The sequence below is a fragment of the Salvelinus alpinus genome, chromosome 2 (genome assembly GCF_045679555.1).
Source record: "Salvelinus alpinus chromosome 2, SLU_Salpinus.1, whole genome shotgun sequence".
Lineage (NCBI taxonomy): Eukaryota > Metazoa > Chordata > Actinopteri > Salmoniformes > Salmonidae > Salvelinus > Salvelinus alpinus.
Window position 1 is genome coordinate 22969394 of NC_092087.1, and position 60948 is coordinate 23030341.

At 43.4% G+C, this 60948-nt stretch overlaps 2 protein-coding genes across 5 annotated transcripts; one reads left to right on the forward strand and one right to left on the reverse strand.

Moving 5' to 3' along the window:
• The first annotated feature begins 16808 nt into the window (after positions 1–16808).
• LOC139556985 (DNA-binding protein inhibitor ID-1-like) lies at positions 16809–18043 on the forward strand. Its single transcript, XM_071371223.1, has 2 exons — positions 16809–17306; positions 17525–18043. Exons 1-2 carry the CDS (start codon positions 16950–16952, stop codon positions 17558–17560), a joined length of 393 nt encoding a protein of 130 aa, XP_071227324.1. The 5' UTR covers positions 16809–16949; the 3' UTR covers positions 17561–18043.
• Positions 18044–21435: 3392 nt separating this feature from the next.
• Positions 21436–52596, reverse strand: ncoa3 (nuclear receptor coactivator 3). 4 transcript variants are annotated; one of them, XM_071371191.1, is made up of 22 exons: positions 52445–52516; positions 52226–52367; positions 31975–32079; positions 31575–31735; positions 30319–30419; positions 29953–30127; positions 29648–29845; positions 29362–29448; positions 28942–29085; positions 28598–28745; positions 26874–28443; positions 26659–26785; positions 26296–26496; positions 25849–26082; positions 25605–25722; positions 25234–25405; positions 24771–25115; positions 24524–24625; positions 24079–24304; positions 23658–23838; positions 23406–23574; positions 21436–23275 (listed from the first exon to the last, which is right to left on the reverse strand). In XM_071371191.1, the coding sequence occupies exons 3-22, from the start codon at positions 32058–32060 to the stop codon at positions 23264–23266; spliced, it is 4557 nt and encodes a 1518-aa protein (XP_071227292.1). In that variant the 5' UTR covers positions 32061–32079; positions 52226–52367; positions 52445–52516; the 3' UTR covers positions 21436–23263. The 4 variants fall into 4 exon arrangements, with proteins under 4 accessions (XP_071227292.1, XP_071227311.1, XP_071227283.1 ...); XM_071371210.1 differs by lacking the exon at positions 52226–52367 and having other exon boundaries at positions 25849–26079; positions 52445–52596; XM_071371182.1 differs by lacking the exon at positions 52226–52367 and having other exon boundaries at positions 52445–52596.
• Between the last annotated feature and the right edge of the window lie 8352 nt (positions 52597–60948).

A 60948-nucleotide genomic window follows, 5' to 3' on the forward strand; every position in this document is an offset into this window, starting at 1 on the left:
GCCCAGCCTGGGCGCGAACCCAGAGACTCTGGTGGCGCAGCTAGCATGCGATGCAGTGCCCTAGACCACTGCCCCACCCGGGAGATGTGGGAGAACACCCGTGCCAATATCTCCTCCAAACACCGGCTTCTCTGGGATTATCACTTAATTATACATTTTACACTTAAGACATGACCATGGAGTTGTGCTGTAGAATCTGTGAATTTTGTCTCTCGTATAATAAATTCAATACATTAGTTACTGGACTAAGCATGTATTTTTGTTAACTGTAATTTTGTTACTTATGCTCCAACATTCCCTCCATTTTGTGCCAACATCAGTTCCTTTTAAGTCTTGGTTCCAATAGTTTCAAGAGATTGTCATTTGGATAGGCTCTTTGCAAGGTTTTGTATATCTTACCTATCATATGAACATCCTTTTCTGACTCAAATAAAATTCCCTGAAGGTTGCGCTGATGTCCAAAAGATTTCAAATTTAAATTTTGTGACATGTAACTTTTAAGTTGCATGTATTTGAAAATATTTACATTGGCCAGTGCAAAATTGCTTTTTAATTCTATCATGGAAATAAATGTATTTCCTGTTACCAAGTCATTTACGGTTTCTATTCCTTTATGTTTCTATGTGGACCAATTTATCTGTGAATTCTGAAAAGCTATCCAAGGCTTTGTGTTTTTAGGGAGTGATATTGGTTCCTGTAGAATAAGTTTCATTTTCTTCCATATTTGTATAGTGTTCTTAACTATGAAGTTTTTCATGTTCTGAAAATAGACACGTAAAAAGACTCTGGAGATGATGCATGCGCAGCTTCATTGTGTACCACTTTAGTGCATTTAACTATACGAAGCAAGTGGGCGGAAGGTGTTAAGAGTGTTGAGCCAGTAACTGAAAGGTCGCTGGTTCGAATCCCTGAGCTGGCTAGTTTAAAATGTGTCATTATGTCCTTGAGCAAGTTACTTAACCCAAATTGCTCTGGATAAGAGTATTTGCTAAATGACTCAAATGTAAGAAAGTAAAACCCTTGGGTATCAAGTTCATACAATTCCAGGTCTGGAAAGTGAAAACCACATTTAGGAATATGTAAAACTTTCCTTCTTATTCTATGAATTGTATTTGTCCATTTAAAGTCTGTTATGACAAAGTTGACTTTTTTAAAGAATGTCTTCGGTGAGGTAATTGGTAAATAAATCAAATAAATACAACAACTTTGGGAGCCATTCTGAAGAGGTTTATGCTACCTGTAACATTGTTCCATTTAATTATATCTGCTTTCATATTATTAAGTAATAGAATTAAATGATCTTTATACAGTGCATTCGGAAAGTATTCACACCCCTTTACTTTTTCCACATTTTGTTGTGTTACAGCATTATTCTAAAATGGTTTAAATTGGGGGTTTTCCCCTCATTCATCAACACACAATAACCCATAATGACAAAGCAAAAGCTGTTGTTTTCGAAATGCTTGCAATTTTATAAAAAATAAAAACTGAAATATTCAGACCCTGAAGTATTCAGACCCTTTACTCTACTTTGTTGAAGCAACTTTGGCAGCGATTACAGCCTCGAGTCTTCTTGGGTATGACGCTACAAGCTTCGGACACCTGTATTTGGGGAGTTTCTCCCATTCTTCTCTGCAGATCCTCTCCAGCTCTGGCAGGCTGGATAGGGAGCGTCGCTGCACAGCTATTTTCAAGTCTCTCCAGAGATGTTCGATCGGGTTTCAGTCCGGGCTCTGGCTGAGCCCCTCAAGGACATTCAGATACTTATCCCGAAGCCACTCCTGCGTTGTCTTGACTGTGTGCTTAGGCTCATTGTCCTGGTGAAAGGTGAACCTTCGCCCCAGTCTGAGGTCCTGAGCGCTCTGGAGCAGGTTTTCATCAAGGATCTCTCTCTTTGCTCCATTCATCTTTCCCTCGATCCTGACTAGTCTCCCAGTCCCTGCCGCTGAAAAAATATCCCCACAGCATGATGCTGCCATCACGCTTCACTGTTGGGATGGTGCGAGGTCTTCTCCAGACGTGACGCTTGGCATTCAGGCCAAAGAGTTCAATCTTGGTTTTGTCAGACCAGAGAATCTTATTTCTCATGGTCTGAGAGTCTTTAGGCAAACCCCAAGCGGGTTGTCATGTGCCTTTTACTGAGGAGTGGCTTCCGTCTGGCCACTCTGCCATAAAGGCCTGCTTGGTAGAGTGCTGGAGAGATGGGAGAACCTTCCAGAAGGACAACCATCTCCACAGAGGAACTTTGGAGCTCTGTCAGTGTGACCATCGGGTTCTTGGTCACCTCCATGACCAAGGACCTTCTCCCTCGTTTGCTCAGTTTGGCTGGGAGACCAGTTCTAGGCAAGAGTCTTGGTGGTTCCAAACTTCTTCCATTTAAGAATGATGTAGGCCACTGTGTTCTTGGGGACCTTCAATGCTGCAGAAATTTTTTGGTACCCTTCCCCAGATCTCTGCCTCGACACAATCCTGTCTCGGAGCTCTACGGACAATTCCTTCAACCTCATGGCTTGGTTTTTGCTCTGACAGGCACTGTCAACTGTGGGACCTTATATAGACAGATGTGTGCCTTTCCAAATCATGTCCAATCAATTTAATTTACCACAGGTGGACTCCAATCAAGTTGTAGAGACATTTCAAGGATGATCAATGGAAACAGGATGCACCTGAGCTCAATTTCGAGTCTCATAGCAAAAGGTCTGAATACCTACGTAAATAAGGTATTTCTGTTCTTAATTTATAAAAACCTGTTATCGCTTTGTCATTTTGGGGTATTGTGTGTAGATTGATAAGGGGGGAAAAAATGTATCAATTTGAAAATAAGGCTGTAACGTAATAAAATGTGGAAAAAGGGAAGGGGTCTGAATACTTTCCGAATGCACTGTGTATTTGTTGTCACTTGTTAATCAACCTATTAATTATTTTATATTTTTTGTGGTCCGCTTAAAGTATTGCTGCAAATCGCGAGTTATTGTTTTTCTCTTTCCTATTGCCATTATTTCAGGGGTTTTCCACGTTAATTTTATATCCTGAAATTTTAGCAGAATTCTGAAAACATTTTTAGCAAAGGGGGCATTGAGTTTTCAATATTGGGCAGGTATATCAGGAGATCGTCTGTAAATAAGTTTAGTTTATATTCATGTTTACCAATACTGATACCTGTTACGTTTGGGTCCTGTTTAATTCTTTCTTCAAGCTGTTAAATTGCCATTACAAACAAGAGGGGTGAGAGGGGACACCCTGTCTTTTTCCCCTTTCTAAAGCAATTTCATCAAATAATGTATTATTTGTGTGTATCTGTTTTGAGTTTTGTACTAACAGTTGCGAAAATGTACCACAGACTTGTTAAAATTGCACAAAAGCTTTGAAAAAAACTGTATTAAAGGTACAATGCAACCGTTTTTATCATTTCTGGGTAACAGTTAAGTACCTTACTGTGATTGTTTTCAATTAAAATTGTCAAAAAGAAACAAAAATAGCTTCTTAGCAATTAGAAGTGGTCTGAGTGAAGGGCTTAATTGGACAAGCCTCATGGGAGGGATACAGTGCCTTGCAAAAGTATTCATCCCCTTTGGCGTTTTTCCTATTTTGTTGCATTACAACCTTTTAATTTAAATATCTTTTGATTTGGATTGCATGTAATGGACATACACAAAATAGTCCAAATTGGTGAAGTGGAATGAAAAAAATAACTAAATTACCGTCAGAAGTCACATAATTAGTTAAATAAAGTCCACCTGTGTGCAATCTATGTCACATGATCTCAGTATATATACACACCTGTTCCGAAAGGCCCCAGAGTCTGCAACACCACCAAGCAAGCGGCACCATAAAGATCAAGGAGCTCTCCAAACAGGTCAGGGACAAAGTTGTGGAGAAGTACAGATCAGGGTTGGGTAATAAAAAAGATCTGAAACTTTGAACATCCCACAGAGCACCATTAAATCCATTATTAAAAAATGGAAAGAATATGGCACCACAACAAACCTGCCAAGAGAGGGCCGCCCACCAAAATTCATGGACCAGGCAAGGATGGCATTAATCAGAGAGGCAACAAAGAGACCAAAGATAACCCTGAAGGAACTGCAAAGTTGGAGTAACTGTCCAGAGGACCACTTGAAGCCGTACACTCCACAGAGCTGGGCTTTATGGAAGAGTGGCCAGAAAAAAGCCATTGCTTAAAGTAAAAAATAAGCAAACATGTTTGGTGTTCGCCAAAAGGCATGTGGGAGACTCCCCAAACATATGGAAGAAGGTACTCTGGTCAGATGAGACTATAATTGAGCTTTTTGGCCATCAAGGAAAACGCTATGTGAAAACTAGCTGTTATTGGCAGAGAGGTTTGAAACTTTCTTTGAGCCTCTTTATACGACACTACTTTAACGACACAAACTATGTCCAAGAGAGATACTTGTGTAGTGTAAAGAGACGGATATAGATTCAAATCTCTTTAAGAGATGTCTACCACACTACCTCTGGAGGTAGTGTTGGAGACATCTACACCACATAACCCCTCTCTGAGTGATACAGTGTAAAGACAATGGCTCTCCCACACCACATGTCCCTGCAAGAATGACCTCAATTACCTTAATACCAGTGGACAGCATGTTTTCTCTGTCAGCCCTATAGAAAATGAAAGGCTTAAAATATCCACACATTTGTGAATCATTGTATTAATCAAGTGTGCAACACTATGTGCAATATTGTTTAGATGAGAAGCTCCTACACAGCTTGAATTGATATCCTTATTTTGTTTGTCTATATATTATGGTATTTACAGTATGCTAATAGCTGCACTCACACATGAAGCAGGAATGTGGCTTTGGCCACACCACATTCAAGGCTATTGTAAACAGAAAAACATTGAAAATACAATGTTAAAGAGACATAGATCTCACTAGACATATTTTACACATGTAAATCCACCAGTTGTTATTAGTCTATTAACTTATACCACCTGATGACGGGCTGAAATTTGAGGTGGTCTTTCCAAACAGCTCTTACACTAAAAGGTCATTATCATAATGTTCACAATTTCACAGTATTATTCCAACCTCATAGTGTGGAAATATATTTTAAAAACTACACGTAAATAATGTTATTGACTGCACTTGGCCTTTAAGGATGTCATAAGCTGTGTGTTTACACACAGGGCGGGGCAGGGTGATTACAACACATACTTGAGGCTGTCAGGTTTTTGTGGTATAGAGAAGCTTATTAGCTGACTTAAGCCTCTCACAGCACAGGCACATCCAGGGAAGAGGGGAAGAGGACATGCGTAACACCTGCAGCTGCTCCTACTCAGGGTGTTTCAGTGAAGCCAGGATGGTGAGAGGGTGGAAAGGGAGAGGGGGAGGAATTTCCAAGGACAGGGAAGATGTTGTGAAATAATATTGCGCATGTGGCTGCACTGCTGCAGAGGGAGTGAATCGCTCCATGTGCAAGAACATGAGTCATCAGGGGTGTTCCTCTGAACTAGGATCAGACTCAAATCTTTCCCCTACTGTCCCAAACCCCATCCATGCATTTTCCATGCCTCTGCCCATTTACACAGGTGCAAGCAGGGAAGTAAGCCAAGAGATTACACACACATGTGCGCCACCCATACACACACACCCAACCACACACACAAACAAGGTTCAGCATATAAAAAATTATACATTCTCTGCATCATTATGAAATCATGTGGTACATGTGACATACTGTTTAGAGACTTCCTTCCTGCCCTTCAACCACAGGTGGCTCTAGAGCAGAGCATTCCCCTGGTATATTGTTACTGATGACTGATGTCTCCACTACAATAGATAATGGAAGTGGCCGTATCGTCTAGGAAAATTACATTCATCACAATGTTAGATTAGTCACATGAGTAAGTTTAGCCTTTATCGTGTTGTTTCAAGCTCAATTGGATCACTTTCATCGGCAGACTCGATAGCCTTGGTTTCTCAAATGATTGCCTCGCCTGGTTTACCAACTACTTCTCTGATAGAGTTCAGTGTGTCAAATCAGAGGGCCTGTTGTCCGGACCTCTGGCAGTCTCTATGGGGGTGCCACAGGGTTCAATTCTTGGGCTGACTCTCTTCTCTGTATACATCAATGATGTCGCTCTTGCTGCTGGTGAGTCTCTGATCCACCTCTACGCAGATGACACCATTCTGTATACTTCTGGCCCTTCTCTGGACACTGTGTTAACAACCCTCCAGACGAGCTTCAATGCCATACAACTCTCCTTCCGTGGCCTCCAACTGCTCTTCAACCGATCGCTGTCTGCACCTGCCCGCCCGTCCAGCATCACCACTCTGGACGGTTCTGACTTAGAATATGTGGACAACTACAAATACCTAGGTGTCTGGCTAGACTGTAAACTCTCCTTCCAGACTCACATCAACCATCTCCAATCCAAAGTTAAATCTAGAATTGGCTTCCTATTTCGCAACAAAGCATCCTTCACTCATGCTGCCAAACATACCCTCGTAAAACTGACCATCCTACCGATCCTCGACTTCGGCGATGTCATTTACAAAATAGCCTCCAATACCCTACTCAATAAATTGGATGCAGTCTATCACAGTGCCATCCGTTTTGTCACCAAAGCCCCATATACTACCCACCACGCTCTCGTTGGCTGGCCCTCGCTTCATACTCGTCGCCAAACCTACTGGCTCCAGGTCATCTACAAGACCCTGCTAGGTAAAGTCCCCCCTTATCTCAGCTCGCTGGTCACCATAGCAGCACCCACCTGTAGCACACGCTCCAACAGGTATATCTCTCTGGTCACCCCCAAAGCCAATTCCTCCTTTGGCCGCCTCTCCTTCCAGTTCTCTGCTGCCAATGACTGGAACAAACTACAAAAATCTCTGAAACTGGAAACACTTATCTCCCTCACTAGCTTTAAGCACCAGCTGTCAGAGCAGCTCACAGATTTCTTCACCTGTACATAGCCCATCTATAATTTAGCCCAAACAACTACCCCTTCCCCTACTGTATTTATTTATTTATTTTGCTCCTTTGCACCCCATTATTTATATTTCTACTTTGCACATTCTTCCACTGCAAATCTACCATTCCAGTGTTTTACTTGCTATATTGTATTAACTTCGCCACCATGGCCTTTTTTTGCCTTTACCTCCCTTATCTCACCTCATTTGCTCACATTGTATATAGACTTATTTTTCTACTGTATTATTGACTGTATGTTTGTTTTACTCCATGTGTAACTCTGTGTTGTTGTATGTGTCGAACTGCTTTGCTTTATCTTGGCCAGGTCGCAATTGTAAATGAGAACTTGTTCTCAACTTGCCTACCTGTGTCATGCCCTGACCTTAGAGATCCTTTTTATGTCTCTATTTTTGTTTGGTCAGGGCGTGAGTTGGGATGGGCATTCTATGTTTTGTGTTCTATGTTTTCTATTTCTGTGTGTTTGGCAGGGTGTGGTTTTCAATCAGAGGCAGCTGTCTATCGTTGTCTCTAATTGAGAACCATACTTAGGCAGCCTTTTCCCACCTGTGTTTTGTGGCTATTTGTTTTCTGTCTTTGTGTCTGTACCAGACAGAACTGTTTCGTTTCGTTCATTCTCTTTGTTATTTTGTTTAGTGTTCTGTTTTAATAAATTAACATGAACACTTACCACGCTGCGCTTTGGTCCGATGATGATTCCTCATCTTCAGACGACGATCGTTACAACCTGGTTAAATAAAGGTTAAATAAATCAATTTTAAAAACTTTGTGATTGTGTTTTTGCCTGGCTATCCAAACACATTGCTCCGGCCAAACGCCCAGCTACGCCTAGGAACGTTCCCACTGTGTACACACTGGTTGAATCAACATTGTTTCCATGTAATTTCAGTGAAATTACGTTGAACCAACGTAGAATAGACGTTGAATTAACGTCTGTGCTGAGTGGGTTTCTTCTCAGTTCGAGTCGTCAGGCAAATCGTGTTAATGTTCGATGCACAATGTTTTGTAAATGTGTCACATACAAACAATGAAGGCTGGCTGAGACAGGTCAAAGTGTGTGGTTTGGGTTGGCACACTCCACTGACCCTGTTGTGTTACAAACTACACTCTTATTCTCGCAGAGTAGGATATGGGAAATTATAAATAAATTCCCATTGATTTGGGACCCCCTGTCACACTAAGAGGAGGCTCACAGTGTCTCTGTCAATCATAGCTACAACTAGAATACGTCAGGATGCTAAATCCACCCAGAGGTTCACTACCTTAAAGTTCCCTCTAGGGCAGCAAGCAGCGTCAAATGACCATGATGAGGCCTGTCCACTATTAGTCTGTGTGGTCCAGCCCACCAGGGGGTTACAGGGGGAGCTGCTGGGCCCCTCAGTGTCTCTCTCCTTCTTGTCCTCCTTTGATATCAGGAGTGGTGGAATAGAAGGGTAGCGCAGGGAGGGGTGCAGAGTGAGGGGTGAGGAGACAAGGGGCTCCCTAGTTGCCAAGCAAACTCCATATGGGCAGCTCACTTGTGTTACTGGGGGTCCAAGGCAGTTCCCAGAATTCACATGATAATGAAGCGGAGGGCCATTCAGAGCGCCAGCCTAAAGCTGGGCCTAAGAGCTTTTGATAGCCCCCAGCAGCCTGTAGCCTGCCTACCCCGGGCCCAGCCAGCTTTCCTGCCAGAGCCAAACCACCTGTTTGATTTTCCCAGGGCCTGCGAGCGACAGAGGAGTGGAGAGGAGGGAGGAGGAGGGGAAGGGCCTGCGAAGGAATGTCTCCCTCCCATTCTGTCACTGAGTGTGTACTTCCCATTCACTTCCTCTTTATAATCCTACACACCTCCCCTCATGTGCACACATACGCACTGTTACACACACTCACACACACACTAGCGTGTAAAACCCAGACACACACTCTATCCCCCTTTGTTAACTCCCTGAAACAATCCCAGGGAAAGAACTTTAAAACTAGGGCACCTTCTGCTGCCTTTAAGTGGATTCCTGGAAGTGGGCCCTAGCTGGGTGAGAAGCAGGGTGACGTCCTAGCTGAGCGTGCCTTAGACAACGTGTGAAACAAGAGCATCCTTGAGGTGCTGTTGCCGGCATGACTATGAGAGTGGTGCTATAGCTAGAAGAGGGGGAGAGGAAGGAGAGAGGGAAGAGTAGGGGAGACCAAGGAGTCAAAGGAGAGGGAGAGGGGGAGACAGGGAAACAGAGTAGTGTCTTATGTTTAGACGTTGAGGGAATGAGGCTGTAGGGAGGGGGTTAGAGGGCTTGTAGGGGGGTCTGTGTTTATGTGGCGGTCAAATTCCTTTATCGTGAGAATACAGCCAACACACAGGGACAGACGGGACAGATGGACAGATGAATCATCCTTTACTGTAATCAATTAGAGGACCAAAGTTGTTCACAAACTGTTTCAATATAAAAAATCGTTCAAACTTCTCGAGTCATATGTTGAACTGTTATAACATTGGTTTTTATTGTTATAAATAATCTTAAGAAAGCTTAAGGAGATGCCACTAGAAGCATAGTTTAGATGTTGAACTCTTAAAGACAAATCTCATAGCTTTGATAGTTATCAACGACAACATTTCTTTGCCTCAAGTTCTCCTGATGAAATATTTTCTAGGACTGTGCAATGAACTGTTCTGATCTAAACAGATTAGCCAACTTCCTGTGAGCACAGGTGTGTGACTGACTGTGTGCGTTGTTTAGTGGACACCTATGGTTTCCTACATGGAGGGAGGTGGGGGGGATTATTTTAGTCAAACCTGAAATGGTGCCTTGCTGGGAGCTAAACACCTGCACTCCACTCCCAGGCTGAGGGTGGACCCTCCCATAGGGCACTGTGCCCTGGTATCTCACATCACACCACTTCACCTAACACTGTATTATGTTACTGAGCTTCCCGCACTGAGGGTGTTCTTTCTAACACTTTGTTTAGGTCAGGTAGATGGGGAAGCCTGCATAGAATACAAAGCAATAACTATGTAAGTCTGTTGACTGAGACTCACGCTCACACCTGTGGCTCCTGTACCGCATCTTCAGAAAAAGATGGAGGATGAATGGAATGGATGTATGAATTCCAACATCCAATACCATCATGATTGTGATGTTCATTCAACATAGCTTAGATAAACAAAACAATAAACAACAGAGGAAGCCTCATCATTGCCCTTTCGAAAGTGCAGAAGTGTCAAGTGCCTAAAGGGAGAGAAACAAAAAACCAACACCCAAATAACCTGATTATATACATGCCACAATCAAAACAAAAGTGGTGGGACAATCTTTTCACTGTCAATGGCGGAGCTCATTTGTCAAGCCAATCCAAGAGGTTGGTTCTCAGGCGACTTGCACAATGCCCACTGACAAACAGGAGGGCTCTCCTTTTAGCTAAGCCTGCCACCGGGAAGCCGATCTGAAGTATTAATCTTTGGGTGGAACAGCGGAGGAGAGGGCTCAGCCTGGCCCAGCCATTGTCCCCAGCCCTGGGCCCTCTGAATGGGGCTTTGTGAGCTGCCCAGCTGCCACTGTCCAGGCTCCATCTTTAGGGTTTGGCTCCCATGTCCCCTGGCTGTGCTGACTGGACGCCTCTGTGCAGCTGTGGGGATGTGTGTGTAATAGGGAGAGAGGTCAGGTGACTGACCATTCATCACACACACACAGCCTACACACAGGCACTCACGCATCATCTGAAATAAAGGCTCTCTATCTTAAAGGTTAAATATTCTCAATTATGAGTACATGCCTATACTCCACCACAAAGCATTCCATCTTGTTATTAATTCAGCATCTTGATGCTTCTGAACAACACTCCACACTCGTGAACAGTGTATATCTCTGCCATGTAATTTAAAACAGATTTGATCAGGTCCCAGTGTGTATGATCGTAAGCTAGATGACTTGGAACTCTCCATGTCCAGTTCAATGCGCTAGGTAGTCTGAGGTGAGGATGGGCTCTGGTCTGGGGAGGCAGAGGAGGCTGGCTGGTTGAGTTGATGATTTTCAGCAGCAGTTTGCCCTCTATCATCTCCCTGCTGCTGGTGACAGCTGCCCAGCAGCAGTGGGCCCTGGTCCCCATAGTCCTCCATAGTCCTCCCCCGCTGTGAACAGCTGGTTCCCCCTAATGGATCTACTGAACCTGAGCTGGGCCCCACTGTCTGTTTGTTTGTCTGTCTGTCATTGTGTCTGTCTGTGTGAGGACCATGTAGTCCAAACACAGGCCCTATTCACATATAGCATAGCAGGCCACTAGAGGAGCTTCTAATGACTAGGCCTCATTAAAAGACATCGCAGTTTCTAAAGAGGTAGAGTCATTGTTTCCCCTGTGGAGAGGTAGAGCTGGAGAGTCGTATGCAACGTAATGAATCGGAACACCTTATCAGGTTTATTACCTACACTCAAAACGGAACACAGAACAGCACCTTCTCCATGTAGAACACTTTAGAGAGGCCTAACTGTGAGAATGAAAGGAGAGGTAAGGGGGGGTAGTGTAGAGGATGTCTAGGGATGGAAGGGACTCTGGCATTATTAGATTTGCAACAAGCCGTAACACTGTCTTCCATTGTCTGTCCCTTCCCCAAACCCCTGACCGTAGAACACTCCCCCCTGGCTAAAACTCTCTCCAGACAATTGCCACTGGAGTGGAAAGTATTCCAGAGCACAATGCCGATGCTCTCAATGGGTGCTTTTGCATGCCACCAGTGCGCCGTCACCAGCAGATGGGGAGCTAATTAGAAGCCATTAAAGGGCTTTGATAGTGTGTGTGGGAACCAGGCGGAGACAGGGGGTTAGGCCGAGGTCCGCTGGTCCCACTGTGAACGCGTAGGCACAGAAGCTGCTGCTGGATGCAGAGTGCCCAAGATGTGCCTGTCCCTGAGTGTGAGGGAGAGGGCAGCCAGGGCCAAGGACACAGTCCTAGACAACTGTGGGACTGGATGGATCTCTACATCTATGGCCGCAGCACTTACGATCAGTGAATACATCATGTTACATTTATAATCCAGAGATCTGACAATATTGATGTCAATTAATAGACTGTTAGGATGAACAGCAACGTAGCCATGAACTAACTTTGTTCATCCTCTCAGCTGTCAGCAACACCACCTCCCCCTGCAACATGCCCCTGTTTCTCAGAGTATTTCAGTTCAGAGCAGGACAAGCCTGTGGAGCTCAGGAAAATAAATAGCCTCACATACAGTAACTGTTCAGACGCCTCCAGACCTTACAGCAGCAAGCCTGTTCTGCTGATGACACATCTGTGAACAGGAGCTGCCCTGTCATCGGACAGGATGTGACTGACTCCCCACGGCCAGGCGCTCATTAGAGGCCAGTCTCCCCAGGGGGACGCCATGGCTGACCAGGCCAGAGCAGGGCAGGGCATAGCAGGCCATGGCAGAGACGAGCAGTCACCACAGGGAACCAATCATAACAAACCCATTGAGTAAGCAGAAATGACACACTCAGCCCCACCCACTCCATATTATCATCATTATTGTCCCTGCTACTAAGGTGTCTCAATTACTATCAACATTATACATTTGACATTGAGGCAGCTATGAAAAAACCATGACAGCGTTCCACTATCACATCACACATTCTCTATACGTGACACCGCACCACTTCCATATGAATGACGCCCCTCTTCTCCACATACCTGCGCAGGTGTGATCATTATCGACCAAATAGGAAGAGCCAGACTGGGAACTGGAAACTAATCTCACAGCTGTAGGGAGATGGTGTGTGTGTGTGCATGTGTGCGCGCTAGTGCGTGAGTACTTGTGCTCAAGTTAAATTACATTATAAAATAGATTCTATATTATGTCATGTTATATGATTGAATGATTATTGCTAAGTGTGACGTCCACAACCAACAACGATATCCATAATCATTGTCAAACTCATTCCACGGAGGGTCGAGTGTGTGCAGGTTTTCGCTCCTCCCTTGTACTTGATTGATGAATTAAGGTCACTAATTAGTAAGGGACTCTCTTCACCTGGTTGTCTAGGTCTTATTTGAAAGGAAAAAACAAAAACCAGCAGGCACTAGGCCCTCCATGGAATTAGTTTGACAACACTGTTTTAGAAGGTCCATGTTTCAGGAAGCCCTTTGAGCAGTAGCTATTGTTCCATGGTAATAATAGCAGCAGCAACATGGTTAAAACATTACTGGAATGGCCTTTTCCCTCTGAACATCAACTTCTCCCCTCACTACTTCCTGTACTCTGCTTTTGTGGAACTACTTTCTGTAGCGATAAAGAGGGCGTATTAGCCAATACAGTTCCCCTCTACAAATGGGACAATTTACAGTATAATGACAAAGCTGTGGGTGGGGGGGAAGTTTCTGTACTGGCACAAACTGTTGAAAACACTGCTGTGCTGTACACAGTGTTCCTTCTGAGTGACAGACTGAAACTCTTGCATGCCAGCCTTTTTGATAGTAATAATAATTTATTTGTAAAACACAAACAAAATTCAGCAACAATACATCAAAAATTAGAAAAAACAATAACGATACCTCAAACCATTACCTACTAAAACAAAATATAGACTTTAAGCAGATTAAGTGATCAAACATTAAAAGCTAGTTGTGTTTTAAACAAGGAAATTGAAGCAGACTCCTTGACATCTGTAGGTAGAGCATTCCAGAGCTGTGGGACGACATGTCAGAAGGCCCTGTCAGCCATGCTGCAAAGGTTTGTGCCTGGTGTGACCAGGCTGTTTGAGTTTGATGTTTGTAGCGTGCGTGCTGGGGAATAGTCCTCTAGAAGTTTGCATATGTATTTACGTGCATCACCCTTAAGGGCCTTAAAAGTCAGCAGCAGAATTTAAAATGTGATCCTGTATTGAAGAGGAAGCCAATGGAGGTTGAATAAAATAGGGGTGCTGTGAGTTTTTTGTGTAGTTTGTGAGAGCATCCTGGCAGCTTCGTTCTGGATCATCTGGAGTCGATACAGAAGCCTTACTGCGATTCCTGTCAGCTGTGCATTACAATAGTCAAGCTGAGATGTTACCAGGGCATGGACAAGCTTCTCAGCATCCGCAGTGGACAAGAATAACCTGATTCAAGCAATGTTATACAGGTGGAAATTTTTTGAAAGTGCTCATCTTACTCTGTGCACTCTTAGAGCCAAAGTGCACAAGCTCTGTTTTGCTGCAATTAAGTTTTAGGAAGTTCAACTGCATGCATCTCTTGGTTGCATCTAGACAGTTCTGTCAGTTTGGTTGTTACAGTCTCAGTGTCCCCTTTTGTTCTCAAATATATTTGTGGGTCAACAGCATAAAAATGAAAGTTTAGTCCAAATCTTTGGATTAGTATATCAAGTGGCAGCATGTATATAGAGAACAGGAGTTGCCCCAGAACAGAGCCCTGTGGCACCCCTTGAGTGACTGTGGCAGGGTTGGGTTCATAATTTCCAAGTGTCACAAATTCTTGTCTATCAGTCAGATAGGAGCAAAACCACTGGAGTGCTGTGCCAGAGAATCCCAAAAAGTTCTTAAGTCTGCTGATGAAAATCTCATGATTCACTGTGTCAAAGGCTGCTGTCTTGTCCAGAAAGAAGTAAAAGGATGCTAGTGTCTCCGTCATCAGCTGCCATCATCAAGTAATTTGATGGATGCTTTAATTGCATGTGTTGACATTGATACATACAGAATACAATGTACAAAGATGAAATACAACGTGGGATCAAATTTTTACCACACATCATTATAATTCATTGGTGCAATTACATGTCAGTTTGCATTCCAGCATTAACTACAATGAATGACTGGCCATGGAAGAGTGGGTGATGGTGGGAGGCATTGCTATTCTGTCAGTTAAAATCAGGAGCTAATATGTTTCACTTTTCTTTTCCCTCCTCTGGCTCTTCCCTCTCTCCTCTCTCTCTTCCATTGCCTTGATGTGGTGCAAACAGGCTGAAAAGGGCCCAGCTGTGTGGAGTTATTGTTGGTGTCAGTAGGAAGTGCTGATAGCTTTTGCAGCTGAACAAAAGCTGGATGAGGGGAATGGAGGGGCGCTCCAGACACTGTGGCTCCAGTCTAGATTCTCTCCCACAATCCCTGCACCGCACTCCCATTGTTCTGGCTGCCTGCCCCCGCCCCCTTCTCCCTCTGCCATGTCATCTGCGACCTGGGACAGAGGGCAATATATATATATATTAGGTTTAGGGGCTACTGCAGCAAGTAAAAAAAGGTTCCTTGTTAACTATTATTACTGGTAAAAATAAAATTAAGTCATAATGTTTGCTTGTGAGGCTGGTTGCCTACACCTATGCGTAATTTATTTGGATCCTTATAACAATGGGTTTAGTTTATAAATGTAGTACTAAAAACAATTGCAATTATATACATAAGAAAATTAACCTAGATATCACCAGAAAAACTAGGGGGGAAAAACTAATTAAAAACAGAAAATATTACCTTTATAGTTATTTTTGCATATGGTCTTAAAATGTTGCATAACATATAATTGCACTTTAAAACACTGTTTGCAATCAATAGCTTTGTTAATGAATACATAACTTTTTCTTGGACATTCTAGCTTTTAGAAAAGCTGCATATTTCATATAACACATTTTGCTGGTTGCTAGTGTGTTCATGTAATGAGACATCCACAGAGAGACAGACTCCTGCATATAGACATATTTACATGTGAAGGAATGCTGCCACAACTTATCCTATCAATTTGGTAAAAATGCGGTACAAAAGCATGCTTTCACTTTACAGCTCTCCGTCTTTATCTTTCTTTCCCTAAATAGTATTTTCGAGTAAACTGGCAACAATGGCCGTTTCCAGGTGCGTGGGGCGGTAATATCATCAGAGTGATTTAAGGTGATAAATGAATGATGATCACCGCAGCCAGTTTGTTCTCAGGGTTTGCGCGCTATGCAGGTGAATGGGGGAATGAGAGCCTGTTGTTTGAGGTCTCCATAGCGACCGCCCGCTCGGCGCCAGGCTGACAGGCGTCAAGGCTCGGATGAATGGGTGACGTCACGGCGCTGGCGCCTGCCAGTCTGCCTCGTCTTGTTTGGACAATCTGGGGGAAGATTCAGAGCAATGCAATTTCAATGTGCATACAAGGCTGAGCACACACGGAGAACATGTGAAGGAATTCGTGAAGTTGCTCACAGGAACTTCCCTTCACGAGAGGAAAGAGTCTGTGCTAAAAAGTGCAGTTTGTAAAAGTGCAGTTTGTAAGTAGGCAATAAAGAGACAACAGATTCTCTGCCATCTATGTTAACAGGAGAAAGTGCACCAAAGACAGACATGTATAAATAAACCCTTATAATAAAGAAGTACTGCTACACTAAATTGTGAATGTGCGTGTTAGGCCTATAGATCTAGCAAATTGTTTGAATGGACTTGAACCATATACTACCCAATGGTAATAAACCAGTTTATGATCCATAGTCTGGGTAGGTATACGTTTATGGCACCTTAATAACATGGTCATATCTGTGGTGCACTCTCTAACGGTTATTGGGCGAGAAAATTCTCAAGCGCTATGGTTATTACCATCAGCCATCCAATCAATCCCATCCCACACACATTCACAAACACAGCACACATACACAACACCACCCCTTGAGTGTCCCCAGGAACTCTACACCTGCAGAGTCCCTAAACCATGGACAGCTGGATTCCCACATCTCACCCGTAAAAAGACAGAAATTTGTTTCGATTTGTAACAGCATCCCTCAAACAGAATGTAAATCCTGATAACCAGCGCGCGCTCCCATTGGCCAATAACGCATTTGTGAGCCGTCCTTCTAGCGCTAAAACGGCAGTGCTATTGGCCCTTGCTCTGCAAACAGGACAGTTGTGGGCGCCCCCAAATAGTCTACTATAAATTCAAAGCTGTACACTCGTGCGTTGTTGAGAACTGTCAACATCACTGAGACAACATTCACAAGACTACTAACAAGACGTTTGGAGCCTTCGCTTATCTTTTTACGCACCATCTTTTCATTATCATTGGAAACTACAATATCAGCCAATATGAAGGTTGTCGGACCTACCTGCGCACTGAAGAGCAAGGTTGGAGGCAAGGACATGGTGCGGTGCCTATCCGACCAGAGCCTTTCCATCTCCAAATGTAAGATCCCGCTGCTGGACGAGCAGATGACCGTGTTTCTGCAGGACATGAACAGCTGTTATAGCAAGCTGAAGGAGCTGGTCCCCACTCTGCCTACCAACAAGAAGGCCAGTAAGGTGGAGATCCTCCAACACGTCATTGACTACATCTGGGACCTGCAGGTCGAACTGGACGAGCCGGAAAATAACCGCCAGCAGAGCAGCGTGCCCCGCACACCTCTGACAACCCTGAACGCAGAGCTGGCCAGCATCACTGTCGAGGTAAATATCACTCTGACACGTCTTTATGAGTTTTTACAAGAGCTACCTAGTGTCTCCCTTCTGATCTAACTGTTAGTAGTAATAAGAAAAGTCTAACTGTGCGTAAATGGGTTTGTTTATAACTGTGCAAAATTATGTTCAGTTTCACATGCGTTTCAGTAGGCAAATCATTTCACTGCAAACACTGACCTAATCGTTTTTATTTTCTCTCTTTCCAGAATGGATGCTCGGATGACAGAATCATGTGCCGCTAGACCTCTCGGAGTATCGACCCATCATTCCAGAGCGACCACCACTATGAATGAACAAGGTTACATTATGTGACATTTTATCACTACCAAACCTTGAGCCAAGTAGGGAAGTTGCAAACTCCCATGCTAGAAAATACTTTCGATGGACATTCTAAAGAAGCGAGGAACTGTCACTCAAGGCATTCGATCCATTTCGAGATCTCGGATCTCAGAGACGATTGGGTCCGAATAGACTGTGTTAGCCAGGGGACCATGGCAGTTACTGCAAACAGCTTTGCCTGTTGTGTAGTTGCTCAATAAGTTTTCTTGTGAAACATGTCGAAATTCAACATTTTATAAAGAAAAGTCATTAATTTTCTCAGATTCCTGAGCGACAAACTGTATTGTATATTACAATGTCACACTATGTGAAAAAAATGTTTATTTTTTATACAATGTACTTAAATGGTGTTTTTATTAAAACAAGACAATTATTTTTAAACATGACTTTTATGGTATGTGTGTCACAGATCATTCCCACTCCACATCACATTCAGTTAGGCATAATACATTCATATACTGTTCATATGTGCACATAAGATGCACAGGCTTGGAGAGATGAGGGAGACAAACATTCCCTGGACTAAGTTCAGGAATAACATCCGTTTTTGTAAAATATAGGTGGGGGGGGGTCTTACTTCTTAATATATCATTCACCTTCAACTATTCAAAATACTTTTTACTATCAGAATTAAGTCATTGAGGAGCTGAGGCAGTTAACAGTTAATGCGGCCTACAACAGCAAATTACAAGTTAGCATACAGTATAAATAATAATAAGTCTTGAGTCGAGAGGTCGTGACAGATATTGACAATGATAACTAGCAGAAAATATTGCTAATCTGTTTGACAATTCAGCACAAGTTATAGGAAAGCATTAGGTCTAATCAGGAATTAAGTAACGTCTGTCCATAAAAAAATGTAATAGCAATTTGGAACATGCTAAAACACTGATGTAAATTGTGTTTTAGTTGAGGATCCTCTACACTAGCGTTTTCTATTTTGGCAGGGCAGGGGTTAAACTGTTTTTGGAAAGGCAATTCGTTATAAGATTTATTCTGTCTCCCTGGTGCAATGTTTTCCCATTTCCCTGCATTGGCGACGCGCACAGCTGCAGCCCCGGCGTTCTGAGGCACGGCCAGTGTGGGATTGTCTTTGTGTGATAGCTTTGTGCCAAGGGCAGGGGCGGGCGGTGCGGCCCAGACTGAGAGGCGCCTCGGCACACCTGGGGAAGTTCAGGTTAAACTGCTCCACATTCCTCAACACACAGCTGATTGAAACATTAACAAACAGTAATCCACGAACCAGGCCGCAGATGGGTGGGGTGCTCTACCAAGAAAGAGACTGACTGTTATAGATTATATTCCCACACAGAGACAAAGTATATAGTAAATAGCACGTTTATACTGTAACATAAGTAAGCTAAATAATTTAGACTATTTTAAATTAAATCTGCGTAATATGCTTAGCCTACTTGTGGATGAAATATGCCACGTTTTCTGTTATTTTTCCAATAACAATAAATCCCTGTTTGAACTGGCTTTTCAAACATACATTTTTTCAGAGGAAAGTTAGAGCCCTCTTACAGGCTACATACATCAATTCAACGTCTGTTCTACGTTGGTTCAACGTACTTTCATTAAAATGGAGGTGGAAACAATGTTGATTGAACCAGTGTATGCCTAGTGGGTTCTGACTGGGAAGGTTTTGTAGGCTACAGATGGGGCCTAGCTTACACTGTAATATATGCGTAACATTTGTTTGCCTTAATGCCGAACAATCACAAAACAGCAAAATTATATTGTATCTTTCCTGAATACTTTAGGCATGCATGCGTATTGTAGCCTCTGTCTATGTTTTTTTGGAATACCTTATAATATACCGCACCCAGGTGGCCGCTTGGTAGACTACAGTCCACCCAAATGACATCAACTGTCTGTCTTGTTCATGGTTAATTCACATGCTATAAACTGGCACCAAGTGAAGGAGGCAATCGAACCACAGCTGTCATTTGTGTAAAACAACCACTATGCAATGTTATTGGGATGTGGGCTACACTCTTTACGGTAAAAAATTTTTTTCACTCAATTCCTTCTTGTTGCAGTAAAATATACTGAACAACAATGTAAAAACAGAACATGCAACAATTTCAAAGATTTTACTGAGTAACAGTTTATATAAAGGAAATCAGTCAATTGAAATAAAATCATCAGGCTCTAATCTGGGAATACAGATATGCATCTGTTGGTCACAAATATCTTTAAAAAAGGTAGGGGTGGGGATAAGAAAACCAGTCAGTATCTGGTGTTACCACCACTTGCCTCATGCAGCGTGACATCTCTTTCGCATAGAGTTGATCAGGCTGTTGATTGTGGCCTGTGGAATATTGTCCCACTCCTTTTCAATGGGTTTGCTTAGTTGCTGGAAATTGGAGGGAACTGGAACACGCTGTCGTACACGTTGATCCAGAACATCTCAAACATGCTTAACAGGTTACATTTCTGGTGAGTATAGAGGCCATAGAAGAACTGGGACATTTTCAGTTTACAGGAATTGTGTACAGATCCTTGCGACATGGGGCCATGCTTTATGCTGAAACATCAGATGATGGTGGGGGAGGAATGGGCCTCAAGATCTCATCATGGTATATCTGTACATTCAAATGCCCATAGATGAAATTCAATTCTGTTTGTTGTCCGTAGCTTATGCCTGCCCATACAATAACCCCACCATGGGGCACTCTGTTCACAACGTCGACATCAGCAAACCGCACGCCCACGACGCCATACGTGGTCTGCGGTTGTGAGGCCGGTTGTATGTACTGCTAAATTCTCTAAAACTACGTTGGAGGCAGCTTAGGGTAGGGAAATTAACTATTTTATCTGTCAATAGCTCTGCTCTGGTGGACATTCCTGCAGTCAGCATGCCAATTGCACGCTCCCTCAAAACTTGACACATCTGTGACATTGTGTTGCGTAACAAAACTGCTCATTTTAGTGGCCCTTTATTGTCCCCAGCACAAGGTGACCTGTGTAATGATCATGCTGTTTAATCAGCTTCTTGATATGTCATACTTGACAGGTGGATGGATTATCTTGGCAAAGGAGAAATGCTCACTAACAGGAATGTAAACACATTGTTGCACAACATGAGAAATATGCTGTGTGTGGAACATTTCTGGGACCTTTTATTTCAGCTCATGAAACCAACACTTTACATGTTGCGTTTATATATTTTTGTTCAGCACACACACTATACCTGGGTTTCACCTGTGAAATACGCCAGTGAATGCGAATTGAAGCAGTATATATATATAAATCATGGGCCCCCAGATAAGTAATAATAGTATTAGGCTTGAGGTGGACAGTGTCAAGAGCGCCACCCTCTGGTGTTATTGCGCCACGAGAAGGACAAAGCAATTTGACCCTGATTTGAATCTTTGGTGCACGTGTGTTAATATGCCAGCCCGATTCTGATAATTTATTTCACCAAATTGGTCTTTTCACCCATCAGATCAGCTCTGAAAAAGATCTGATGTTAAAGGATCAAAAGACCAAATAGTGATAAAAATAAATAAAAAAAACATTTCAGGATTTGGCTGCTCATCTAAACGCAGCCTAAATGAGGCATTATTTACATAGGCTCATCAATCCATTGGTAGAGTAGGCCAAGATTAACCTCCATCGCACTCGGTTCTTGGCAGTCTTTTCCAGCTTGTTCCACCCTATGAAAAGTTCTTGGTGTCCGTCTCAAGATCCAGAGATGAGCCATGCCTCAGACAACCCTCAATTCTTCTTGAGCAATAAATTGTGGACAAAAGACAACTGTTGGAGCCATGAGTGTTTAAATAGAAATTTGTATTTACATCAATATCAACATCAGTTAATGCTAGCCAAGTTCCTTTGGAATGCCACTAACCATAACCCTTACCCAACATTAACCTTTAAAAAAAATGTCAACTTAGAGATGTCCCAAGGATCCAGGATAGCATGGCCCTATCAACATCGAGACAAAAACCGTCGGAATATACATCCTGTAAAACAAAGGAAAACTACAAAAATTAACATACCCAGGTGAATCCTTTGTGTTTTTGACTTCATTGCATTTCTACATAATGAAATTACTTAAGTAATTAACCTGGACAAAACAGAATGTTATTTTCAGGAAAAAAAGAAAGGTTGATATGCCTTTCATTCTGTTGCATGCCACTGCAAAGGGCTTCGACCAGTCACTGAATCACCCATCACTGCTACTGTTAACTACCCACTGGCTTCTGAAAAACAGTACTCAGTCCCCTATGCTATCAGTACAATATCATAATATGATGATATGTACCTAGTTACTGTCCGTATATACAACTCGTAGATAAAAATGTACACTGTCAAAAACCATACAAAGACCTGGAAAAATATCTTTGGATTGCGCAAGATTTAAGGTACATTTCTTGGAGTCAAGAGTAACAGTCAAAGGACATAAAACACTAGTGAGAGGTAGGAAAGAAAGGAAGAACTACTTTATAAACAGTCCCTAGTCAATAACGCCACCCCATCTTTTCTATAATACTCATACACACGCCAACACAGCAGCTTGCCAGGAAGCTCTGCTCATTTGAAAGACTGTCCTTTCTTCATTCACTGCAATCCAGTGTTAGTTTCCATCACCACCAAACCTTTTGATAATTTCAAAGCTCCAAACTGTCAATGCACCACGTCCAAATAAAAGTGCTTCTAAAAAGAAACACATGGCTGTTATCACTTAGAAGAAACATGTTCAGAGGATAATGACAAAGTGGAAAGTGGGAAACCCTCACTCAGTTCAAAATGTTAAAATAAACTGCAAACTAAAATGGTATTGACCTTGTAGACAAATACACAAGTTAGAATTTGACCGAGTCTCATACTCTGTGCAAAAAAAGTGATCTATAAAAAGCATGTGCGATACTTTTGTAGCATATTTACAATTCGTATTCACATTGAATAAATTGTGATATTAATACTGCAGTACCGTTTGCTTATGAGTTTGACACTCAGTTTCCATCTAAAGCATAGAATATTTCTGTATTGCTTGAATCTGCATAATATAGAAATAACCTGCGCAAACAGCTCCCAAAATTTATTTTAAAAAATTAAATAGAGGGGCATATCCAAAGGATAAAAGAAAAAGAAACCAATGCTGTGAATGCATTGAATCTTGTAAGGCTGTAATGACTAAGAAATATTGCAACAATACTTTTACATAGAAGCCCTCTGGTAAAGTGCAGCCATAGCTAGTTGTACCGTATCCCATCCTGTATCAAATAGATTCTGTTGCCCAGCACACATACGATGCGGCCTCCTCTGGTGTAGCAGACACACTCCCACAGGAAGAACAAGCAGGGCCTCTTCTAAGTCATACACACTCCACCCAGAGAGGGGCAAGCCTACAACGGGAGGCTGCATTAGGTATGAGATGTATCTTTATTCCAGAGTCTCTCACTGTGTAGTTGGTTTGTTTTCACTGTGGCTTATTATGAGTGTCCTCCACGCGCAAGCCGGAGAACAGTGGAGGGAGAAGATCTTGGGGCTGTGCCCTAGCCATCCCTTCTCCCACCCACACTGCAGACACATAGGTGGGGCACTGCAGTCTTTGCTGTCCTCCTGGTGAGGGCACTTATAGATTACAGAAATTTTCAGCAATATTTCTGTAAATGACAAAATGGATGGACAGATGTTACAATAAATCCACACTGTTCAGGCTGAGCTATCAAACCACTACCGGGAAGTTATTACCTTTAACTATTTTAATGTATTAACACATTTCAAACAATCTACCTGTTCAGGTCCCATTGGCATCCGGCCCATTCCCATGGAGTTCATGCCCATCTGTGCTCCACCAGCACCACTGACCGGGCCTGGCCCGCCCATGGAGCCATTCATCATGGGCCCCCCAAACTGGCCTGGGTTCCCCTGCTGGGTGAACTGATGATGCTGGGGGTATGAGCTGAAACACAGAAAGAACAGAGAAGATCGAGAGAACAGGAAGTAATGTTTTTCCCCCCATTATATTCAGCGTATCAGACATACTTGTTCCGTGGAATTCCACCCTGTGGCCAGCCTTTCATGTCTGCTGACTGGTACATGGGGCCGCTGTGGGGGTGGTGTTGCATCATGGGATTCTGAGGCCCTCCCACACAACCTGGCATCATGTTGCTGGGCGGGCTGCTGCCTGCACCTACAAACGAGTGGTCCCCCTGCTGGCTCATTCCTGTAAGGACAGCCAGATCTTAGAATGAACAATGCATACTTGTAATGATGTGTTAAAAATAGCAGTTAGAAAGAGGACAGCTAACATTACAACCCCTATGAATGGGCAAACTCCTCGTCAGAAGGGTATGAATGGGAAAGGGAGTAGGGACAGGAGTATAGAGCCTTCTATTTTAGAGAATAGCCAATGGAGGAGATGCATCAAGCCTAATAAATAAATGGAAATGTATCCTGGTCAGACCATAGTTTCCGCCGTAGTTGAACTGCTGCTGTCCTGGCTGGCTCATGGTGGGTCCTGCCATTGGGTTGTCCATGCCTGCAGGGGCCGTGATGTTAGGTGGGGGGCTGAAGCCTCCTGCTGCAGCCTGTTGCTGCTGCATTAGCATCATCATCCTCTGTCTCCTCATCTGTAGTGTCATCATCTCTCTGCTGCGCTGAGCCATCATCTGAGCATTCAGGAATCCAGGCTGCCCAAACAGACAGGGGAAAACACTGATATGACTACAAGCATTTCGCTACTCTCGCAATAACATCTGCTAACCATGTGTATGTGACCAATAACATTTGATTTCCTGCATGGCAACAGGATGGGTTTAATCAGTGTGTGTGTGTGAGAGCGAGAGGTGGTCTGCCCTACCAGATGTTGATTTTATGGAACATGACATGGGAGTGGTGTGACTACCTACCTGACTCCCCATACTGGGCTGCATCCCAGGCCGCAACGTGGGGTTTCCTGTAGGGGTATTCTCCATCTTGATGCCCATACCCTTACTGGTCTGGTTCATGAACTACAGAGGGAGAGAATAAAGTTAGTCACATTTTCCATCCATATAGGTGATCCACCTGCCTGCGGTCACGTGCCTCTACATCTAGACATCAATCAAATATAGCCTTTCCTGCAACTTTGAAGTGACGTGTGCCATATGCTCATACCTGCTGGCCCTGTAACCTCTGCACCAGCTGCTGTCTAAGGGGCTTGATGGCACTCATCATGCGGGGTCTCATGTTGGCGCGGGGGTGGCCCATCTCCCCCATGCCAGGGAAGCCCTCTGAGCCTTGCTGGCCCCCCATCTGGTTCATCATGGGGTTGAAACAAGCAGGGGACTGGCCCTGCATGGGGTTACCCCCATAAGCTGACTGCATGCCCATAGAGGGGGGTCCTGGGTACCCCTGGCCATACATGGGCTTCTGCTCCATCCCCATGGAGGTGTCTGGTCCTGGGCCAGCGAAGGGCTCCGATGGGGGCCTCCGCCCCGGACCTGGCTCTGGACCATGAGTCTGGGAAGGAGAGAGGTTAGACATGGTCAATATAACAGTATGATTCTTGTCACATGGTTTATAGGCACTGTCAATTAAGGACTCAGCTCCATGTTATCTGGAAGTCCTCATAAGGTACCTGTCCTACGAGGTCGGGGATGCCCAGGGCCCGGTCGATTTCCTCCAGGGCGATAACATCAGTGTTGTTGAGCAGAGAGTCCAGCTGGTCCAGCAGTGCCAGCTCATCACTCTGCCCCTGGCTGGTGGAGGGCGGAACCAGGAGCTCATCCAGGGGGTTCCCAAACTGACGCCTGGTACACAACAAGGAAGGGGGGTTAGTACAGTACAGGCACCAGTTGTACTGTATACAGAGGAGCCAACACACTCCAGACCAAGTGCTAATTATGTTTGGGTTAACAGGAGACAGCAAACAGATGAGGGAGGGAACAATGACGCAGACAGCGAGTGTGTATAAATGTGAGTGTGTTTATGATTAAGATGGTTTTTCACCTATTTGTGTTAGTGGGTGGTCTGTCCATTCCCATGGCACTGTCAGGCCAGGAGGGGGAGTGAGGTGGAGGACCCTGCCCACTGAAGGGACTCATCCCCATATTCACCTCATTGGAAGCTACAGAGAGAGTAGAATTCAGCATGAACCAATCATACACAAACATGAACACGCATACAGTTGGTCATAAATACTCAAACAAACTACATGTAATATTCACTCACCCCGCCCACACACACTACATACCCATTTCCATGAGTTGCTGCTTCAGCATAGACCTGGTGTTGCCAGGTAAACTATTTGATCGGTTGACCAAGGGGCCTCTCATTATGCCCTTGGAGATGAAGTCCATCCCTGGCCGGCCCATTGAGGGGTGTCCTGGTGCCCCCACAGGACTGCCACTGGACCTTGGCATCCCCCAGTCACCTTGCCCTGCCATGGAGGGCCGCTGTGGCATTCCCATAGCCCTGTTCATACCTCCTAGGGAACAGTCTTGTTAACGTCCATTAACTAAATACATCCAACTGTAGTACTGAACAGCAGTGCTGTCATTGGAGTGTAATAAGGAGAGGCCAGAAAGATCACTAGATTGAGAGGGAAAGAGGCAAAATCCACATGCTGAAACCAATCAACCCAACGTAAGTGAGCAAGTAAGTTATTTATCCGCGGCACCACCCTGTGGTGGACACATACCCATGCCTCCAGGTCCTGGAAAACCGTTGGTCATGCCTGGCCGGATAGGGGCCTCCATGTTCTCCAGTTTGATGAGGGTGGGGCAGGGGACGTTCCTCCTCCCTGCCAGGCCTCCACCACCATCTAGGGGCCTAGCGTCCAGTGACAGAGCCCTTTGGAGGGAACCACGCTGGGCAGACATCATGGCTCCTCTCCCCCCATCTGGAACACACAGAGGAAGGGTCAGTACAGGCCAATGACAAACACTCTACATATGGTAAGGATGTGTGGTTTGCTGCATAAGTCATTTAAAAAAAAATGGGCAACATATTAGCACTTCTGGAATTATCTATTCAGAATTAGCAGCCACTCATGCTAGTTTACCATGCAAACTGTCTGGGCCACTTCCCCGCTGGTTCCCCCCTTCTTTTCCTGCTCTGGAGTCGGGCTCGGGATAAAACCCAGAGCTGGAGTTCCTGCAGCCTCCAAGAATTGTCTCCAGGGTTTCCAACTGGGAAGGAAAACAAACAAATGTTAACAAGCTGCTCTTTGCTGAATAAATATAAATTATTTAACCATAGGCACAATGTCTCTCCTACCTCATCAGGCGGTTCAGTCTTGACCTTCCCCACCATGGGGTTGGGTTCAGAGGTTGTGACCCCTGAGGCTCCCCTCCCCTCTAGCTCATCCAGCTTTGGCTTGACATCACTCCTTGCCCCTTCGGAGTCGTCCTTGTTGAGGAGGTAGTGGAGGAGGGCGTGGGTCTTCTCCTTGGGGCTGTGCTGCTCTTGCTTCATCTCAGCCCCCCTTGCCCCTGGCCCCAATCCTGGACCTCCTGGCCCAGCCTCTGGACCACCATCAGTGACCTTTCCCGTGGCCTCAGCTGTGATGCGGGCCACCTCATCTGGGGTGTTGCCGTTCTGCAGCAGCTTGTGGAGTATCTTGTGTTTCTCCTGCAGGGACTGGTTGGCAAAGTGTACTGCTGCAGCCCCTGTTCCTAGGCCTTGCTGTCCCACTGCAGCAGTGGAGGATGACACACCCGTGGAGGGGCTGGGCATACCCCCCATGCGCTCCTTGGCCTTAGAGCCCATGGGGGTGGTGCCAAGGCCAGCCTGGGGGTTAGGGGGCACTTGCTCCTCTGTAGGGGATGTGAGGAGCTGCAGGAGCTTCTTATGGCCCCCCTTGTTGTCAGGGCCCCGTCTGTTGGCTTCTCCCCAGGCTGGGCCCTCCCTGTTGGCCTGGCTGTCTGGCTTGTCTGAGGTCCCCTCTGTGGTGGGGGTATGTTGCTGCTGCTCCCCTCCACTGGCCAGTGAGCTACCCGGGCTCTTTGAGTCTGAACTGCCTGGTTTACAGACCGTGCCCTGCCCCTGGCTTTGTCCCTGCTGGGTGGAATTGACGCTTGGGGAGCTGTCAGGCTTGTGTGCGGGTGGAGAGGTGAGTGCAGGTAGAGAGGTGCCCACCCCCTCACTGATGGCCTGGAGGGCATTTAGGGAGCTGCTAGAGAAGCCAGTGCTCACTCCAGACCCCCCTGGGTGACCCGAGCTCATTGGAGAGTGCATACCTCCTGGGGAGAAGGGGCTAGCGCACATTTTGGGGCTCCCCCTTACTCTAGGGGATCCCATGATGTTCTGCTGGGGGGCATTCATAACTGGACTGCCCTGGGGTGGGCTAGTCATGGCCCCCATGCCGTACCCCGCTCCATGGAACGGGGCCTGCTGCTGCTGAGGATGCTGTAGATGCTGCTGATGCATTCCAGGGAGGCTCATCTGACTCCTCTGGTTCATCCGATTTATCTGGTTCATCTGACTCATAGAATTCATCTGGTTCATGGAATTCATCTGAGAGTTCATTGGATGCATGGAGTTTGTTTGATTAATGGAATTCATCGGCCTCATATTGTTCATTGAATTCATTTGAGAGTTCATTTGATGCATCGAAGGGTTCATTTGATTCATCGAGTTAGTCTGATTAATGGAGTTCATCCTGTTGCCAGCTGCATACGGGGGCCCGCCTCTCTGACCCACGTGCCCCTGCTCTGCCCCTATGCCGAAGCCCCTATTCATGCCACCCATGCCCCCTCCAGGAGCCATGTTTATCTGGGTGTTGGGGAGGCCCATGCCCTGGTGCCTCATCACACCCCCCTGGTTGGTTTGGAAGCCATTCTGCTCCCTGGCAGGGAGAAGGAGAATGAGAAGTCAGGAGTGGGAAACACTATCTACAATACAGTAAAAACCTCAATCTGACCTACTACAACTGGACAAAGAAAACAGTCAAATCCTACACTGAGTGGGTGATGGTGATGCCATGGTTCTGACATACTAACCTCTGTAGCAGGTGGGTAGAAAGGAAGGTGGGTGGCTCATTGGAGGTGTGGTTACGACACAGTTCGCTCCTGGTTTGAGCAGTGACCGGGGTGCCGTCGGAGAGAGAGAACCGGTAAGATGGCGTCTCGGCACGGCCATGCAGGAAGGCTGGAGAGAACCATGAAGACAGAAAATGAGACTGACCAACCAACATGCTTATCACCTAATAGTAGTCTGTAATAAATTAGGAGCAGAGATGCTTTGTACTTGTGCATTTGTTGCTCAGTATCAAGGTGAGACATTGTGAGAAGACATGGTTATATTGCAGGGAGCCAGAAGAGAAGAGTATAGCAGAGAGACTTACCCTCCTGGTAGTGACGTTTGTAGGACCAGGGCTGGCCCTCGCTGCGATGGAGGAACATTTGCATGCAGCGCCTCACCAGGTCCTCCCAGCCTGGATGCATGGTGGTGTGGAGAGAACTCTGCTGTTCGATCTCTATCAGTTTACCTATCAGACAACACAACCACAGGGGTCACATACATTGCAACTGTATTCTTATTTCATTTTGATCAACAAATGTTGTGTTGATCAAAATCAAATTATTCCATCTGTGTGTCCAAGACTCAAATTCATGTTCTAAAACAGTACAGTCCTCAATATATGCAGATCAATAGACAATCCCAACAGTTTGAGAGCGTGTTCGGTTACTCAGATTGAACGAATGGCGCGAGCATTTGAATAGAGAATGAACACGTGACTGTAGTGCGTTTACAGTCGTCTCACCTGAGAGCTCATGGCGGGTGCTGAACCTCTCGGTCCTCTCCACTGCATTGACGCGACGGGCCACGCAGATCATACACGACTGCAGGTCTGGACATACACAGCCACGTCAGTATACACAATCATTCTCAAATAAACCTAGAGCAGGCTCTACAACACTTCTGTCCCAGTTCCCATAATACATTTAGAGAAAGTCAATGTGAGAAGTACAGCAGGTCTGCATCATAAATAGAAAATACACATTTAACTGTTACACATGATTGAGGATGTCCTGCCCCTAGCCCACTACCTTCTCCTTCCTCCATCATGGCACGGGGCTGGGTCAGGGCGAAGCACTGCATGGTCTCGTAGCGCTGCCTGTTGGGACCCTCAGACGGACCATGGTTCTGATAGTTCTGTCCGTGACCGTATTTCACCAGCATACGACAGTTAAAGGTGTGGCTCTTCTGCCGCGATGCCTCTCCTCCCCATGACCCACCATTGGGTGCTGGATGAGATAAAGGGACACAATTACTTTCATGCCATTCTGCAGTGCCACTAAAAAAAAGTGAAATGGCATATGTTCAAGTTTTATTGGGACTGTGTGTCTCGCACCGTTGTTCTTGGGCAGGTTCTTGTGCAGCTGCTCCCGGTCATCCTCATGGAGGATGTTGTAGACAGAGGTATTGATGAGCTCCTCCTGTTTGTACTGTAGGTACTGGGTCACGTTGTCAGACACAAACACGATACTGCCCTCCCGGTTCACCACAAACAGAAACCCATCCAGTGCCTGAGGCAGAGGAGAGAGGGGGAGGGAGGAACAGGGGGAGATAATTGTGTTTGTCAATAACTATCAATACGAATGTTTGTGACCAGCTGCACATAAAAGAGCTATTCACAGTCTTGTATGTCACCGATTCAACATAAGGAGGTGAACCTAATTCCACTGCCCTTTGACCCCCACCCTGTCCACAGGCTAACCTGTAGCAGCAGCGGTCCCAGATGGTCCTTGTCAATGACCCCTTGACCAGTGGAAGACACATCTGCCTTCTGGACGTCGTCATCGCTGCATGAACTCTTCCCTGCAGAGGGACAAGGATCCACAGTCACTTCACATTAGATAAGGTAAATCCAAATATTATAGTGCAACACACATTGCAGGACATAACTCTAAACAAGCAGCTTGATATCCATTGTGGAATGAGGATAAATTACAAACTGCAAAACAGTTTTGCAGGAGACCAAAATTAGCCTCCAGACACCAATTATCCAGCCAACCATGTCACTAAAAATTAAACTGTCCACCACCAGGAGGCAGTATTAACAAAGTTAATACACTTCTAAAAATACCATTAGATTCAATCATGATATAGTTCAGTGTTCAACATATTCTGATTCGAAGAGAGATACACTTGGAAGGGAGATCTTGAACAACAATAGCTTTTGGTTCTTTATTTAGAGTTACACAAGGCTAACACTAATGTGAGGGAAGAGATAAAAGAGTAGAACTAAATTAGACAGGAGTAAAGGAATTGGAGAAAAAGAGGGCAAGAGATAGGTGGTTAAAAGGTAACAGAACAAGAGGGCCTTCATCATTCACTTCCTGTAATTATGGCAACTTGGCTGTACAAAGCTCCAAGCAGCAGCAGCCAGCTGTGGCCCTGGGGTGGATACTAATCCAATAACTTTCCTTCCTTCTCACCGGTCTAATCCGAGTGAATTGCATCGGTATAAAATGCACATAATTTACCTGAAGGCTAGATGGAGCTAATACCATACTGCTTACACGATCCAACCACTTCAGAGGGGGGGGGGGGGGGGGATTTATGGTGCTGGAATCCCTCGCTTATCTTGAGAGCCCTCCCCTTCCACCCTGCTCTCCAGTCCCATCCATCTCCCAGGCTGGGCCTGCCACTCCAGTGCAAACAGACACATGAGCCTGGAGCACCATGGCCTTGAGCCATCACGACTCAATTACAGGTGTTCATTTCCCCCAAACACAAACACAGAGGCCAGGCAGCCACCACCTAACAGCTTCATCACTGACAGTCTCTACAGCCCAGGTTGACACAGCATCCTCCATCATAAAACCATGCACTGAGCAAATACTACAGCAATGATTTATGAATGACTAACCATGTTCTCCTACCTCCTTTTTTTGTTAAGCTAAAATCAAAAACATGCTGATATTAAGAGCACACTAGTGGTATCAGTAGAGAGCATTGGGCAGCTGGTACCTTGCTCTTTGATTTGCCTGATCTGCCGGACGGTTTCCTTGAGGATGGCACATTTGTCTGGCTTCACGTTGAAGCTGACCATGTTGCTGAGGTTGGCAGAGATCAGCTCAGCCAGCTCCTCGATGTATTTACTCTCCTGCTCCCTTCTGCGCTTGTCACACCTGCAGGGTGGGGGAGGGTACGGTCAAATGTGTCACCATGACAACCACACCTATCCCTCCATAATGACCAGAAATCTATGGGAATGAAAAATAGATATTGAAGCCAAGGAAAGGGGCATTTCACAGAGGCTAGGGAGGAAAGAAAACTCTTTGCTTATAAACACACTAAGACAGGCACACACAAAGAGAGAAAAAGGAAGGAGATGCAGACGGAGGCACAGCTCCCAACAGTGACTCGCCCAAGGCCTGGTGTATCACAGGTGGAGATCTTGCGTTTCCGTTCGGAGCACATGGGCGCCATGGAGTTGTCTGCCACGCCACTCATCCTCAGCACATATCAGCACCTGGGGAGACAAGACAGATCTGAGACGCAGACACTGACTGACATGTGACCAGTGCTACTGACTGGCTTATTGAACTTCATTCCGCTCCGATTTATGCGTTACAGCAAGGGTTTCCAGACACTTTTTTACTCAGGCCCCCCATCCAGCATTGGGGAACAACCCATGCACGCCACGTATATTTCTATGGGCACATGCACTGTTAATTACCCTCATTTGCAGAAAAGAAAAAAAGTGGGGGTTTTAAAGGCAATTGTCTTGCAATTCTATACATTTTCCCATGGCTAATGTGCATTCATGTGATATAAAACCTATGGGCTAAAAACATTAGCTGACATGGGTTAGTTGATTTAGACATTTCTGACAAGTTAAATAGCTACGGTATGCAATGACTGATATGACAAGAGGAAAACTGATGATGTACTCCCCAATTTCAAAATTGCACCTTGTGCATTCTACTATTACAACTTTTAAGATTAAGTTGAAAGCCGTTCTGAGCCCCCCCCACTGCATTAGGCCTCCTCTTAGTGCATCTTGTCCAAGAGGTTTGTCCATTACTACTATTATTCCATACACTAACTACCAAAATCCCTCTGCTATTTTTCTTTTGAATTGACATATTAACAAAGGCGATTCAGACAGTAAGCTGAGTTAGCTAGTAGCTATACGAGTCTCCCTACATAGCATTTGATAGGAGGAAAATCACATATGTTCCAGTGTGAGGGACTGATGATGTGATTTAAAGCCTCTGGAGAAATGAGTCATCCTGCGTTCAGCCTGCTGCTGCCTGCTCTACTCCTCCTTCTGTAGCGGTACAGTAGTCAATAAACACCAGCACAGGGACAAGCTGAATTGTGTTCATGGAAAGCAATAGAAATGTTGGTCCTGAGATTAGACTATACTGCATTCACGTTTCCAACAGCCCCTGCCTCCACTACACACACCTCTTCCCTTCATGTCCACTTCTCTTACCCCGAATCCTCCCTCTACATCTGCTGTTCTTCTTCATAGACTCTGCCCTTGTTTTCCTCCCCTGGACTGGCCTTGACCCCCTCAGGGTTCACACCAGAGGAAGACTTCCACTACTTTCCCTTTCCCACACCACAAAGAAAGAAAAAAAACATTCAAGTTCATTGTTCCAGCGCTTGAGAGGTAGGCTACGGCACACACACACACACACACACCTGAAATGGGCAGGCAAGCACACACAGACATACTGTCTTTCTCACAATCGTACACACACACGCTATGAGCTCATCATTCCTGAGTGGAAAACTGCAGAATGGATGAGAGCCGTTATGCAACCGCAGTCCAAAACTGCAGGCTTGGACGTGTTGAGCACCACCTCTGACACTCCTAGGGGGTTTCTCAATATACATACTACCGTGCTCCACGCGCTCATGCTTCAAGTGCATCCCCCGAGGATGTTTGTGAAGATCGGATAGTGTGGAGAACACATAAAACATTTGAGAAGCACCCACACCCCCCCTACTGTATTACCTCATGCTGCACCCCATTCACTGAACCTTCTTCCAGCCAGGACAATGGCAACAATAGTTACTTCATAACTATCAGCTAGCTACTGCATGTGCGAATCATAATAATCTAACCAGATCGCAAAGATGACTTTAACTAATGTTAAGGCAGATGTCAATTCTTCGTGTGTAGCTAGCTAAATTATTTGTGGCTATATCTGGCTTGCTAGCTAAAAGAAGTTGCTAGCCTGTTAGTGCTATTGACTTAAAGTTGTAAAAAAATATTAAAATAGTCAAGTCAGTTAAGAACAAATTCTTATTTACAATGACAGCCTACCACGGCCAAACCCGGGGCAATTGCACGCCGCCCTATGGGACACCCAATCATGTCCGGATGTTATACAGCCTGGAATCCATCCAGGGACTGTAGTGACACCTCAGTCAGTTCCTTAGACCGCCGCACCACTCGGGAACCCGGACTTACTATGAGCTTGCGACCTACGCACACTACAGTGGGTATTGGGGCGGCAGGTAGCCTAATGTTTAGAGCATTGGACTAGTAACTGAAAGGTTGCAAGATCGAATCCCCGAGCTGACAAAATAAAAATCTGTCGTTCTGCCCCTGAACAAGGCAAATAACCCACTGTTCCTAGGCTGTCATTGTAAATAAGAATTTGTTCTTAACTGACTTGCCTAGTTAAATAAAGGTAAACAATTAAATGTATTTTATTTATTTTTTTGTAGGCAGGTAAAAAAAAAAAAAGAGCCCAAATTACACAACATGCATTTATTAACTTATCAAGATAAAATATTGTAGCCAGGCAACATACAGTATGCGATGTGATTGGGCAACATTTCAATCCGAAGTCAGTTTATTTTCTCTCGCTTCAGCTCAAACAATGGCCACCATTGATTTCAAGAATTTGCATAATTTTTTTACGTGGTTACGTCATATATTTCTGTGCATAGTTTCTGTTGAAGCTTCCAAATATGTACAAACGGAGTATGCATTTGATTAGTGCTCCTTTTTCGCATACTTTGATCTGGACTCGTACTCCGACCCTCCCGTGCTAGGAGCACAGTAGTACGTATTGAGAAACACTCCTAGTCTCCTGTAGAGCGCCACCGCTGACACACTCCTAGTCTAAGCCATACGTCTCCACTGCATGCTCCCTGTTCAATCTCCTTTTCACCATCCCTCTAAATCTGTCTTTCCCTCATTTTCCCCCCCCCCCTCACATCTTAGAGCAGAGTCCCGCTTGTCGGTACTGAAAGAAAAAAAGTTCATGACTGTATACAAGATATAGGGGGAAAAGAACAAGAAATATTTTGACAACCATGCTGCCCAGTGGCATCAAACTGAATATATTTGCATACATGCACAAAACATTGGGAACACCTTCCTAATATTCAGAACAGACTCAATTTGTTGGAGAATTGACTCAACAAGGTGTCAAACGCATTCCACGGGGATGCTGGCCCATGTTGACTCCAATGCTTCCCACAGTTTTGTCAATTTGGCTGGATGTCTTTTGGGTGGTGGACCATTCTTGAAACACAGGAAATTGTTGTGTGAAAAACCCAACAACGCTGCAGTTCTTGACACTCATTCAAAGGCACTTAAATCTTTTGTCTTGCCCATTCACTCTCTGAATGGCACACATACACAATCCATGTCCCAATTGTCTCACGGCTTAAACATTCTTTAACCTGTCTCCTCCCCTTCAGCTACACTGATTGAAGCGGATTTAACAGGTGACGTTAATAAGAAATCAGACTGACATGGTGAATCCAGGTGAAAGCTAGGTCATTCCATTTGTTGTTCGCTTTTACTTCAACTTTTCGATAGACCTATACTCTGAAGAGGAAGGAAACAAATGTACGCCAGCTAGATACACCCTTTCTATTTCAGAGAGTCGTTGTCTGAACAGAAGCCCACCATGAACAAGTCACAACAAGCCTGGCATTATGTAAATTATCCTGAATCAGCCACTTCTGACAATGTGAAACTTGGCCAGAGATTGGGAGATGTTTGTTCCAGGTACGGGGCAGGTTTTAAAGTGATAGGAATTGAAAGCAGTTAACGGTTTTATAAGACAGCACAGGCCTACAAAGTTTGTTGAACTAGATAGATAATTTGGAGAATAATGTGCAGTGTAAATGGCATGGACTCCACATGGTCCCACACCTTCACCTGATTGTCTCCGATCCCAATCCATTCAAAGTCTATGACCTCAATGTCTCAGCACAGCCTGTTATGAGAGAAGAGACCAGTTCACACACACTGTACACTGGCAGGTCTAAAGCAAGTACTCTGACCAAGAAAATAAATAACTAAAAAAGGCTACTGAGCAGTAAAGGGTCAATGGATGCTACCAGTCAGTCTGACAGACAGGACTAAGATAAAAAGGTGAGAGAGTTGGTGAACAAAATTAACCAAGCCCAATGTGGCTCCTGAAAATTATAACGTAACAAACTGCAAGTTCATTTGGCTATTTTGAGTTTGTTCACCAACTTGCTTTTATTAGAGATGTTTTAATATGGACTATGTCCCGCCTTCTAAGCACTACAGTAATGAGCGATCCCATTGGCTGGCTGATACTATTTAGAACAGAACCCACACTCTTCTACTTCCTGTTAAAATGTTTAATATTTGGTAGAACTTCATGGGAACAGTCATTCTAAAAAGAAACAGGAAGCCACAGAAGATAGCATCCTGTTTGCATCCTCTCTCATCGTCCCCTGCCTCATCACTTCCTGGATGTGGCCACCCATCCACAACATTGACATATTCTGTGTATCTGTCCCTTTCTCGCTCCATCTGCATCTTTAATACCCTCAGTACCAAGCAACGGTAAGCTATCCCCTGTCCGTTTTCTTGGTAACCTAGTCACTTAATTTCCACATCATCCCCTAGCCCCCATTGGAGGGGTCACCTGCATTATTCATAGGTCAACTTCCTGCCGACACACGAGAAAGTAGGCACTGCTAGCGTGGCAACAACTGTGTGTGCCTATGGGATCTTCCACGCAGATCAAATCCTAAGGGTCTTCCACAGCAACTGAGATAAAAGGTACAGCTGAAGGCAGCTGAATATGATGGGGGAGGTGCAGTAGACGGGAGGAAGAGGGAGGAAAAGGAGGTATAGTAAGGGGAGGAGGAAGAGCGTTGGGCTGAGCTCTAGAGCTGCAGTGTCCCTCAGTCAGGACCAGAATAGCGAGGAGCCGGGGACATTCCAGCAGAGCCTGAAATCAAGGCTGTAATCTGAGCTCTGTGAGACGCAGGCTAAATAACAAACATGTCCCACCCAAAACAAAGAAAACACACAAACGGACTTACCATACCACAGCTTTCACACTCACAGCAAACGTATACATAACCACAACATACTAAGCTGACAAGCCATCACCCACTGATGATACCATCCTGAGAGTGGGATCTGTCTTTTGTCTTCAAATATAAAAATAGTGGCAGAAACATTTGGAGCCTTTCTTTAACGATGTATAGCTACCCCACTCACCCACCTACTAGACACACCCCCTTCCACACAGTCTTACAGAAACAAAAAGGCATCTACTGGATTTTAGGATGAGTGCAAAATGAAACAGAATTATTTCCTGTTTTTCTTCAAAGACCAGCCCCACCTCAGGAGCATGCTTAGAGCTCACACTTTGGGATGACGACAGGTACATTACAATTGCTGCTGCTCACACTGCTGGAGCTTTTCTCCCGTGTCAACCCAGTGTCATATCCATTTTATACAATTGAACTTGACAGACTTGTGCACATCACAAATAATGTGTTTTCACAACCATGTACAGTGCCTTCAGAAAGTATTCATACCCATGTATGTGTTACAGCCCAAATTCAAAATGGTTGAAATATATTCTCACCCACCTACACACACAAAATAATCCATAATGACAAAGTGAAAACATGTTTAGAGATTTTAGCAAATGTATTGAAAATGAAATACACATCAATGACAAATATTCCCATCCCTGAGACAATTCATGTTACAATCACCATTGGCAGTGATTATAGCTGTGAGTCTCTGGGTAAGTCTAAGAGCCTTGCACACCTGGATTGTACAACACTTTGGATAGTGTATTGATACACTATCCAAAGTGTAATAAATAACCTCACCATGCTCAATGAGATATTCAATGACTGCTTTTTTTTTTAACCAATAGGTGCCCTTCTTTGCAAGGCATTGGAAAACCTCCCTGATCTTTGTGGTTGAATCGGTTTGAAACTCCCTGCTCGACTGAGGGACCTTACAGATAATTGTATGCATGTGTGAGGTACAGAGATGAGGTAGTCATTAAAATGTATGTTAAACACTAGTATTGCAACTGATTACATGACTTAAGCACATGTTAACTCTTGAACTTGAAATGGGTTGAATATAGGCCTCCCGGGTGGTGCAGTGGTCTAGGGTAGTGCATCGCAGTGCTAGCTGCGCCACCAGAGTCTCTGGGTTCGCGCCCAGGCTCTGTCGCAGCCGGACGCGACCGGGAGGTCCGTGGGGCGACGCACAATTGGGCTAGCGTTGTCCGGGTTAGGGAGGGTTTGGCCGGTAGGGATATCCTTGTCTCATCGCGCTCCAGCGACTCCTGTGGCGGGCCGGGCGCAGTGCGCGCTAACCAAGGGGGCCAGGTGCACGGTGTTTCCTCCGACACATTGGTGCGGCTGGCTTCCGGGTTGGAGGCGCGCTGTGTTAAGAAGCAGTGCGGCTTGGTTGGGTTGTGCTTCGGAGGACGCGTGGCTTTCGACCTTCGTCTCTATTATTTTCAATGACGGCCTAGGTTAACTGCCTTGTTCAGGGGCAGAACGACAGATTTTTACCTTGTCAGCTCAGGGATTCAATCTTGCAACCTTTCAGTTACTAGTCCAACGCTCTAACCACTAGGCTACCTGCCGCCCAGGCAGGCTTTCCATTTTTTATTCAATTTGTAAAAATGTCTAAAAACAGACCTCCACTTTGACATTGTGTGCACGCGCGCCAGTGACCCAAAAATCTAAAATTAAATCCATTTTAAATTTCGATTGTAAAACTAAATGTGTTAAAAAGGTAAATGGGTGTGAATACTCTGAAGGCACTGTAAATGTGCCAGAGTTCACCACAGAATCCTAACAACTGTTTCATCCATTTGTGAAAATACATACAATTCTCATGAAAACAGAGCGAGTGAGCCAGAAAACTGACTTGAGATAGTCAAAGAAATATGATGCACAATGGGACTAAAGTGCAGCGAGGCAGACAAATGCCAAGTGTGTGTACATGTGCAGACTTCTAAAAAGTCAAGCTGTAAAAAAAACTCTAGGAAAGCCTCTATTATGAAGCACACTGGCAGCTCCAAATTCCAGCCAAGCCCTGACGCAAGAAAAGCATGGGGGGAAACATTAACTGTTCCTCGTCTGCACTTCAGAGCAGGACAGTCTGGAGTTGGATCTGGTTGCTCTCTCCTCCTCTGTCCATCCCAAGAGCCATCACACACACACACCACATGTAAAGTTTGTCCCATGTTTAATGAGCTGAAATAAAAGATTCCAGAATTGTTCCATACGCAAAGATAATTTCTCAAATTTGTATGCATCCCTGTTAGTGAGCATTTTTCTTTAACAAGATAATCCATCCATCGACAGGTGTGGAATATCAAGAAGCTGATTAAACAGCATGCTCATTACACAGGTGCACATTGTGCTGGGGACAATAAGCCACACAAAATGTGCCGTATTGTCACAACACAATGCCACGGATGTCTCAAGTTGAGGGTGCATGCAATTGGCATGCTAACTACAGGAATGTCCGCTAGAGCTGTTGCCAGATAATTGAATATTCATTTCTAGCATAAGCCGCCAACGTCATTATAGAGAATTTGGCAGTACGTCCAACCGGCCTCACAACCGCAGACCATGTGTAACCACGCCAGCCCAGGACCTCCACATCCGGCTTCTTCACCTGCGGGATCGTCTGAGACTAGCCACCAGGATAGCTGATGAAACGGAGTATTTCTGTCTGTAATAAAGTCATTTTCTGGGGAAAAACTCATTCTGATTGGCTGGGCCTGGCTCCCAAGTGGGTGGGCCTATGCCCTCCCAGGCCAACCCAAGGCTGCGCACCTGCCCAGTCCATAGATGAAATCCATAGATCAAAATGTTCGCTATGTGCTCGTTAGCATTTTAATACAACATGCAACATTTTCAGCTATTTTATATTAATTATTTTTTACAGTTCATAAGGAAATCAGTCAATTATAAATAATTTCATTAGATTTCCTTATGAACTTCTAAACAATTACAATAAATTAATATAAAATAGCTGAAAATGTTGCATGTTGTGTTAAAATGCTAACGAGCACATAGCGAACATTTTGTACAGTTTGACCTAAACTATACAAGTATATACAAGTAACTAAAAATACTACTCATTGATCTCTCATTGATCTCTTGATCCAGGAGGGGATTATTTGATATTACTAAGTAAAATGCTTGATTTTGGAAGAAGCTAACATGCTAACAAGCAAACCAAAAATGCTCTGCAATTGTGCATTTATCGCATTTTAGACAGTTAACTTAATAGCAAACTTCCAGTTGTGAATTGCATGCTGTAATTAGATCACCTGGAGCATGCTGCACAACAGTGAGTGACTCAGAAGGCTCTGGTCTCTTATTGTGTGCTGGTAAACCAACATAACTGGGAACTACCATAAACGCCATAATAATGTGACAGGTGAAATGAAGAACGCAATGTTCTTTATCTCCTAACGTATTGCACAAGTTGACTGCAGTTATTTACTTAAAAAGTAGCTACGAACATAAAATTGTAGTGTTGCACGGTATACCAGTACCACGGTAATATCACAGTACAAAAACATGATACCGACATTGTAGAATACCGTAGTAGTTTCATATGATACTACAGACAGCCCTACCGCTCTAAAGAATTTGCTGGTGCCTGTTATAAAATGTTTACCAAGTTTTGTTTATAAACTCAGTTGAATTGAAGCAACAGCCTCTGGTCTCTTGTACAGGCATGTCCAATAATATCCACTTCATGCACATATCACGTGTGGCAGCTGTAATCAGCCAGCCTCATCCCCTACCAGCCATCACTCACCTGTTTCTCTCCGTCCACTCATGTGTCTATTCCTCTGTCAGTTAAAATAAAAATTTTAGCCGTGATGGCAACCAGGGATGCAGACCCAGACGAGTCTTCTGTTAGATTTATTACATTGGAACAGCGCGCAGAGGGCATTGTTGATGCATTGTATAATTTCATTGCCTGTTATACCCAAGAGCACAGACCAGTCTGACTTTGCAAGTTCACGGTCATGCAGCCTCAGTGTCAGAGGGAAAATGGAGCACAGCTTGGCGACAGGCATGCAGCTTCACAGCAGAGAAACCAGCTTGTCTCCAACCTAAACAGTCAAATATGAACCATATTACGAGATGCCTTACCCCCCCCCCATCTGGTTTCACAGGCATTTCAGACACATTTCACAAACCATGTCGCTAATTATTGGTTTGACAGCAAACATTGTTCAGTCATGTTGTCATCTAGCTAGCTAATGACCTGGTAAGTTGACAGTTGGTTTAGGCAAATTTGATTGGCATTGCCAGAAAGGAAAAGGGTCTGCAACGCATGAGATGTGCTTCAAAAATGGTAGGACTCAAAGGCCTAAACTATATGATTTTTTTTCTTTTTCCTGGTGCTCCTTAAATTCTGTTTGGTGCCTAACGTTTTAAAAGTTGGGCGCAATGTGTTTGTGAGAGAGCAAGTGTGTGTTTTAACTGAAGAGTAAAGGTTTCATGCCGTTTCCCTTGCTGACAATGACATGCATGTACATTCCTTCCTCCCACTCCTCCAGCCAAATCATAGGTAGGCTTTTGCTAATGAGCAAAATCAGCCATTCTATACAGTATTCGATTATACTCAGAACAGTGTGAAGCTAAAATTCAATATGTTGTATTGAGTAGAAGTGTGAACGTTTCGAAAACATGAACAAGCATCCGAGGGACGGGGCAAACAGGATGCTAGGCCACCGACTAACGCCTGGTATCGTCTGCAAAAATGTTGTATTGTGACACTGTTCAAATGTATTAAAAAATATATATTTAAAATAAACGGTTATGATAAACCATCCCGTGGCTTTTTACAAATACCCCAGTATATGGTATACTGCTCAAGCCTAATGGGCAGGCATAAGATAGACAATGAACACAATTGCATTTTATCCCCTCATGTTTCAGAATGATAATGCACGGCCCCATGTCCCAAGGATCTGTACACAATTCCTGGATAGGGCTGTTACTGTGAACGTATTCACACCGGCGGTCACGAGTCATGACGGCAGTCAAATTCCACGTGACAGTTTAGTCACGCTAATCAGGCTTCTCCAAGCTCCGATGCTGCTGATGGTCATAAGTAGCCTACCAAAAACTTGCTAACTGCCTGGTACTCAGCACTATTGTCACTAATCACACTGGCATCAATGCAAATGTAATCAAAAATCTAATCAAACACTTCATGAGAGCGCATGAGCTCATATTGCGCAACATTTCTATAGGCTATGCAATTGCCTGAGAAAACAGAGTGATGGCCTTTATTAAAAAGAGGATCCCATCAGCTTTCTATAGGCTAGGCCTACTATATTTATCAACTTCCCTAATGTTAAGCACATTGCTTCTCTTTACAACAGGAGTAAAGCCGACCTGACTGGCATGAAAATGAACCACGGGGGGGGGGGAAATCCTCCATTCGCTATTTAAGTGCATAGATTACCGGTATATGTATGTTTTCCCCTGCCCGTTTCGAGGTGCATGATAAGGGTCCATTCTAAATCAAAACAAATTTCACACATTATTTAGTATATGTAAAGACAAGATTAAATCAAGAAGTCTGATAGGTGACAATATTAGCCCATCACTTGTGAATCACGCCCAGCTTGTGTGCAGTAAGGCAAGAAACAGTGTATGCCTTTTTTTCAACTTCAACAAAAATCATAGTCACACACACCTCATGTAGCATAGCCCATAGGCCTTTATGTTTTGATAAGGTTTGTATCACAAGTTGCCACAACTTAAAATTAATCCGCTTTACAACGGGTGTAAAGCTTAACTGGCATACATATACAGTGCGTTTCAAGTTGGGGGAAGAATTTAGCATAAAAATGCAGATTTATAATACAATCATTAAATGCATGGTCGCATCTGCAGTGACTTGAGAATAGTGTTTTCCCGCTAATTGATTGCATTTTGGGACATTCGTGCTTATAGCCTACTGCCGTGTGCGCATTGCTGCGCTTATGTGAAGAAATATCCTTTATCAACATTTTAAGCTAAATTCTCTGGTCTGTTGCGTCAGCCTCTTTGCTTAAAAATTTGAGGCTAGTGGTTGTAATACTTTGGGATCTATCGCGTCACACAACGGTCCCAGACTATGTTTGGAATATTTTGTTCTTACACAGAATAGGTCAACTTTTGTACTACGGGGGAATCGTAGAAGTTCATAGGCCAGTGCTTTTGCTGTTCGTTAGGCCTAATATATATATATGTTGGCTAACGAAATGTGGACAGCCCCAATATCTTCAATATGCACCTCAGAATTGGATAAGGATGCTCACAGTTGCATCCCCGATGTCTCTGATCACGTGACGGGCATTGGCTAATAAGAATTGAGCTATCAGAGAGCTATGTGAGTGAGAGGCACTACGGCGCATGCAGCCGGGAGAAGGGAATTATAATTATTATATTCAGCCTAAGGGCACAACGGTCACTGGATGCAAAAGGCAATACAGAGTAGCCGCATGTGCGCTCTCTATCAAATCGTTTGGAGAAAATATATTTTATTCAGCTACTGTATGTTCAATTGTATTCTTCATACTATAAAATAATGCCACGAAATGCTAATCTTATTTACTAAATGAGCTAGCAAAGCCCACAGCCATAGCCAGATCTGGGCCTAACATAAAGACAACTCAGTATTGTAATCAATAAATTGACTTATTGTGGTGTAGGCTATATTACATGGATTTAGACTTATTTAAATTGTAGATGTTCCAAAAAGGTCTGCATCAGTGGCTTGTAGGCTATGCGTGGATGCTAAATGTGTTTGTTAATTACAGTGAGATCAGCAATTATTTGCTTGACAATCACCAAATGACAACATTTCATGACCGCCACAGCCCTATTCCTGGAAGCTGAAGATGACCCAGTTCTTCCATGACCTGCACACTCAGACATGTCACCCATTGAGCATGTTTTGGATTCTCTGGATCACTGTGTATGATGGCATGGTGAAGTTCACACCAATATCCAGCAACTTCGCACATTCCTCAGGCCACAATCAACAGCCTGATCAAATCCATGCAAAACGCCATATGTCACGCTGCATAAGGCAAATGGTAGTCACACCAGATACTGACTGGTTTACTGATCTGTGACCAACAGATGCATATCTGCCTTCCCAGTCATGTGACATCCATAGATTAGGGCCTAATTGATTTCAAGTAAAATCTTTGAAATTGTTGAGTCCGTTTAAAAATAATAATAATCAGATCAAAACCAGCCTCAGTGCTGTTGATAGCCACACTCCTATCAACAGGAGGCAATGACTGAAAGGAAGGGGGAGGGCAGAGATTCTACACAAGAAAAGGAAGTACAGGTATGGTTGTTTACAAAGGGAACAATTGGTAGACTAACCTCCAATGGGCTTCATTGGCTTATTCAGAGAGTTGCAACGATTAAGGGATATTCAACTAATCACAACCCCACTACATAGCACCAACAGCGAAGGTGTGTCTTCTCTGCATGTTTTTTCTGAAGAGGTGAGTGCACATTAACATTGAAAAGTGAATTATTGGTGCTGCAGTGCAGGGAGAGAGACACAGCAGAGCAGGTAGTTCAAAGCTGAAAGGAGCAGACATTCAAAGCACAGCAGCTTCTCCTCGAGAAGGCACTCCCCCTCCATCCCCAGAGCAGCACAATGCACACATTCTCCTGCTTTAATTTTGAGTGGAGGAAAAACGGGGATATAAATGAAGGTGAAGACAAAGAGAAGACGGATTAATCTCACTCGCTGTGTGTGTCAAAGACCGTAGTAATGGTCTTTCAAAGACCGTAGTAATGCCCTAAGGTAGTTAATATAGGGGATTCTGATAGTACACTTTTATTTGGTGTGTGCTCGTGTCCAGTCTCCTTGACGCTCTTTGTCTATTTTAATAATGGATAGCAGTGAAGAAATGTTCCTGCAGGACTTCTCTTTGTCTCTCCCTCTGAGATATATATATATATATCTCAGAGGGAGAGACAAAGAGAAGTCCTGCAGGAACATTTCTTCACTGCTATCCATTATTAAAATAGACAAAGAGCGTCAAGGAGACTGGACACGAGCACACACCAAATAAAAGTGTACTATCAGAATCCCCTATATTAACTACCTTAGGGCATTACTACGGTCTTTGAACGTGCTAGTTAGGTTGTTATTAACTACTACCCCCTCCCCCCATACACACCATCTTGCAACCAATAGAACACTGACCATGGCTATACATGATCATACAGCTAATATTATGCTAATGAGATCATTAATCAATGGCCAGAGACTTCTGACAGCACAGAGTCAAGCCTGCAATGCCCCCATTCTGCCTTTGAGATAACATATCAGCATCCTCAGTCTCCTATTGAAGAGGCTACGGAGGGAAGCACACGGTACCTTAACCGTATTTTCAAAAGACAACCATAAATCTATACCACCAAGTTTCAACTCTTGAATTGAGGGTAAATGATACAAACAATAAAAATGTCTAGAGAGAGGAGTGCTAACGTTATACCCCCACCAACCAGGCAGGAGCAGTGTGGTGTTCAGTGTTGCTCAGCTGAAAAGTCAACATTAAATTTCAGACCGCAGCTCAGCCGATTTCCCCCTTACTCGCTCCTCCCTCCATGAATCCGTGGAGTAAACACAGGAAGAGAACAGTCTCTGTTCCACACCAGAGCTGGGCGTTCCTGCGTAGCTCCTGCAGGGTCAAAAGTTTAGCATAGTTTTAATTTCACCTTTCCTCAGCCAATTGCAGCAGCTGAACTTTAACCCCTGCAAAGAATTCCACTCAAATGGTCTGATGCCAGTTTCATCACTACACCCTCCTCCCCCACCACTCTCTCTCATTTTTTGTTATTTAAAATATATATATATATATATACACACACACACACTCGGCCAGATAGTCAGAAATGCTATGCAGAGAGAAAGAAGCACCAGTAGCTTTCAAATAAGAGGATGATTGGTCTTACTCAGATCAGGTTACTCATGAGTTAAACTGAATCTCCCCTAATAAAATTAACACCAACACATATTTATAGGTGCAAGTGGTCAACTTGATCAAATTAGTTCAATTTCTCTTCATAACATCTCCACTAGAAGTGGGAACCACAATTGGAGGTTAAAGAATAAAACCTCTAACATTTATTTATAGGACCATTTATGTCAAGCCATCTCAATAGTTGTCATTGGAGCTGAACTGGGTAAAGGTGTCAATTTTTTATTTGCAATTCTGGGTCAGACATTTGATGTTTTTACTAAATGTATTGTATTAGATAAACACCAAAGTCCTGAATCAAAGTACAGCATAAGTGGTCAACATGAACGCGATTCACAAACCCAATTAGCCCACAATTTATACTCAAGCCTGTCTCACCCTCTCACTCCCCCCCTTCTGTCCAGCACTGGGCCCACCACACCACATGCTGCACAGATTCAGATGAACACTTAAGTGTGTTTAAATGACTTATGAGGACAGGGTGGATACAGGGGTCAGAAGGACCAAGCTTTTTAAAGGAGGGAGGGGGCCATACGTTGGGTATTAGAACACTCATATTCAAAAAGCAACTCATAAACCCACCCGGCAGAGCAGTCATCTACTGACAACCCCAAACGTGGTTGTTTTTGACTCGATGGCACCACGCTCTTCTCCATCTGTTAAGTCAAGCCTTTACAGCTAATCACAGCTCTCACAGGTCAATACACATAACTGTGAAAAAGTATAACATATTCATTCTACCATGGTGGTTCTCTGTTCTAGCACAGAACGACCCAAACACTGGACTCAATCTTGTCCCCTGAATATCTGTATAAAAGCCTATTCAACTGTGACAGGGTGAGCGAATGTTCTTCAAAAGGCAGCAGAGAAACATTCAGCTTTCACCACCCATTTGGAGGAGTGAAGCGGTAAACGACATTTGCTTTGCACTTTAAATGATACCATTTGACCTGGGTTGATGTCAGAGGTTGTCTCTACATGTTAATTGGTTTCATTAGGTAATATAAAGCATGAGGGTGGAGCCTCAATGTTGGCTGCCTCTTTTACACACAAGGAAAGACAAGCTTAATTTGCCAGGCGAGTAACAATATGGGAAAGAGAAAATAAAATCTGATCAAACAGGAGCTTATTCTTCTGCACATTATTAACCTCTTCTGACCACCGGTACCTATCAAAGCAGTAGAAGAGTCCTGACTCTTGGTAGTGCCCATCAGCTGAGGTGCATAAATGCAGAGCCAAGACTCAAAACACCATATTCAGAATCAAAATGGGTTTACTCGTGTGTCACCCCATTGCTCTGAGTATTGTGAAAATGACAGCAGTGCTGCACTGCTCTTAAAACAGGGATTGACAGGTATCGGAAAGCAACCCTTGGATTGGGTGTTAGCTTAACGAAAAAACATAAAACAAGTGCAACATCATAGTAACAAACAGGCATAAGTGACAGCTAAGAGAATATGTTCATCTATTCAACAACAGTCCCCCCAACCACCACACCCCAACCTCAAGTCAATTAAGACTATTTAGTTGCAGAAAAATGTTATTACAATACATTTAGTATCATGCTTTGGTGTTAACACAGTGTAGTAAATCTGCAGTCTGCTCGCTGATCGACCCAGAATTGCAGAGGCCTCTCACTTCAGGGTGGAAGACTTAACTCTCCTCCGAGCTGTGGAGGGGCAGAGACAGGGCAGAATCAAAGCAAGGTGGCCGTGAAGCAGTTGAGAAGTTCATCCAGAACTGACACGCTCTCTCCTTGCTGCCTGCCTGACGGAGAAAGCATCTGGTAATATTTATCTCACAAACCAAACTTTTTTTCCTATTCCTCTTTTCCCCCCAGACTTTATAAAAGGGGCCCTAAACAAAACACAAATAGTCTCACTAACATTTTACAATGGTAACAAAACCAGGGCAGGGAGCTACCCTCCCATTGGCTTGTTCAGGTGAACCAGTTTAACGAGCATTCTTCAGCCAAGGGAGAGAAAGTAAAGACTGGTGGAAAAAAAAGAGCTGTTCCCCCCCCCCTCTCTTCCTCATAAGCCATTCCCTCTGTCGTCCAACCAGCAGTGACTACAGAGTACTAACTGTTCCAACGCCTTAGTGGTTATAAATTGGAATTGGGTGCAATGATTACTTCAGGCTGCACGTTTGGCTTTCATAAGTGTGCATGGCTCAGGCTCACATATGGCAGAATTACCCCTGCATTTGGGTATTACCTCAGAGTTGAACGAAAGGGGAATGCATGAATACGAAGTGATACTAGCGGAGCCACACTGCAATCTGCATGAAGTGATTGAGACCAGGGTTTGGTGTCATTGAAGGGGAAACCTCTGTGTTAGTTGCTCTACAATTCCTACTCTTCCGGTCTTTAACACACTCCATCTGAGAAGTCAGTCCTAAATATTTAATCAGCAGGAACTGAAGTCTCCACTCCAGTTCTATCTTGGGCTCTTTCCTTTCAGGGAAGGGAGAAGAGTTTTGCTGTAGTTGATTCAACAAACGAACCTGTTGCAGGTATCTGTGAAGCGTGGGGCTTTGAGGCCCCTCAGGTATGTCACGTGCATGTCAGCTGACATGCACAGAGAGTTTACTGTCACCAAATTAATGACCTTGAGGTTGTCATGTGGGCTTGTCATCTTGGAAATGTAACTGTATAGCGCTCTCTCCAACAAAAACATTCAATGCTGTAAAAAACAAAACCTAACATTTTTACTTACTATGAGAGATGTGGTTGTCGTACCTAATTACCTAAAGATGGATGCACTTCACTGTAAGTCTCTGGATAAGTGTGTCTACTAAATGACTAAAATTTTAAATGTGTAAACTTTGTGTAGCCCAAGTGTGATTTAAACCAAAAAAGAAAATTGCACACAGAAATCATTCAACTTAAAACTCCACAAGGGAAAGGCCTACTTATAACAAGGTAATAAGGACCACTTATGCGTTCATTTCAAACCCAGCGCCTCACTACCACCCACAAAAAAAGGTACAAAGGCCAAGGAATCAAATTTCAATTAGGGAAACAATCAGGATTTCCTTTCAGCTCAGTGGGTCTCCAAGAGCCCCCCCATAGCCACTGCTCTTCTCTCCCGACTAACAAGATGAATTCTACACACAACCTCACCTTTACTTGTTGACCACCAAATACTTTTTTCTTATTTTTACATTTCCCCCTTAGTCACAACCCTGACGACAGACAAAAACAAAGCAATCTATTCAAACATCAATGGAGCAGAAATTCAGCTTGACAAAGAGAGTGGAGGCAGTTATCATAAAGTACCTCTCCACCACACAAAAGGTGAAGCATTTGCTTATTTGCCCACTCATTCTTTCTGCTTTAAGTCAAAATACCCACAACCTGATTTTAAATAAGTGAATACTTTCAGAAGTGACAAGGACGAAAACAGTTGTCTGAGCAAAAACAATATGACAGTTATGCATCATCAAACCCTAAAGTCTTACTGCTGACAAATGCCAATGCACAAACAGTAACAATATCTACTCAATATGTCATGGAAATCAATGGATTGGTTCATCTGCTACGAAGCTCTGACACCAGAGAGATGTTCCTGCGCCCATGAGATGAAGCGATAAGTTAATGACTTATTGAGAACACAGTAGTAAACGGACAAAGAAAAAGCCATGCATCAAAGTCACTTCTTCAACCCATCTGCAGTCAAAGAATCTCCCAGAAGATTGATTCAATGTTAACGCAGCCTGACACCCTGTGTGAGAGAAAGAAAGGGAGATATAAAGAGAAGGGGGGGGGAGTCAATTTGCAAAGAATCTGAGTAGCAGCAGCAGTTCATTGGGTAGTTTCACACAGCGGCCACTGTTCCCTTCCTACAAACATATACACTGCTAGAGAAGATGGAGACAATATAGATGTGCATTAAAAAGTATTAATGATAAATAAAAATAGGCCTAATCCTAAAATGAGACCATGAAGACAATTCACTAGTCAGGATAGCTCAACATAATTCTTACTCCAAGCCCATAGCCCAGACACCATACACATTCACCTGATACACTACATGGCCAAAAGTATGTTAACACCTGCTCATCAATCATTTAATTCCAAAATCATGGGCATTAATATGGAGTTGGTGCACCCTTTTCTGCTTTAACAGCCTCCACTCTTCTGGGAAGGCTTTCCGCTAGATGTTGGAACAGGGGACTTGCTTCCATTCAGGCACAAAAGCATTAGTAAGGTCGGGCACTGGTGTTGGGCGATTAGGCCTGGCTTTCCAATTCCTACCAAAGGTGTTCGATGGGGTTGGGGTCAGGGTTCTGTGCAGGCTAGTGAAGTTCTTGCACACCGATCTCAACAAACCATTTCTGTATGGACCTCGCTTTGTGCACGGGAATTGTCCTGCTGAAACAGGAAAGGGCCTTCCCCAAACTTGCCACAAAGTTGGAAGTGCTGAATTGTCTAGAATGGCATTGTATGCTGTAGCGTTAAGATTTCCCTTCACTGGAACTAAGGGGCCTAACCCAAACCATAAAAAACTGCCCCAGACCATTATTCCTCCTAACACCAAACTTGACCGTTTCCATTATGCAGTCGGGCAGGTAGCATTCTCCTGGCATCCACCAAACCCATATGTTTGTCTGACTGCCAGATGGTGAAACGTGATTCATCACACCAGAGAATCCGTTTCCACCGCTCCAGAGTCCAATGACGGCAAGCTTTACGCCATTCCAGCCGACACTTGGTCTTGCACATGGTTAACTTAGGCTTGCGTGTGGCTGCTCGGCCATGGAAACCCATTTCATGAATCTCCCGACGAACAGTGCTGACATTGCATCTACAGGCAGTTTGGAACTCGGTAGTGAGTGTTGCAACCGAGGACAGACAAATGTATTTTTTTCTTCTCTCTCTCCGTGCTTCAGAGTGGCCTACCACTTCGCGGCTGAGCCGTTGTTGCTCCTAGACGTTTCCACTTCCCAATAACAGCACTTACAGTTGAACAGGACAGCTCTAGCAGGGCAGAAATTTGACATACTGACTTGTTGGAAAGGTGAATCCACTCATTTGTAGGTGTGTCCACACTGATCTCTCCGGATTTACATGCCACATGTATGGTGGGTAGAAACCCATCTTCAATAACACCCAAAACTTGCATGTTATTGAATAATTCAATGAATTTACCCTTAAAAATGTCTTAAGCCAGACGGAGCATTGAGAGTCTTGCATGTTGGGATGAGTAGGTCCTCCTCCTGTACATGTGTGCGTGTGAGTATCAGAAAGGTTTCTTGTGATTCACGTGGTTTGCCCCCAAGCAAAGACTGCACACCTAGACCTTTAAATTCAAGCGAAATTACTCACCCCCCATTGTCTGTCGAGAATACATGAGCAAGCTGTCGAAGAATGCTCCCTTATTGCCTCAAAGTAAATGCTCAGCATACAAACTTATCAGTAGTTCGTTTTGTTGCCATTTTTTCAACCCAACAATTCGGTGACGAGTGTTCAGCCCAGAGTCGCTTAAACATGAGCCCTCTCTCTCGCACACACACGTGAATGAACACCAACATTCTCCTCACCATGCCCTGCAGTAAATTAAATGTATGTGAACTTGAGACATATGGTATCATAAATAGCCTATTCTGTACCGATGTTGCATGTAGCCTACGAGAAAGTTGAGCCGGTGGCCTGACGTACGTATCCAATCCTACGGCGTTGTGGTAAGTCATTATCTTCACCGTTATGATCACAGATAGCTACTTAACCTAGTACGGGTGAACCATAAATAACAGCAAATGTGCGGATTTTTTCAATGGGCCGGGCTACTACCACCACGTCGCTGTTTTGTCCAACTTAAGTTAGTTGTAATTTTAACACAAGCTGCATTTCAAGCGTAGCTGACCATTAGGCTACGTCATGTTGAGGTTGATACAATGTTGTTTCATGCGTCAACTGTCACAATCATTACGAAGTAGCAGATTTATATAAACAGTTATTCCTTGTAACCATTAATACCATAAGAATTACACTGAACCTCGGAATCTAGGCTAGTTGGCGACAGTAGATTCAGCTGTAGGCCAATGTTATCAAACTATGGATATTTGTTCTTAATTTAAAGAGTATCAAAACGCAGCCTAAATATTTGGGCAAACTAGTACTTAAAAAAAAGATTTACTTCGACTTTAATAGAACCGTTGCAATAACAGGTATCTTGCCTACACAAATAGAAGAGTTAACTCAGTCGAGATGGAATAGTTTCTGAATGTAACGTTATCAATTTGCCCCTCTGATAAACTTTGTAACAGAGATGAGCATAAAATCCGCATGCAACCTCCACGAGGAATGCACACATATTTAAAACAGCCAATAGACAAATATGGACTTACATCATCAGGGAGAGAGCACTCTTCATGTTGCCAACAATTCCAAAATAAACGGACACGCTCAGAACTACAAAGTAGGTTGGTTGTAGGCTACGGGTGAAACCTCTGCTTATTCCAAGAAACGCGTTACGCTACATCAGGTCACCTGGAAAATGTGCCACATGTTTTAAAACCCTATCAGTGTTACCAACAAAACACCGGCTACAAGCAGGAAAAACTCACCCGCTTCAATGCATTCATTGAGTAGGCTACACCAGTTTCTTTCTTGCCCCTATTAACTCTCCGCCATCTTCACCACTGTGTTTGTTTAAATGGGAAACACTCCCAAAGCGCAAGAAACCAGCTTGCAAAAGAGCGATGGGGCTTCTGGGTAGAGTAGTTGTCTTCCTCCTCTTTCAGAATTAAGACGTATGGATCTTTCTGAACATGGACTACACGTAGACTAGAAATAAGTATATAGATGAGACAGGCAGCAATACCGATCAACATCCATTTATTTATAGCTCACCAAAGTAGCCCATGGAGATATATAAGATGAGCGTGGACGTTGTGACGTGCTATTCTCCATTAGCAAAAAAGTGACAGTCCCTAGAAGGAATCTCTTTAATTTAATAATTTTCTAAATGTTTATAGCCATAATTCTGATGCCTCAAATACTGATATTGACAAATAAAGTGTTTAGGTCTGCAATTGTAACATAAGCCTACATATTCTTCTGAGATTGTATGATGTACATTTTTCAACATTATCTGTTACACTCAAACCATTGCTGGTTCCCAAGTATGCATTTTCAAAGAGTCATAGGCTAAGTGGGTTTAGTTTACCTTTTTATATAATCCTCTCCAAAAGATTAACAAAAATACAAAATCAACAGAATTCAGATTGAGCAGTAACATGGAGAAGGATAAATAGGTGTAACAGTATAACTTTACGTCCGTCCCCTCGCCCATACCCGGGCTCGAACCAGGGACCCTCTGCACACATCAACAACAGTCACCCACGAAGCATCGTTACCCATCGCTCCACAAAAGCCACGGCCCTTGCAGAGCAAGGGGAACCACTACTTCAAGGTCTCAGAGCAAGTGACGTCACCGATTGAAAGGCTATTAGCGCGCACCACCGCTAACTAGCTAGCCATTTCACATCCGTTACATAGGCATGATACAAAATGTGTGCTTCCTCAGCCTCCTTACAATTGCACACTGACTGGCAGTCAAGCTCAAGTATGCACTCACACACAACCCTCAGACTTTCATATATGTTATCCATCTGCTCACTAACACAAGAACATGCCAATATCCATACGCCACATGGGGAGTGGAGGACAGCGGTGTTCAGGGTACAATTTGCAATTCTGTTGCAAACACTATGAAGTGCAATCGCCCTATGGGTGACTGACGGGACTAAGGAGGCCCAACTGCCCTCTGGAGAAGAGTCATGGAAGATAGTGCCGAATCTGTCTCCATGGTGATCTCTCAGGCACACCAGTGTAGAATTTCAACTGTTGGGGAGGGAGTCAGGGCTAAAGATGGAGGGGGGGGGGGTAACACTTGGGGTAACACTTGGTAATTAGCTCCTTGCTTGCTTCGCTCCTTGCTTGCTGTTTCCTTGGTCTGGGCATATTTTATCTCAATCTGTCTACAATTGAGAAGGAAAAATATATACTGGAAATAATACCCCACCTGAAATACAGTGTGGCGATGTCTCTTAAAAGTTTTACTTACATTCATCTTTGATGTTGCCTTCAAAGGGGTGTTGTTTAAAAAATCTGTGAAGTTCATAGCCTCAGCTGTGTCCCAAGTTTCAAGCACACAGAGATTTATGCAGTCCAGCCAATTTTATACCGATTTTAACTTCTAAAATACCTATTTGCTTCAGGCATTTGATATGCATATTTAAGCTCATGAACTCAAAACACAAATGGAAGTATTATTTGTCACTTGAGAACGACAGATGTATTAGTCTTGACAGAGAAAGTTTGATATGGATCCTTTCCTACAAAATGATGTCACTTGTATTCGATAAACAGCATTCAACTGAGATGATGTGTTTATAACAGAGATCACCACAGCCATAAAGCTAACACTGCTATCATGAATCATCTGTTTGCCTGGTTGGGTGCTTGTGTGTTAAAGAGTGAGCCTCAATTACATTCCACAGAGTCCTTAAGGGGGGCCCATGGTCCTCTGTTTGTGCCCCCTCCCCCACAACACACCACAAACTGACCTCCCCCTCTGTCAGTGAGTGTGAGACGCTACATCCCAACCCCCTTCCCACTCTGCCTTTCCAGTATGAAAGGACAGGAGATAACAGTTTGTAAGGACAGGAGATGGTCCCTAATAATTAATGTATTTGCAGATTGCTTTACCTGCAAACAACCAATCTGGTGCCTCTGCTCCTCACCCCTCGACTTCCCCACTTCATTTGAATTGCACTCAGATTCAAGGCTTTAGGATCATGATGAAGACAGACAGAGATATATTCCAGTTTTGGCCAAGACAATACCAGTATCACGATACTCGTTAGTATCATGCAAAGGAAACAAAACATGAAGCAGATTTAATTTATTCAGGAAAACAGCCCTAATGTTGGAAACAATCATCATTATGTTGTCATCCAGAGTCACATTTATTTATTTTCCAAGCTATAGCACAGAAAATGTTACATACAGCATGTTTTTAAAGGACCAAAGATTTTGGTTTGCTTCGTGTTTTCAATTTGCCATGGAAAAACTATTGCAATGTTGGTATCGTCACAGCCCTAATTACAGTACATAGGCACAATTAATTAATTAAATTATACAACGAATTGTGAAATGCATAGATAAAGTAATCACACATGAAAATGGCAGAGAATGTTCAATATTTAATTAATTAGTTATTTTCAAGAGGAAGAGTGAGTTAACTTAGAAAAAGAGAGCAATAGAGAGAGCGAGAGCGAGAGAGAGAGAGAGCAAGAGACAGACAGAACCAATTTGAGAAGTGTCTTTTTATCCACCTGATATAGAGGTAGTCATATAAACATTTCAGAATGATAGGTGTTTGATGGTTTGCTCTCGTCAGTGAAACTCGTCACTGAAACTCAAACACAAGTATTTAATCATTGCCAAGTTAATGATTGCTGAGCGTATCTCATGGGTCGCCTACATAACAACAGAACATTCACCTGACATTTTACTGTGTGGGTTTCCTTTTTTTTCAATCTCCTTCTTTCAAAAACCTTTTACTTCAGTGAGAATACAGTAAGTCTGCTTTTAGGTTTCATCATTGCATGAAATAAAACTTCAGAAGTAATGAAAACACTTACAAGTCTGAAATACATGTATATTAATTAAACAAGGAGACACACATCCAGTGTAGATTAAGTGGGAAATGATCCCTATATGATCAATATTTCCCTAAATATATGCCAAGATTTTCCATAGAGAAAATAATACAACTCTTCAACTGAATTATCACTGGAGAAAAGTTTGAGAAGCATCCATGTCAAATTTCCCCACATAGAACCTTTTCCCATGAACTCCATATGGATGAAGTCAGATATTTTTCATTTCAGATCTGTTGATGGCTTATACTAGTCCTGCACAGCGCTTCTATTGCATGGGATTAGGCAGTGTATAATATTTTATATAGAGCAAAGGTGATGACTATGTATCTACACCCCTGACCTGTGTCTATATAGAGATACAGTGGATCATGGCCATCATATTGTGAGTTCTTCTTCTAGCACGGGGAAAGGGGGATTTGAATGCTGCAATAGCACTGGGCATTCTTTCTTGACAGTTCAGAGAAAGCGGCTTGTTGTGATTTATTAATGCAGCAAGGGGTCCATAGCAAAACTGTCAAGATCCAGTATCTATTATGAGGCAAGCTGGAGGGTGACATCTAGTGGAGTGCTTTCTAACAGACACGTAGCCATATACCATTATAGTAGTGGTACGGCGGTCAGCTGTTTGTTCACCTGCCTACAGTTGCTAATAACCCATCCGCAACTGCCCGACTATAGGCTATGTGATAAAGGGAATATCTGAGGCCGGCATCCGACCCGTTAATATGGAAAATGCGTTGTAGTCAGAGACTGCGGAAAGATTTTTTCACAGGTATGCAGGATTTTTTAGATATGTTTCTGTTATAATTTCCGACATTTTGGTAGGCTATTTGTTTCTTAACTTGTCTATAATTAGATACAGGCAGCTTATCTCCTGTCATTATGTTGCCATAGAAGACTAAATTAACCCTTGCTCACCAAAATAATGTCATAAATCTAGTTGACATCGGTCAAATTCTGTCATATTTGCTTCTTTCACGGAGCAAAGAAGTTTACCACCCAATATGTTTCTGATAAAATGTCAGTTCACCTTGGATGCATATTTGATGTGGTTGAAATACTCTCAGATTATAGCCTATGATGCTGATGAATATACCCCTACAGATGGTATCTAACTGTGCATTTGTATTCTCTCAAGATGCTAAAGAAATAAATAATATTTCTCCACTCTTGTTCCCCAGTCAAAATGTAGGGAGAGCTGAAACGAAAGTAACAAGGGGCAAAAGTAACACGGCCATTTTCTCAGAAAACACAAAATGACATAGTGTGACATAGTGAAGTCACCATGTTCCTAATGTGGAGGATGCAGAAAACAGACCAGTCTGACCATGTTTCGCAAAGTTATTATCAACAAAAAGTGTTTTTGAGTGATGTACGTAAAACAAAACAGGGTGTTTTTCGGTTGTAAAGTTGCGTTAGAGAGGAAGAGGTAAAGAGAGAGGCCCAACTCTCTCTTTACCTCTATACCTCTTGACCCACCAAGCAAAGAGTTTTTGTATGGAGGTCAATGAGAGTGTCGATTTTGGTCAAGAAAAAAATGTATGGCTTATTTGCTACATAAGGTTTATTTGATTGAATAGAAGTTTCTTAATGCTTAGGTTGTTACGAGAGTATACTGACATCCTGCAACAACAAAAAACACTTTATATCAGAGTTGTCTTGAGATGGTTATGTATATTCATGGCTTGAGGCTAGTAGCATAGCATCTCTCAATTGAATACAGGCGGTTGCTGTCAACAACCCTCATCGAATATCCAAAAAAGTATTAAAATAATGAGATATATCCACCAATCCAAAGAAAGGATAGGCAGGAGCTAGATCGCCCGCAGTGCCACTTTGTGGACAACGACTCCCATTGTCAGGGCGACAAGTATCTTGTCTGTATATCCATAATCTTTGGTTGCGTTTAGTTGTTGAAGGTTCCAAACATATGTAATTTTCTTAACCCATCTAGTGACTAAATGACAGCACAAGTTTCAAGTATCATGCTAGCTAGTCTTGGGTGTTAGCCTGGGAGAAGTTACAGGAGAGATTGGTGGGACGAATGTAACAAATGTAAAATGATTAACTTTTAAGCATTGTCTCCTCTAGTTCATACTGCTTTTATAACGTTAGAAAAGTATCAACAAGTGACTGAGTGCTTGAAAATTATATATGACATCATTAGAATTATGCCTTGGATCAGCTTCTCACAAACTTTTATCAACAGGTTAGTGGTTAAAAATATATATCTTTATGATTCTGGTGGTCAATTACCTTATGTCAATCCATAGAAGTGTGATGAGCATGATGAGTTTGCCATTTGTGAAGAGAATAAAGACATTTATTCTATCAAGACACGAGGAGCGCGCATGACAAGGATAACATTGTCAAATGTATTTATAAAGCAGATGTCACAAAGTGCTATACAGAAACCCAGCCTTAAACCCCAAACAGCAAGCAATGCAGATGTAGAAGCACGGTGGCTAGGAAAAACTCCCTAGAAAGGCAGGAACCTTGGAAGAAACCTAGAGAGGAACCTGGCTCTAAGGGGTGGCCAGTCCTCTTCTGGCTGTGCCGGGTGGAGATTATAAGAGTACATGGTCATTTAAGGCCAGATTGATATTCAAGATGTTCAAACATCCAGCAGGGTCAAATAATAATCACAGTGGTTGTAGAGGGTGCAACAGGTCAGTACCTCAAGAGTAAATGTCATTTGGCTTTTCATAGCCAAGCATTCAGAGGTCGAGACAGCAGGTGCGGTAGAGAGAGAGAGAGAGAGAGTTGAAAACAGCAAGACAGATATGGTGCACTTCTCACCAGCTGTTACTTCTGTCCCAAGGCTGTGTTACGCCCGCCCCGTAGGCAGGTACAAAGGTAACGTTGCGGTAGATCTCTTCTATTTAATTTAAACTCATTTACACTAGAAATAAAATTACTAGTAGAGGGCATGTATAAGTTATTTGTCATAAAATACGGTGTCTCTAGCTCTATCGATCTCTGAGTAATTAGGGAAAAAAGTGTTACTTTCGTCCCAGTTCTTCCCGATGACAAGCATACTCATAACATGATGCAGCCACCACCATGCTTGAAAATCAATCAAATCAAATCAAATTTTATTGGTCACATACACATATTTAGCAGATGTTATTGCGGGTGTAGCGAAATGTTTGTGAAGAACAGTCCTCAGTGATGTGTTTTGTTGGATTTTCCCCAAACATAACGCTTTGTATTCAGGACAAAAAGTTAATTTCATTGACACATTTTTGGCAGTATTACTTTAGTGCCTTATTGCAAACTGGATGCATGTTTTGGAATATTTTTATTCTGTACAAGCATCCTTCTTTTCACTCTGTCATTTATGTTAGTATTGCGGAGTAACTACAATCTTGTTGATCCATTCTTAGTTATCGCCTATCACAGCCATTAAACTCTGTAACTGTTTTAAAATCACCATTGGCCTCATGGTGAAATCCCTGAGTATGTCCCTTCCTCACCGGCAGCTGAGTTAGGAAGGGCGCCTGTATTTTTGTAGTGACTGGGTGTATTGATACACCATCCAAAGTGTAATTAAAAACTGCTCCATGCTCAAAGGGATATTCAATGCCTGCTTTTTTTTACCCATCTACCAATAGGTGCCCGTCTTTGCGAACCTTTGGCAAACGTCCCTGGTCTTTGTGGTTGAATCTTTGCTTGAAATTCACTGCTCGACTAATAGTTGTATGTGTGTGGTACAGAGATGGAGTAGACATTTAAAAATCATGTTAAACACTATTATTGCACACAGAGTGAGTCCATGCAACTCATGTGACTTGTTAAGTACTTTTTTAGGCTTGCCATAACAAAAGTGTTGAATACTTATTGACTCAAGGCATTTCAGTTTTACATTTTTTATTAGTTTGTAAAAATTTATCAAAACATAATTCCCCTTCGACATTATGGGGTATTGTGTGTAGATCAGTGACACACAATCTCAATTTAATCAATTTTAAATGCAGGCTGTAACACAACAAAATGTGGCAAAAGTCAAGGGTTGTGAATACTTTCTGAAGGCACTGTACCTATTGAAGAGAAGTCATGTCAAGGCTGCATCACACACACACACACACACACACACACACACACACACACACACACACACACACACACACACACACACACACACACACACACACACACACACACACACACACACACACACACACACACACTTGACATTTACATTTTAGCAGGTATTCTTATCCAGAGCGACTTACAGAAGTGAGTGTATACATTTCTGTAGTTCTACATACTGGTCCCCTGTGGGAAATGAACCCACAACCCACACAATGCTGCTGTTCTTTTATACATTGTGAATTCGGAAAGAGTGGGACATCATATAAACTGGGACAGCTTAATCCTGATGCATTTATTTCTTGGTCTGACAAGAGAAAATCTAAACTATTGTCACTAAGCTCTTGCAGAGAAACCACATAATCAAAATCACATCACTTCATTGGTATGACATAGAGGTGGGCAGAGCAATATTCCAACAGGTTGCTCACCCCGCAAAGCACACGGTAAGATCAGTGACATAGCTTTTTTTCTGTTTTAATGTTAAGGTTATAAAGCCATGTCATAAATAATGCACAGTGCCACATTGTGATATAAATGTGCATACTATGTACTGGTTACTCAAAATACATGAAAAAGTTGCCAATTTTATATTTACATTTTATAATTATGTCTTTTTTTTTAGTTGTCCTGCTTTCCCAACCATAGCTAGCTAAAGTAGGACAACATGGAGTAGATAAATTGGGACAGTGTTATAGGCTTTTCCAATGGAGGTAAGAGATCCCCCTGTACATTGGTTAGGCAAGGCTCTGGTTCTTGAAGTACTATATCCTGTTAAAAAAATATTGTAGTACTGTTATTAGTACTGATATTTGAGTGAATTCAGAAAAAGTGGGACACTTTTTTCATTGCTGTCCTCTGTAACTTCTTCAGACATCTATCCAAAATATTAGCCCAACACATTATACATGTCTGAAATCCTCACTGTTTCCTATTCACACAAAATGTAATTGTCATTAGGGTACAATTAGAACTACACTACAGGTCAAATGTTTTAGAACATTTTTTTTATTTTTACAATTGTCTACATTGTAGAATAATAGTGAAGACATCAAAACTATGAAATAACACATATGGAATCATGTAGTAACCAGAAATATGTGTTCAACAAATCAAAATATATTTTATATTTGAGATTCTTCAAATAGCCACCCTTTGCACACTCTTGGCATTCTCTCAACCAGCTTCATGAGGTAGTCACCTGGAATACATTTAAATTACCAGGTGTGCCTTCTTAAAAGATAATTTGTGGAATTTCTTTCCTTCTTAATGCGTTTGAGCCAATCAGTTGTGTTGTGACAAGGTTG

Excerpts from the sequence above, each read along its gene's own strand:
- LOC139556985 (XM_071371223.1), top strand. The coding sequence starts at position 16,950 with ATGAAGGTTGTCGGACCTACCTGCGCACTGAAGAGCAAGGTTGGAGGC. Across the intron at positions 17,307-17,524 it reads TGGCCAGCATCACTGTCGAG|AATGGATGCTCGGATGACAG; the intron begins GTAAATATCACT and ends CTCTCTTTCCAG.
- ncoa3 (XM_071371182.1), bottom strand. The coding sequence starts at position 32,060 with ATGAGTGGCGTGGCAGACAACTCCATGGCGCCCATGTGCTCCGAACGG. Across the intron at positions 29,449-29,647 it reads CATGATGGAGGAAGGAGAAG|ACCTGCAGTCGTGTATGATC; the intron begins GTAGTGGGCTAG and ends GTGTATGTCCAG. Across the intron at positions 29,086-29,361 it reads CACCCGCCATGAGCTCTCAG|GTAAACTGATAGAGATCGAA; the intron begins GTGAGACGACTG and ends GTTGTCTGATAG.